The sequence below is a fragment of the Ananas comosus genome, linkage group 12, assembly GCF_001540865.1.
Source record: "Ananas comosus cultivar F153 linkage group 12, ASM154086v1, whole genome shotgun sequence".
NCBI classification, from domain to species: domain Eukaryota; kingdom Viridiplantae; phylum Streptophyta; class Magnoliopsida; order Poales; family Bromeliaceae; genus Ananas; species Ananas comosus.
In genome coordinates, this window is record NC_033632.1 from 4,049,437 (window position 1) to 4,109,922 (window position 60,486).

The 60,486-nt window shown below is 35.4% G+C and overlaps 10 protein-coding genes and 1 non-coding gene across 15 annotated transcripts; 8 read left to right on the plus strand and 3 right to left on the minus strand.

Annotated features, from left to right (window-relative positions):
- LOC109718486 (synapsin-1-like) lies at positions 437–958 on the plus strand. The gene has a single exon (XM_020244741.1). The coding sequence runs from the start codon at positions 437–439 to the stop codon at positions 956–958; it is 522 nt and encodes a 173-aa protein (XP_020100330.1).
- LOC109717925 (thioredoxin domain-containing protein PLP3B-like) lies at positions 3,902–7,671 on the plus strand. Its single transcript, XM_020243887.1, has 8 exons — positions 3,902–4,121; positions 5,316–5,390; positions 5,492–5,539; positions 5,610–5,752; positions 6,137–6,209; positions 6,290–6,351; positions 6,790–6,887; positions 7,320–7,671. The coding sequence occupies exons 1-8, from the start codon at positions 4,038–4,040 to the stop codon at positions 7,433–7,435; spliced, it is 699 nt and encodes a 232-aa protein (XP_020099476.1). The 5' UTR covers positions 3,902–4,037; the 3' UTR covers positions 7,436–7,671.
- Positions 10,226–14,151, plus strand: LOC109718914. Of its 3 annotated transcripts, XM_020245394.1 has the most exons (7): positions 10,226–10,581; positions 10,691–10,726; positions 10,806–11,623; positions 12,013–12,087; positions 12,198–12,412; positions 13,041–13,264; positions 13,361–14,151. In XM_020245394.1, exons 3-7 carry the CDS (start codon positions 10,822–10,824, stop codon positions 13,998–14,000), a joined length of 1,956 nt encoding a protein of 651 aa, XP_020100983.1. In that variant the 5' UTR covers positions 10,226–10,581; positions 10,691–10,726; positions 10,806–10,821; the 3' UTR covers positions 14,001–14,151. The 3 variants fall into 3 exon arrangements, with proteins under 3 accessions (XP_020100983.1, XP_020100982.1, XP_020100981.1); XM_020245393.1 differs by having other exon boundaries at positions 10,688–11,623; XM_020245392.1 differs by having other exon boundaries at positions 10,693–11,623.
- LOC109718823 lies at positions 20,712–26,376 on the plus strand. The gene is made up of 5 exons (XM_020245243.1): positions 20,712–22,414; positions 22,913–23,075; positions 23,753–23,916; positions 25,443–25,701; positions 26,031–26,376. The coding sequence occupies exons 1-5, from the start codon at positions 20,946–20,948 to the stop codon at positions 26,136–26,138; spliced, it is 2,163 nt and encodes a 720-aa protein (XP_020100832.1). The 5' UTR covers positions 20,712–20,945; the 3' UTR covers positions 26,139–26,376.
- On the plus strand, positions 27,847–31,263 carry LOC109718226 (pentatricopeptide repeat-containing protein At4g19890). Of its 2 annotated transcripts, XM_020244339.1 has the most exons (4): positions 27,847–30,170; positions 30,273–30,357; positions 30,440–30,484; positions 30,572–31,263. In XM_020244339.1, the coding sequence occupies exon 1, from the start codon at positions 27,918–27,920 to the stop codon at positions 30,096–30,098; it is 2,181 nt and encodes a 726-aa protein (XP_020099928.1). In that variant the 5' UTR covers positions 27,847–27,917; the 3' UTR covers positions 30,099–30,170; positions 30,273–30,357; positions 30,440–30,484; positions 30,572–31,263. The 2 variants fall into 2 exon arrangements, with proteins under 2 accessions (XP_020099928.1, XP_020099927.1); XM_020244338.1 differs by lacking the exon at positions 30,440–30,484.
- On the minus strand, positions 31,540–33,258 carry LOC109718487 (pentatricopeptide repeat-containing protein At1g08070, chloroplastic-like). The gene has a single exon (XM_020244742.1). The coding sequence runs from the start codon at positions 33,256–33,258 to the stop codon at positions 31,540–31,542; it is 1,719 nt and encodes a 572-aa protein (XP_020100331.1).
- On the plus strand, positions 35,325–38,126 carry LOC109718228 (ras-related protein Rab11D-like). Its single transcript, XM_020244340.1, has 2 exons — positions 35,325–35,707; positions 37,433–38,126. Exons 1-2 carry the CDS (start codon positions 35,502–35,504, stop codon positions 37,875–37,877), a joined length of 651 nt encoding a protein of 216 aa, XP_020099929.1. The 5' UTR covers positions 35,325–35,501; the 3' UTR covers positions 37,878–38,126.
- Positions 39,782–43,940, minus strand: LOC109717936 (40S ribosomal protein S6). Its single transcript, XM_020243900.1, has 6 exons — positions 43,796–43,940; positions 43,582–43,646; positions 41,763–41,820; positions 41,561–41,669; positions 40,749–41,021; positions 39,782–40,311 (listed from the first exon to the last, which is right to left on the minus strand). Exons 1-6 carry the CDS (start codon positions 43,799–43,801, stop codon positions 40,067–40,069), a joined length of 756 nt encoding a protein of 251 aa, XP_020099489.1. The 5' UTR covers positions 43,802–43,940; the 3' UTR covers positions 39,782–40,066.
- TRNAA-AGC lies at positions 44,027–44,099 on the plus strand. Its single transcript has one exon. It is a non-coding gene; the product is annotated as a tRNA-Ala (tRNA).
- LOC109718946 (histone H3.3) lies at positions 45,648–48,636 on the plus strand. Of its 2 annotated transcripts, none has more exons than XM_020245445.1 (5): positions 45,648–45,786; positions 47,297–47,368; positions 47,676–47,752; positions 47,849–47,939; positions 48,200–48,636. In XM_020245445.1, exons 2-5 carry the CDS (start codon positions 47,297–47,299, stop codon positions 48,368–48,370), a joined length of 411 nt encoding a protein of 136 aa, XP_020101034.1. In that variant the 5' UTR covers positions 45,648–45,786; the 3' UTR covers positions 48,371–48,636. The 2 variants fall into 2 exon arrangements, with proteins under 2 accessions (XP_020101034.1, XP_020101035.1); XM_020245446.1 differs by having other exon boundaries at positions 45,726–45,786; positions 47,291–47,368.
- Positions 52,119–52,900, minus strand: LOC109718073. Its single transcript, XM_020244087.1, has one exon. The coding sequence runs from the start codon at positions 52,699–52,701 to the stop codon at positions 52,249–52,251; it is 453 nt and encodes a 150-aa protein (XP_020099676.1). The 5' UTR covers positions 52,702–52,900; the 3' UTR covers positions 52,119–52,248.

The following is a 60,486-nucleotide window of genomic DNA, read 5'->3' on the forward strand; positions in this document are numbered from 1 at the left end:
GAGTTCGGAGAGTTAGAAGATTTTCAAGGAAGATTCAAGGACACGTAAATCAATCAATCCGATCCGGCTCGAATCGCTTCCGCAAAAAGGTACGAACCGAAAACTTCCGCTGCGTTCTACAAAATAAATAAAACAAACAACTTATGCATGCTACACAAGCCACACAGAAACATAAAAAAATAAAAATTAAAATTAAAAAATTAAAAAAAATACATTGTCGTGTATCCCATAAAAAAAATATTACCACATGGGAATAAAAAAAAAAAAACTATTTAATAAACAAACCAAAAAAAACGATGCACAAGCCAAGCCGAGCGCGTACTGCAGCAGCTGGGCCGGGCGGGCCCAGTGCTTTCGGCTATGGGGAGGGCCGGGCCGGGCCAACGCGCCCAAAGACGCAGGGCAGCCGGGCCGGGCCTGCTGGACATGCTGGACCATGAGCCGGGCCCACGAGTTCGCAGAGGGCCCCCGCGCTCCGGCTGCAGGCGGCCCGGGCCACAGCTCCCGATGCTGGCCGAGCCCGCAAGTTGTGCAGCGGGCCGGACCGGCCCGCGCGCCTGATGCTAGGCAGCCGGGCCAACGCTCCCGCTGCAGGCCTGGTTTGGGGCCCGTGGCGGGCCAGGTCAGTTCTCCATCTGCGGGCCGCGCCTGGCCTTCCCCCAGCAGACCGGGCCGGGCCCGCTCGTATGCAGCAGGCTGGACCGGGCCAGTGCTCCAGCTGAGGGCTGGGTCTGTCCCCCTCCGAAGCGGGCCGGACCGGGCTCTCTCGGCCCGCTCGCCCGCTACGGGCAGGCCGGGCCGTCAAGCCACCAGCGGGCCAGGCCGGGCCCGCAAGTCAGTAGGAGGCCGGGACAAATCCCCGCATCCGCTGCGGGGCGGGCCGCGCCGGCTCGCCAGTTTCTGGGCGGCCGGGTGGCGCCGCGAAGCGCACGGCGCTGGGCCTGGTCCTGTGCGGTAGTCCTTTCTTTTTTGATGCACAAAGCAATAAATATAAAATATAATATATATATATATACATAACGACTAAATTTTTTATATCATAAGCAAAAAAAATATATATAACAGATGTAATTTTTTTTTATAATGCAAGAAGTAGGGAAAAAAAATTAATATAAAAAAATGCATGTCTCATGATCAACTCAAAGAAAACTAAAATTAATTTAGTTTTTCTTTTTTTAACTGTTTTCACATAAAAACGAATGAAAAAATTATAAAATAAATCATATATATATATATATATATATATATATATATATAGAGAGAGAAGAGAGAGAAGAGAGAGAAGAGTTGGACTGGCTACTATTAGTAGCAAAATCCCATGTTACTACTAGTTTTTTAACCTTTGGATCAACTCTTTTCATCATTTCTAACCATTGGATTAAATACTATAACCAGTGGGAGACACTCAACCCTAGGGGGACCACTCAACTCTAACTGACTAATATCATCCTAATCCTACAATTTTTCATCCAAGGATTAAAAATTTGATAGCAAAAAGAGATTTTACTATTAATAGTATTCCAGTCTAATTCTATATATATATATATATATATATATATAGAGTAGCTGGAATGCTATCGGTAGCAAACGGCTCCGTGCCACGCCATTTGTTTTCAATGATGGAGCTTCAAATCAACGATCGGCACCGTCGAACATGATCTATATCACTTGAAGTATTTAGAAATTAAATTTCAAATCTTTTCGACATCATTTACCTAATGATCAAAGGGTTTCAAAATTAGTAATTTTAATGGTTGATATGAGGGGTTTTCTCGTTTAACGGTGTAAAGCTATCCAAATCAATTGAATTTTGGTTAGAAAATTCTTTAAACTATTTAGAACAAGATCTATATTCTCGATCATGATTACAAAATTTCTATCATCACTTTTTAGAGGATATTCATTTTCAGCCATTCATTTTTACGCCACATTGATGACAAGAAAATAATATTAGAAAAATATGAAATTTGATTTCTAGATACTTCAATGGTATAGATCCTGTTCAACGGTGCCGATCGTCGATTTGGAGGCTCCATCATCGAAAACAAATGGTGGCAACGGAGCCCGTTTGTACCGATAGTATTCTAGCTCAACTCTATATATATATATATATATATATATAATATATATATATATATATATATATTAATACTATATATCAATAAAGCATGCCTACAAAACAAGCATTAGAAGTATGATCATAAGGCGAAAACAAACAAAAAATAAAAAAAAAGTTCTAAACGGAAACTTACAAATTTGATAGCCAATTTATGCATAAACCAAAAATGAATCTATTTGCTTATTTTACAAATTTTCTTGAATCGTCATTATCTTGATGCTTTTGGATTTTCCACGTATCTCGTCTTTTTCTCTAGTTATGTTTCATCTGATGTGAAAAGAGTTACCAGAATCTTCTTTTTATGTCCATACTCAAAAATTCTAGAAACATATGTAAAAATTCCAGAAAGAAATGACAAAAACTAGGCAGGAATCTCTATTATTTGTAGATAATCGTAGAAACGAAATTCGAAAGAAATGAGCCGCATTTATAAATTATCGGGACCCTTAAAATATTATGAATCTCATATACAGATTAAAATTAGAATATATAATCCATCCTCAAACTTAACTTATTAGAGAATAAATCTCAATCCATGTTTATGTGAATCGAGTTAAATTTGAACTGATCAATGTAGACACACCACATGATAATAATATTTTTTAAACACTTGCACAAATAGTAATTATCATTTTTAATTCTCACTTAGCTTATTTTGATGATATTTCCTAATTTTTTTAAGACATTATTGGTGAACATTCCATTGATAAAAGTATAATCCGAGTAATATTAAGTAAAGATAAGACGAACGTAGGTTAGTTCCGAACAGAAAGAAAAAATTAAAATCATCAGCGCAATAATTATAGAGAAAAGTGTGAAGAAAAAGAATAAAATATTAGAAAAGTTTACGTGCAAGTATCGAAGCCCTCTTTGCGGTTCTATAGAGTCGGATTTTAAGTTTCTATGTTTTGATCTGACTCAGACTCAAAATTTTCGATTTGATCTAGTTTGGAACAATCACTTTTTATTGAGCGTGGATTTGAAATAACTTAACAATCTTTACCGACTGTCCCTAACGCAAGTGGCAAAAAATTTGATGATTGATACTCGAAGTTTCAAGTTCAAATTCTACTTGATTCATATTTCTAGTTAAATTTATTTTTAACAAAACATAAATAAATGAAATAACATGTTTATCTTTCTCTCAAAAAAAAAATTTTTTTTTTTACAATTTTTGCATAATGCAGAAATATTAGTTTCTTCCATATTATGAAAATTCATTTTATACTTCTAAACTATATTTCAATCTTTTTGTAAGAAATGACTCGAAATTTATCTGAATTTGTGACTGAATTACTGATCTTCTTAGCATTATCATAAATTACGAAAAACACAAATTTTTTACTATTTTAAAGTTTTATGTCTGGAATTTTCTATTTTTGCAATATAAATTTTAATTTTACTATTATGTAATCTACAAAATATTGTACTTTGCTACACCAAATAAAAACCATATAAATGTAATGGAACACAATTTTTTTGGGATAATATCCAATGTGTTATTCAAAACTTTGAAAGTATCTTATTTATTCTTGGAGTATCAAAATATTTTTGTTAATTTTAAAATAATTTTCAAATATTTTCATTATCTTTATGAAGGTTTACAAATATATTTTGAAATTTAGAAGGATATTTTGATAATATTTCGATAAATTTAGAAATTTTGAGCAGTTTAAAGGGTAAATAAGCAAAAGGTTCTTTGTAAACGGTGAATACTAAATTGTAAATAAGCTAAACCACAGGGTCCCTTTTGAAAATGTTTTCTTCTTCTTCCTCGCACTCTTTGCGCTCGCTCTCACACCACACCATAATAAAACTCGAAACCCCCCAAATCTCTCTCTCTCTCTCTCTTTGAGATCTCGTCTCCTACTAAAGAGAGAGCGTAAACGAGAAGGGGAGGTGTGAGATCGAGCCAAAGATGGATCCGGATTCGGTTCGATCCACGCTATCGGGCCTCGCATTGGGCAATGTAATGGCCGCGGCCGCGAGGGACTACCAAAAGGTGCGATTTTTATCCCCGAATCCACTCCTCTTTAGCTCCCTTTTCCACGGATTTGAATCCTTTACTTTTAGTAATTTTGATGTGTATTGGGTTTTTTTTTTTTTTTAACTGTGGTGAGAGACCCATCAGAACCCATGTTTTGGTTTCGGGAACAAACCCCATTTTCGGATTTGATTGTTGTGGAAATTGGTTAGGTTGTTGGATTTTAGGGAGATAGATTTGGTGGGTTGTAGCTACTTGATCTGATCTCTTGATGCTTGTTCAGAAAATGGGGAAATGGGGTTTCTTTTTTTTCCTCTTTGTCATCTGTGAAAGATCTAATCTTTGTCCTTTTCATGAGAATGATGATTACGATACTTTAATGGTTGATTAATTTTGCTTTTGGAATTTAAGAAGAGGAAGTAGTAGAAATTTATGTGTGATGATCTATTGCCATCTTAGACAAAACAGAGAGAGCTAGTAGAAGTTTCAAATTGGAGCTTCTGCTTCTGCGACTCGAAAGCTCATTTCAGGTTCTTTTCCTGGAAAAGGCTTCGGAATGTTTGTTTGCTAATGCCTACCTGCTGCTGTTCAGAGTGAGAAGCTGCTCCAAAACAGCTCAGCTAAACTGCGAGAAAGATTGGTTATTCGCAATTTTCTGCAAACTAGTAGTTTCATATACAAAATTGGACGAGTAGTAAAGGTTTGTTTGCACTTGTAAATAAATCATCTTATTGGATTTACGAGCGCGAAAGATGGGTTTAGGGACTTATCCTTTTCTTTTTTCCCAATCCCACGCCTCTCTCTTATTGCGGTGCTTGTAGCTCGCAGCGATGTTTTTTTAGCCGGAAACATATCTAAAATTTGAGATTGCACTATTGGCTTCTGGAGTGAACATAGATAATTATTTCCGCAATGTTATTATTTGTTTCTCCAGGAAAACTAGAGTGTGTTTTTTTTTTCCTTCTCTTTCTTTCTCTTGGTTGGGTAATGATTTTCTGGTTTGTAGTTATTTATGCTTGTTGTTGCTCTTTTGTGTCGCGCTTTGATGTTGCTAAACTTCATGACTATCATGTCATACAACTCTTCTTTGCTTATCCTTAAGTAACTACATAAATGCTATTAGATTCGAGGTATCATTACCAGGTTTCACCTAGGATGAGAACTCTTTTACTCGTTGAAATTAAATCTTATAAAATAAAGCTAATTGTGTAGGAAATTCTAGCTAAAGAGAAGGCTCCAGCAACATCTGCTACCAACCAGGAAGTCGATCTTGATGAATTGTTGGATGTAAGTTAAAATACCAAACAAGCATTGCTTTTCTTCTCGAATTATGTAGTTTACATTGAATTTAACCCATTATTAATATTAACATTCTATTTGCCATGAAGGACCCAGAACTGGAGAAACTGCACGCAGAGAGGGTAGCCGCTCTCAAGGTAAAAACTGTGGTGTAATAATTTTCCTTTGTTCAGCAGATAGACTTCATGAATATGTCTGAACCAACAGAAAGAGGTCGAGAAGCGAGAAGTCCTAAAGAGGCAAGGGCATGGAGAGTATAGAGAAATATCCGAAGGTGACTTCCTCGGAGAGGTCACTGGTAGTGAAAAAGTCGTGTGCCATTTCTACCACCGAGAATTTTATCGTTGCAAGTAATTGATCTCACTCCACTTTCTTTAATGCGGTAAATTGCACCAGGGCTCCCCAACCTTTCAATTGTTGCAAATAGTTGCAATCTTGGCATTTTCATTAATCTCTTTGTCAAATTGGATCTAGATACTCAGCAGTCAACACAATTGCTCTATGAGAAGTCCAAAGTTGCTTTCGTTGTAGCTTAAAGTAGATATTTATATCCAATTTGGCGGAGGAATTTAACTGAAAGGCAAGACAGATAGGGATGCCAGTGTGAGGTTTGAAAGTTTGGAAAACCAAACTGCAGTTATTTTAAAAGATTAGCGACCGGTTGTGCAATTTACACTAATTTGCGATTGATTGATTGTTCCACTATTGAGGTAGTATATCGGTTTCTATTTTAGGATAATGGATAAGCATCTGAAGGCTCTAGCACCACTGTACTTCAACACGAAGTTCATCAAGATCGACGCTGAAGTTAGTATACATTGACCTTTGGGCTTTTGCTGTTGCGTTTCAGAAGATTGTATCTAATACCTTTGTGGTACTTGATGCAGAATGCGCCGTTTTTTGTGACGAAACTAGCCATTAAGACATTGCCTTGCATCGTACTGTTCAGGTGAGAGGTGTTGATTTGTTTTGTTCACGGCAAACTTAACATCCAGATTAACACATTAATATTCCTATATAAGGATATTGTTATAATGCTAATGTCTCGCGGCTTCATGGCCGAGTTACAACTTCTCTAAAAGTGCTATTTGAGTATAAAAATCTCTCCGAAAGAATTCATGCCGAGTGGAAGTGGTAGCTTCAAATTGGAGCTTCTACTTTTCTGGTTCAAAAAGCTTACTTAAGCTTCGTTAGACGCCCAGCTTCAGCTTCACGGTGTAACGTAGTAGCGTACTAATTACAGAAGAGAGGCTGCACAAACATGTAGTATCATTTCATTAGTCTTTTGGATTCATGATGTTGGTCTTATATGATTCTCGAATAAGGCTCTCAGATGAACTAATTTCTTTGTCAAACTCCTTTGAAGAATTTGATGACACTTTTCCAGGAACGGCGTAGCTTTTGATAGGCTGGTTGGATTTCAGGATCTCTGCAGCAGAGATGATTTCACCACAAGAGCTTTAGAGAACCTTCTTAAAAAGAAAGGTGTTTTTATTTTTCATTAATTATGAATTTAGTCCCTGAAGTTTGACCCTTGTTGCAATTGTGCCCACTTTCAATTGCGTTCTCTTTCAACTGTAACAGCTTAGCCTCTGAAGTTTGGCCTTGATTTTAATCTTCATTCTCAACCCGAAGTTCAAAGTTTGACCGCGGTTTCAAATTCATCCTCGAATTTTGACCTCCATTTTAACTCACCTCGAGAATGTCATTTGTAACAGAGAAAAGAAGCCTAAAGAACCGATAAAAGATTTACCTATAAGCTATCACAAACTTCGGGATGAAATTGTTGCAATTCGAACTACTAGAATGAAAATACAAATCCTGATCAAACTTCAGGGAACAGTTTTTCTAATCAGCCCCTTCCTTTTCTGCACTTCTGTTGCATATCATGCACCATACCCTTCTTTGATATTTTAGGTATCATTGACGAAAGAAAAGGAGACGGCGACGAGGAAGATGAAAACGACGACACAGATCATCCCAGAAACAGGAGCATTAGATCCTCAGCTGTTCAGGATTCTGATTCAGATTGAGCAGCAATGCGAGCCGCTTCTTTCTCCCGCTACAAAACCTCGCCTCGTTGTAATATCTTTTCACTAATTTGAAAAACTTAATCGTGATCGAAGTGCGGCTTTGGTTTAAGAAAATTTGAACAATCGATGTATTGAGTGCTGACAAGTTTGCATGGAATCATGGCAAGAGTTGTATGCTAGCAATCTATTTTAGCTGTAAAATGCTTACAAGCTACTACTTTTGGTTTAATATTTTAGTCAGATTGCACATGAGAATAACAGCAGCAGCAGCAGCAGTGGGAAAGAACTCATTTCCTCGACAGTAAATTGACGCTGCGCCGTCGGCTGAAACTTGAAACATGATTTTGTGGCTGCCACTCAGGGATAGGGATGGCAATCCAACTCGCCGTTCGCGAATCAGCTCGTGTTCGACTCGAAATGAGTTCGAGATCGAATCGCTTGTTTAGTAAACGAGCCGAGCACGAGCTGATTTTTTCGGCTCGTTTAATAAACGAGCCGAACACGAGCTGGGGTCAGCTCGCTTGTGTTCGGCTCGATAACAGCTGGAATATATATATTTTATATTTATATAACTTATTTAATTTATATTTATATATATAAATAAATAATTATATATATAATATATATTTTTATTTTATTTAGTTTTTAGCAAAATAAAAATATAAATGTGAGCTCAATTATAACAAGATTTATTTATATGTAAAATTTCAACTATTAGATCAAAGCCTAATGGATAAGATTTTGTAAATTTATTTTTTATATATATTCAATCTAATCCTTTTAACTTATTGTTCGTTGGCCAGCTTGTGAGTCGGCTTGTATTCAGCTCGTTAATAAACAAGCCGACCACAAGCTGAATTTTTTGGCTCGACACTTTAACGAGCCAGCTCGTGTTCGGCTCGTTTACACCCCTACTCAGGGAGCATCGTCGCGGCTGGCACTCGAAGCTGCAGCACGCGACTTCGCCCTCTGGAGTTAGAGGCACAAACACTGCAGTAATAGTTACGGATAAATTTGGTATAGCAACAACTGCAGATAATCTCCGCACAAGAATATGATTCAACAAATTAAGGTGGTGTAATTTTGTGGCTGGAAATAAGAGTTTAGACTAAAACTATTCGATCCTAAAAGGAAAAGAAAAGGCAGTAACAAGAAATGCATGTTTGGTCCTGCTTTTGAAATAGCTTCGTATCCAATACGCAAAATCCGAGATTTAGTGAACGAAAATTGCAGAGGTTTTTGGCTATGTTGTTGTGGCTTTTTTACTTTTCTGCGTCGAGAAGCTGAGAGAATCATTGTTTGATTCGTAAGAATCAAATATTATAACATTTATATCATAGTTTTTAATGTGTAATTTTATTTTTCTCTTTTGGGCCAAGGGTCGTGCCGAGCCTGATTCAAAACTATTCAAATTGGTGCTACTTAAGCTATTAGAAATAATAATCAAATTGTTTGATTTTCGCAGAAGTATAAGCGTGACAAATAGACATTAATAAAAGATTAAATTAGATTAGATAAGATAAAGTAGGAATGTTGGAAAAAAAAAATAGTTTAACAGCTTGAGGCTTAGTTTGATATTAAAACATATCTAACGTTATTAGATAAAATGAAGTTAGGGTAAAAATATATAGAGATATGCTTCTGCGTTCTCCGATTAGATCGCAGAAAATATATCATAACTGATTTATCGCGATATACGAAACGTAATATTACGTATGAGAATAAATATAATATTTTTCCTATTGTACTTTCTCACTGTACGTAACGCAATTTTTTCGCAATCTCAAACTAAACCTAAATAAGGTTGCAATTAAACGAGATTAATTTAGAAAAGAGTATCACAAAATATTTTTTGGTATTACATTTTAATAAAACTAATAATAATACATTATTGTTATTGCTTAGAAAAAAAAATAAATTATTTTTCTATTCCGACTCTTCCCCTTTCATGAGACGGAAACTTAAAAAAAATAGCCGTTACAAGCTCACACTATTTCTTTTTTTTGGACCCATCTCATTCTGTCCATTTCTAATTAATCAACAAAATCCTCCTAGATAATAAACCCCATACTGCGACTGCAAAAAGTGCTTTTGTAGCCCAAAGTGGAATATCCCATATTCTCATATTTACTAAAACATAAATAAATAAATAAATAAATTGCACAATTGGCCATCAAATTTTGAGGCTCGTGACGTTTAATTTTTAAATTTAATTATTATAATTTTTAATTTAAATATTTTAAATTATTATAATAAATTTTAGAGTAAAATTAGTTAACTAAATGATAACGTATTGTTAATGTGACAAAAAAATAATAATATCTGATTAACAATGTGAGAATAATTAAGATTTATGGGCACGTTAGCTATATATTATTATTCAATCGATAAAATTGCACTATAAAATTTAATTTACAGTGCTGTTAAAAATCTGAACTAAAAGTTATGATAAATTAAAATTTAAAAATAATAATGTCACGTGTTTAGTTTAAAAAGCCAATGTGTAATTTAGGCTTAAAATAATCTTTAATAGCACCTAAAAAAAAGATATTATATAATAGATTTTCAAAATTTGAAAAGTATTTTATTTTTTTCTGAGGGTAAAAATATTTTTATTAATTTTAAATAATATCCTTAAATATTTTTAATTTTAATAATTTTAAAGTAATTGGAAAATTTTGAAAAGTAGAAATGAATAAATATGCAAAACCCGGGCTTTAGAGAGAGAGAGAGAGAGAGAGAGAGAGATGCCTCTCTCTCTTCTTTCTCTCTCCTCTTTCACACAATCACACTCACACCTTTTAGCCTCCACATATCTCGAGGTTCTCTCTCTCTAGTCTCTATATATGTGTCTCTGTTGATTCCTTTGCTGTTATCATTTGTCTCATCTCTCTCTCTCTTACTTTTGCTGCTTTTTCAATGGGTACCATTTTGATGCCCCTTTCCTATTGGCGCTAGAGAGAGAAACAGGAGAGTAAAGTTCCCATTTTGATGCGTTTTCTCCTCCTTTTTCTTTTTTTTTCTTTTTTTTTTTGTGAGGTATGTGTGAGAAATTTGTGAGAAGTTGGTGTCCTTCATTGTCCGGAGCAAGAACTCAAATGTGTTCTTATTAGGGTTTTTCGCTTGCTGATTTGAAGTGGAGAGAGGTAACTCACTCTTTTTTATCATTTGATTTAATGCTGCTACTTTTTCTGAAGTTAGTTCTTAATTTTCAGTTTTTTTTTTTTTTGTTCTCTGATTAATCATGAAAAGTAGAGATTGTAGCAGGAAAGTTGTGGAATTTGGGACATTGTAAGTATGGAGATCCATTACTTCACTAGGGTTTTTGATGAACTTAAGTCTCCCTTAAATTGTTGAAACTTTGCTATAGAAAAAGTAGGATCTTGATGGGTTCTTCAAGCTCTAAACCCACCACCAGCAATGAAGCATTGGTTCTCTGCAAGGAGAGAATGCATTACATCAAGCGCGCGATCGACGCGCGGAATTCGCTATCCGCGGCGCATTTGCTGTACATCCGGTCCCTTCGTAGCACCGGAAATGCTCTGCGGCGATACGCGGAGCCTGATCTTTCGGTCGAGTCGTCGATCTCGGCCTCCGAAGTAGAGAAATCCCCAAGCCACTCTTCCTACGCATCGCCGTCGCCTTCCCGCGAGCATGCCGCCGCTTCTCCTCAGCTCGCAAATGCGAGCTACATGAGAGCGACGAAGAGTGCTTCTGTAACGGTGACGGTGGAGCGAGAAGCAGCTCACTTTGTTGAGCATGAATCTCTCCGCTCCCCCCCGCCGCCGCTGCCGCCGGTTTCCCTTGAATCGAATTCCTCATGGGACTTCTTCGACCCTATCGATGCGATAAGTTTTAGTAGTAGATTGAAGGGTTTGAGACAAGTAAGAGAAGCCGAAGTGGTTCCTTTAATCGAAGAGGAAACGAAAAAGTCCCATGAAATGCAAGAGGAGGTGGTCGACATGTATGGGAGTATCATTGATGAAGCTCTAGGGGACGAGGGAGAGGAAGAAGTATTAGCGGAAAGGGAGGATGCTGCCGAGTACATTACACATAGGGCCAAAGATTTTCTTTCTAGCATGAGGGACATCGAACACCGGTTTCTTAGGGCAGCAGAAGCGGGCAATGAGATGTCGAGAATGCTCGAGACTAACAAAATCAGGCTAAGTATTTGTTCTGATTTATCAGGTAATTGTTCTCGTGATAGGCCATACCCTTTTTTCTATTTGATTTTCTTCGTTCGGCATGTTTGGCTCAGTTAGAGCGCTTTTGCAAAAGTGCTGCTTAAGAAGAGCTGTTGAAAGAAGTATCAATATTAGGAGCTTCTGCTTTCGGAGCCCGAAAACTTGTTTTAGTTCTTTGGCTTTTTGCGATAGCAAAAGCTCCATCCTGTTTGTTGGCCTAATTGGAGCTTCTGCTCTTGGAGCCTGAAAACTCATTGTAGGTTTTTTTGGCTTTTTGCAATAGCAAAAGCTCCAGTCTGTATGTTAGCCCAATGCCACATTTCTGAAGCTTCTAGTTTGTGAAGTAGAGAAGCGATTCATTTTCTCATCTTTATCAAGCATTTGCTTCTATAGGCAGACCACCCACTTCAAGATTTCTCACAGCATTTCATCGAGTTTGCTGCAATGGGGAGACTCCCCTTAATCAAGGTACTCTGATTTTTTATGTTATAATTATATAACATTTAAATGATATAGGATATAATAAGCTTTTGTTTTTGCAAATTGCTATAGATATCTAATTGTGAGTTTTACTACAGAATCTACGCAAAATGCTACGAAGGTCATCACTTGGAATCGTTCAGTCTCGTCCCTGTCATCATCATCCAAGAACCCTCTTACATCGACAGCGAGAGATGATGGCGGCGATAGTAGTAGTGATTTTATTGAGGAATTTTCCATGATTTCGGGAAGCCATTCTTCTACGCTGAACAGGCTGTATGCATGGGAAAGAAAACTTTACGATGAAATCAAGGTACTTAGTATATTAACATGCCTGGCACGCTTATTCATTGTTTTGCAAATAACTTAATAATAACTTATCAAGGTTTGCACCTTCTTTGAAGTGAGGATGCTCTACATATTTATTCCGCAAAATCGAGTTCCGTCATATCTTCTGTAGAATTCATTCATTCCCCCGGAGCTGTTACTAGTTATCGATTTTTTTACTTATATGAATGGTTCATCGTAAATTGTTTGTTGTAGCTAATAGAAACAAAACACGGATTTGCTTCAACTTGTTTCCCCTGATGCAACTTCCTTACTGAAAAGCAAATTCTTATCAGCGGGCGTCTCAACTCTCTTATACTATAATGGATACCATGACTGCACGTGAACTGTTTCCGCTTTTCAGAACATTGCTCGCCGTTCAAGAAATTCTGAACAAACTTGATCTTTCTTTTTTAGTATTTATGTTATCCCAATGTAGGATATTTTCTCAAAAAAAAAAAATGTAGGATATATGTTTGCGTATAACCAAGGCGTCGTTGATTTTAGTTGTACATACTTCTTCGGTGATACCATAGCATTAGAACACAGAAAAGGTATATTTCTTCAGTGTATTTGTTATCCTCTTCTCACGTATTTTACGTGATAATCAATAGGCTAGCGAATGTATTCGGAAGGCCTATGATCAGAAGTGTACTCAGCTCAGACACCAATTTGCCCGAGATCTCAACGCAGAATTGATCGATAAAACGCGAGCTGTTGTAAAGGATCTGCATTCGCGATTAAGTGTAGCCATTCAAGCGGTTGATTCAATATCCAAACGAATCGAGAGGATGAGGGATGAGGAATTGCTCCCTCAACTCGTCGAGCTCATTCATGGGTATGTTCCTAAATTCCAACGCATTTCGAGGTGTATATCGGAAAATTATGACTCGGCAGCAACGACTGTTTACTGTAAATAACTCTCTGCATGCAGGTTAATCAGGATGTGGAAAAACATGCTTGAATGCCACCATTCTCAATTCATCACAATCTCCTTAGCTTACCATGCCAAAAGCTCGACGACCTCGACGCCTCCCTCACGAGACGGGCACCGCAAGCAGGCCTTGGTGCACCTAAAGAATGAGCTGGAGTTCTTCAGCTCGAGCTTCACAAACTGGGTCGACGCGCTCGAATCCTATGTTGCGGCGCTCAACTCGTGGCTCCAGAAGTGCGTCCTCCAACCGCAAGAAAACAGAAGGGGAAGGAGAAGAGCCATCTTCCCCCCTCGACAAGCGCTCTCTCCTCCGATATTCGTTCTCTGCAGCGATTGGCTCACGGGGATGAGAGTGGTTCCGTACGATTTTCTTCGCGATTGTGTTAAAGAACTCACCACCCTCCTCCATGACTTCATTGAAAAGTTGGTAGAAGAGGACAAGAAAAGGAAAGAAGAGCGGGGAGAGATCGGCGGAACCGAGAAGATCGAAAATTACTCCAAGTTGGTTAGTTTGCAGGCGAGTTTAGCGAAGGTGTTCGACAAGTTGGCGAAGTTCTCCGAGGCCTCTTTGAAAGTATACGAAGATGTGAAGCAAGGACATGAGATTGCGCGCACCGCGTATAAAAATGGCGGGATCTAATCATTATGAATGTGATGTAGCTACATTTTCATCATGTTTGTAAATTTTTGTCATCAGTGATGTTCACCTCTTGAGGATATTTGGTGAATAACCTAGTACAAATAAATTCAGATGGGAGAAAAATAAGTTGCAGTATATGTTTCTGGGTAAAGTTTTTGGGTTTTAAATGTTTTCCTTGTGAGATTAGTAACTTAGTAACTTCATGTGCATGAAATTGTTGTTCATTTATGATTTTCATTGGCATTTTATTAATAACTTACTTATATACGTATAATAAATAAGAAAATATTACAGAATGGATTACTATTCATTTTTTTTAATATGATTTTTTTAGGAGAACTTTTTTTTTATATTAATAGAAAACTCAAAGGTGTAGGATCTTCCTCAATGTTTAAAATTTAATGTGTCCCATCTTTTCTAGTTAAATTATTTTATCTACGTACGGTAATTCTTTACGAAAATAAGGTACGTAAGGTAATTCTTTACGAAAATAAAAACAATACTTTTCTATTGCACTATGTTTAATAAAAATATATATATATATATTATATATATATTATATATATATATATATTATATTATATATATATTATATTATATATATAGAGTAGGGTTAGATACTTTTACAGGTATCACCCAAGTGATACTTGTGTGTTTTTAGCCATTGGATCTACTTTTTGATTACTAATAGTCCTTGGATCAACACTATTCACCTACCACCACCTACCACCACCTACCACCATCATCTCAACCTCACATCTCTCCATCCAAGACTAAAAACACACAGTATCACTTGGGTGATACTTTTACAAGTATTCTAGCTCAACTCTATATATATATATATATATATATATATATATATTTTGCAAAAATAATATTTTTCTATTGCACTATGTTTGCTGTTCCATGCAGAGGCTACATCAAGTATGCGGCGACATGACTACATTGTCATTAATAATTATTTTTCTAATATTATTAGTAATATTTATTTAGAAATAATTCTGAAGTTGATTTGAGTAACTAAATACCACCCACTAAGGGCGTGTTTGGTTCAAAGTTGTGTCGGAATCAGAATCGGAATCAAAAAAGGCTGGAATCGGAATCTGAATGACTCATTACCTAATTCTTGATTCATCACCTGAATCGGAATCGGAATAAATCATTCCCATTGTCGGTTTTTGGTTCAGATAGATATAAAAACGTAATCAAATTAATATACTAACATTATCTTTATAATATATTAATTTAAATTCAAATTAAAAATTAAATATTAAAAATTTACATCAAAATTTTGAAATAATGTCAAAATTTTAAATCTATTTTTTTTAAAAAAAAACTAAACTTTGAAGTTGAGTGGATAATTCAAAATATGAAACTAAATTTTAATTTATTCAAATTCAAACTTAAAATTACAATTTAAATTTTAATTTGAATCCATAAATTTAATTTAAGTTTAAAATAAAATTTGAATAAAACTTTATATAAATTAAAATTTAATTTAAATTCAAATTTATAAGCTGGATTCAAAATACTTGATTAAATTTTAATTTTTAATTTAAGTTTAAATTAAAATTTAAAATTATATATTTAATTTTTAAATTTTAACTCATATTTTAATTAAAAAAGTTGAAAAAAAAATTAATCCAAAAAATATCCATTCCGTCCGGATTCAACTTTCAATCCGGCCTCCTAAGCCGGATTGAAAAAAGAGGTGATTAGGGGATTCCCATTCCACTCGAGAATCGGAATCGGAATGGGACTCCCGCGTATCAAATACCTACAAATGGATTTACCCATTCCGATTCCGATTTCAGGGTGAAAAAAAAGCGAACCAAACACGCAAGTGTGGTTTTCGAAAATTTTTCTTTAAAAATAGTTTTCTTAATGAAAAGATTTGGCCAATTTGCATAAAAAATTCACTAATTTTGGACTTTTGCAAAACCGGGCCACCATTTTCGTTTTTTCAGATTCGGTCCGCTTTTTCAGCCGCCTGACCAAAATACCTTTATTATTTTTTCTCTCTCTTTCTCTCTCTCTCTTTTTTTTTTCTCTCGTTCATTTTTTTTTTCTCTCGCCGAAGAGGCAGCGGAGGCAGAGGCCGAAGCGGAAATGATCCGTCTCGCCTCTCACCCTCATGCTCTCGCCCTCGCCCTCGCCCTTGCCCTCACCCATGCACCCCCACCTTTCTCACCTCTGACCCCACCGAGGCCGCGCAGCAACTCTTTTTTTTTTTTTCCTCTCCGACTCTCCTCCACCATCTCCGACGACGATGACTCTCTCGCCCTTCCCCGCCCTTCTCGTCCTCTCCCTTTCCCCCCTCATCTGTCGTCTTCGACGACGACGCATCTTCGCGACGCCAACACCGTGGAGGTCGCTGCGGCGCTGCAGCCTCGGAGCGGGGGTTCTTAGCGGCGTTGTCGCCGGCGCTGGCAGAGACGGGTGACAAAAAAAAAATATAGAATAAGCAAGAAAAAAAATAAAAATAAAAAATTATAGAAAAAGAAAGATGGGGATGAAATTACACCGTTAAAATAAAATTGCACTGTTTTAAAAGAACGTTATACAATTAAGATGTAAACTACAGTTTTAAGATAAAAATTACACTCTTTAAATAAAAATTACACTCTTTGGGAGATATTTACACTGTTTCTCCTCTTATTGCACTCTTTCAGATGTAAACTATATCCATTAAGATGAAAGTTACACTCTTTAAACGAAAGTTACACTCTTTGAGAAATATTTATACTGTTTCTTTTCTTCTTGCACTCTTTGAGATGTAAACTGCATCCCTTTAAGAGATATTTATACTGTTTCTCCTCTTGTTGCACTGTTTTTCTTCTTGTTGCACTATTTCTCCTCTTGTTACACTGTTTCTCCTCTTAAAGGGTGCAGTTTAAGAGGAAAAATAGTGTAATAAGAGAAAAAATAGTGCAACAAGAGGAGAAATAAGAGAAAAAATAATTTAAATATCTCTTAAAGGGGTGTAGTTTATATCTGAAAGAGTGCAACAAGAGGAGAAACCGTATAAATATCTCTCAAAGAGTGTAACTTTAGTTTAAAGAGTATAACTTTAGTTTAAAGAGTGTAACTTTCATCTTAATGTATACAATTTATATTTGAAAGAGTACAATAAGAGAAAAAATAGTGTAAATATCTCTCAAATAGTATAATTTTTGTTTAAAGAGTATAATTTTCATCTTAAAACTGCAGTTTACATCTTAAGTAGTACAACTTATGTCCATAATAGTGCAACATTTTTTTAAAACAGTATAATTTTTTTTTAACGGTGCAATTTCATCTTCATCTTTCCTTTTCTATAATTTTTTTTCTTTATTTTTTTTTCTTGCTTCTTCTATAATTTTTTTTTGTCACCCCTCTCTGCCAACGGCCACGGCGTCGGCGACGACGCCGCTGAGGACCGCCTGCTCCCAAGCTGCAGCGCCACAGTGACCTCCACGGTGTCGGCGTCGGCGAAGATGTGTCGTCGTCGAAGGCGGCAGAGAAGGAGGGAGAGGGAGAGGGAGAGGACAAGAAAGACGGGGAAGGACGAGAGCCTCGGTGGGGTCGGAGACGAGGAAGGTGGGGGGTGCGCGGGCAAGGCCAAGGGCAAGGGCAAGGGCGAGGGCGAGAGCATGAGGGTGAGAGGCGAGGCGGGCCGTTTCCGCCTCTGCCTATGCCTCCGTTGCTTTCTTCGGCGAGAGGAAAAAAAAATGAACGACAGAAAAGAAGATGAGAGAGAAAAAGTAATAAGGATATTTTGGTCAGTTTGTTGAAAAAGCGAACTGAATCTGCAAAAACGAAAAGTGTGGTTCGGTTTTGTAAAAGCCCAAAACTAGCGGATTTTTATGCAAATTGGCCAAAAGATTTTCATTCCTTGCTTCCTAAAAAAAGTTTTTGTAAAAAAAAGAACTTTAATTTTATATGAAAGTAGTGTCTTTATTTTCTAAATTCTTTTATCAAAAAAAAAATAAAAATGGTAGAGAATAATATTTTTGAGAAAAATATTTTATTAAAAATATAACTTTTATCTATTTGAGTTTCCAACTCCAAATTCGCTATAATCTATACTACTTATAAAAATAGAAGATTTAAAATTATTTTCTTTTCCAAAATGATACTCTCTATTAATATAATTCCAATCATATATTAATAATATCATTTATTCAACTTTGATATAATAAATTACAGTCGTACAGCTTTTGTATTATTTTTAAATTATTATAAAATGTATTAATTCTTAGTCATTAGATTTAATCTAATGACTGACGAATTAAGTATAAAATATATTAATTCTTAGTCATTGAATTTAATTCAATGAGTTGAATCTAATCTAATAGCTGACGAATAAGTATACGTTACTTTTTTTTTTAATACGTAATCTATCTCACCGCCTACATAATATTTTTATTCCATCTTATCTAATAACTTATTTAACAATATTTCTCTTTAGCCATTATTCTCTTTCATACTTATCTAATGTTGTTTTATTCACATATAATATCTCCATTTTCGAACATACGCGTGATAGAAAAATCACGAACTAATTATCATTCCATTTTATATTACTGTAACATTTTATATTACTGTAATACTAATTATCATTCCATTTTATATTACTGTAATACTCTATCTCATATTTGCTTATTGTATTTGCTTCTCCCTCATTTTCTATCTCATATTTGCTTATCTTTGCTTTTTCCTCATTTTCATCATTGCCCCTCTTTTGCCACGGTTTACATATAATTCTTTTGCCGCGGTCTACATATAATTCGTCGTCCTCACCGCCATATCGTGCACGTCATCCACGTCGTCGTCATCTATTTATGTCACTTTCAACTTACTGGGAGAGAAAAATTTTCTGACATAATTTCAAATTTTGAATGAGTTATTTATTTTTACGAGTTTGGTTAATAAATTTTATGCAAACAAATTTACTAAAGTATGTAATTAACTAAAATTTTATATTTAAAGAGCCATAAAATTATTTAAATCAAAATCCGCTCTGATCCGCCAAATAAATGGAGCGAGAGGCGGGAGAACCTCTTCTTCCTTCTGATCCGCCAAGTAAATAGAACGAAAGGTGGGAGACATTTTTCTTCCTTTAATTCTATTCGTAAAAAATTCGCCAAAAATTCACTCCCGCTCCGATCAGTTCCAAATAAAATAAAAAATAACCCGTCCGACAAGAAATGGAGCGGGAGGTGGGGAAACCTCCCGCTCGCGGATCCGCTCCGTTTGCAATCCTAGTGGCATCATAATTATTATCGTATTATCAATTACAATACTGTTATATCGTTTCTATATTAATAATACATTAATATTATTAATTAAATTATAAAATTTAATTTAAAAGAATCAAAATAGTTTGAGAACCAAAAGTGTAATTTAGCCTTCAACTTTATCATTCAAACTTTGAGATTTTATCTATGTATTATGTAATTAGCAAGAAGTGGAGGGGCATTATTGTCATTTACGGTCAGTAAGAAGCGGGAGAGGAAGCGCATTTTACGCTTCCAATACGCAACAGTACAATACGCAACAGTTCTTTTTTACTAATTCATAAAATCCAAAAACCAAAAAAGAATCTCTTTTTTAAATATCTCTAGAAACTACACAATCAAAAAAAGATATTTATAATTTTCTTAAAACAATATTTATTAAAAAAAAAGAAAATTGGTTGTGGTCACCTCTTCAAAAAGAACTCTATTTGTGATATTTAAATACTAGAATTTGTTGTTAAAGTACCTCCAATATTGCAACTTTGGTCTCCGTTTTTTTTTTTTAATTTAAATGTTTTAGTTTATTAACTTTTAAATGTATCATGCTCTAGTTCTCCCCAATTTAAACTTTTCATACTTTTATTGTAAAATAATTTTTTAAATTATATTTTCGATACACTAAAATAATTTAGTCATTTTATAGATAACAAACGAAAAAGCCGTTACACCAAAAAAAAAAGTTAGAATTTTATTTAAAACCATCAAAATTATATAGAAAGTTTATACTTTGTCTGGTTAAATCTACTATAGATTTCGACTAAAAATAAAGACAGAGTGTAGCAATAAAAAAATACTTTATTTAATTTTGTAAAGATATTAGATTTTATCGATCACAAAGATTGATAACAATATTCCAATACTTTCATCAAAAAATAGAGCATTATATTTTTATATACATTTTTCTCTGACTTTTAATTTCAAATTTTTGGATTTGCAGAAAGTAAATAAATTATCGAAAGGAAGAAACTTAGATAATCTTTCAATCTCTAATTTCTGATTCTACTGCAAAGAGTAATTATTTAAAAAAATTTAATATAACATATTTTAATATTAATTTTTTTTTAGATAAGAACTTAATCAAACTGCAAATAAGCTCTTATGTACAAAATTTTAATTAGATATGGAGTTTAGAAACCATCTAATGATCTATTTATTTATGATATTTCAATTTATTGAACCGTTTCACCCAAATCCCATTTTTTGGGAGGTAACCTCACCGGGAACTCTTATCCTCACCTTCGCACTCTTTAAACCCCACATCCTACAACTTTTCAGTATTTATTAAATTTTTATAAAAATTAAATTGAAAGGTGTATACGTAGAAATACAAACCTCTCTTTACCAATCCCCTCAAATACTATAATATATATTTAATTAATTAAAAATTGAATTTATTATTTTTTATTTATTTAAATACATAAACCCCACTCTCTCTCTATCTCCTCTCTTCCTCTTCTTTTGCATGCCTCAACAGCTTCTCCCACAATTCCGCATGAAATCCCCAATTTAGAACCCAGTTTCTCTTCGCAAATTCATTTATCATCAATTTTATGATCTGGGTTTCTTTATTTTGCTCCCATTCATTGCATTATCTCCATTTTTCTCTTTTTTTGACCTTTTTTTGGGATTTTTTGGTTGGGTTTTGAGGAAGAAGAAGAAGAAGGCCATGGACATGGAGATACAGGAGGAGATGGAGATGCTGTTGAATGAGATACCCCATGCCACATCTCCACGTCTCCATCATCATCATCATCATCATCCTCATCATCCTCATCACATTAATCATCATGACCATGGCCATGGCCATGGTCATCATCATCTCCATCATGGTGGACATGGTGGGTACCCCTCTCATGGTAATGGTCATGGCATGGATGATGATGGCGTGGTGAAGTACCATGTCGTGCCCATCCATGGCATGTATGGTGCGGCCGCCGATGACCCATCGGCGTTCCGTGGCCTCCATCATGGCCATGGCATCATGGATGGCCATGCATGTTTGTCCCCGCCCCCGTTCCTCTCCGACGAGTCCCCGGCCTCGAGCTCCCTCTCCGGGACACCGTCTCCTATGGGGGACGACGATGCCGTGGGGAACGAGCGATTGGTGGAGAAGCTCCTCTCCATGCACATAACCCCTCCAACAATGGCTCAATCGATTTGTGAGAACAACCCAATTGACCCATCTCTCTTTCGTAGTCATTCTCAGTATAATTTTGTGAAAAACGGCGTCCAAACTGATGTTAATTCGACTCCGAGCTCTGTTCTTGCGCAATCCCTGTTGTTTAATGAAAGTACGATGCATTGTTCTTCGGATTTTCATCCGAATGATGCTACCACCCTACAAAGAGGGTTTTCTCTGTGGGGAGAGGAAGAAGAGCATGTTGATCATTTCTTTCCAGGAATGGATGCTGGTGATTTCTTTCCTGCAATGGATGCTGATGATTTCTTTCCTAGTGCATTTTACAGTACAGTGCCGAACGGAGAATCTGTATTGTCTCCAAGTTGTATAAGTTCTCCAAATGCACTGCATAAAAATTATCAAAACATCGAGAATTTCGGATTCAAAGATAGCTTTGATGTATACGGTAGAGGGATAAATGAGTTCTCTCTGAATAGTTTGGATTCTCGATGTTTGCCACGGAGGAACCGTCAAAATGTTGAGAATTTTGGATTCGAGGACAGCTTAATTATACAAGGGAGAGACCTGCATTATGCGGGTAATCGTTCATTCGAGAACACGAAGTCGAGAAAGAAAATGCAATTTAATGAGAAGTCGCATTTTAGAGGAAACCGGTTTGAAAATATGGGGAGTTTGTGCAGCGTCATGTGTCCTAACCTTTGTAAGTCTCCGAATTTTTCAGTGAAGGATGAAAGTTTGATGGATGTGAAAGGGAAAGCGACGGACCAGCAAGGATGTAGGGTTTTGCAGCATAAGTTAGATGAAGGGAAACACATGGTGGATGCGATATTTCATGGGATTGCTGATCATGTGGTGGAGCTCATGGAGGACCAGTTTGGGAATTATCTCATGCAGAAGCTCCTGGGTGTTTGTGATGAAGAACAGAGGATGAGCATCGTAGTTGCATTGACAAAAGATCCTATCAATCTTGTTGGAATCTCTCTTAATATGCATGGGTAGTTTTCTTTATTTTCAGCTAAATTTCCTTCTACCATATGTTGTTCCCTCTTTTTTTTTTTTTTTTTTTTTTTTTTTTTTTTTACTGCCTCTTAATTTTGCCCTTTTGGAGTCTAAAAAGTCCTGGTGGAGAAGTATATTTCTTTTCTTTTGGGCTTTAGATCTACTATTTTGGACTAACTAAGAATTCATATATATAACTTAACTTACATTGTCTGCCAATTCAGTTTCGTTTAGTTTTGCATCAGAATTGAATATTTTGTCCCAAATATTTTGGACTCGCTAGAGATGAGCGCAAAAGGCAAGATTTCAAATTGTTTAAGTTGGACGCTGTAGAGTGGTAATTGAGAAAGTGGGAAATACAAGGCTGCTTTTTTGTAATGTAGCCCTTTTTTCTCGTTATAGTTGGTGATTAGTCGATATCATAGTTGAAGAGAATTTGAATTCTTAATATGATTGTTCCTTTAACCAGCTTTATTATATGCTGTATTTTTCAGGACAAGAGCAGTACAGAAGCTGATAGAGACTCTTAAAATCAAGCAACAGATTTCTCTGGTTGTTTCAGCCTTAAAGCTGGGTTTTCTAGATCTCATCAAAGATCTTAACGGCAATCATGTGTTACAATGTTGCCTGGAACGTCTTCCGCTGGAGGATAATAAGGTATATAACTCAACTCTTAAGTGCCCATTTGCTTTGGATTTTGAAATAAGCTTTACCACTACAGAAAGCAAAAGCTTCTAGAAGCGAGGTGTTTGTCTGCAGCATTTGCTGTGTTGGAAAAGCTAAAATAACATTTTCAGCCCCGAAAAGTAAAAGCTCCTATCTGAAATTTCTATGATATTTTAATTAAAAAATGTTAGTTCTGCTTCGAACCTCAGAAGCACGTCTGCAGAAGTCCTAGCTATACTTGGCCTAACAGAGCTCTCACTGTTCAGTCGGATAATTGCTTTTAACCTAATGCACATATCATAGTTATTCAAAGTGCATAGGAAATGGTACATTGGTTTAATTGATCTATAATATGCTTGCTGAATGAAGGTCCGTCAATGTGAGATATTTAATACAACTGCATGGAAGTGAACTAATTAGACAAAAACAACAAGGTTTATAATTTATTTTTCTGATATAATATTTATCTTATTTCATCCTCTGTAATTGTTCAATTAGTATATTATGTAATAAGCTCTGATTCAAGAATGTGGATTTACAATGTATTACTCATTCATGTTTTTATTTCTCATTTGGTTATTTTACTTATTCATTCACTATACATTAACATCTTGTATTCGTTTTGTTTCTTCACATACTCTATGTTTGACCTAACTTGCAAACTGCAGTTTATTTTTGATGCTGCTGCAATTCACTGTGTCGATATTGCAACACATAGTCAAGGCTGTTGTGTCCTGCAGCGATGCATTAAGCATTCTACTGGTAAAGAACGAATGGCGTTGGTCGAAAAAGTTTCTGCTAATGGATTTCAACTAGCTCAAGATCCATATGGGTAATAGTGTTTCTCAAACTAAAAGCTGTTGCTTTTTTGTCTGTTGCTTTTTTGTCTAGGGAATTGGGCCACCTATATTTGCTTTAGTTACTCGGTCTAACTTTGATGTTGCTTTCTCTAGAGGTTCTGCGCAACTAACAGGGCAGGAAAGAAACCCTGTTTTTATGTTCTTTTGAAGTCTGTTTTGGTTTATTTATTTTCCGAACTAGTTATTTTAATTTAGCTAAGAATTGCACTGCCAATCATTTGAAACTTATCTTCTTAAGGGCCTGTTTGTCTTGGTTTGAACTTCTGCATTGCGTAGACTTCAACAGTTTTCCCTGCAGCTGATGCTGAAGCTTCAAAGCTGGAGCTTTTGCTTTTGGAGTTTGAAGTATAGCTTCTTGCCCACAGCAAATGCTCCAGAAGTTTTGTTTTCTGTTGTTTGGCTGCTATTTTTTGGAGTAGAGAAGCTATTCTAAAAGCAAACCAAATAGGCGCCATGACCTTTGCACCATGCATGTGCCAACTATCCATGATGCAGCTATTCAAAACCAGCTAACATTAAATAGTTATGTGATGGGACCATATTTATATTTTATAACCAGATGATACAATTTCAATATGGTTATAGATGCTCAACATTATAGCCGATGTTTTTCTAAAGATAATTAGCTAATTTTCTATATTCTATTATGTCCACCTTTGAAACCTCCAAAGTTACAGGTATATGCCTTCGCAAAGCATGTATTGCAGTTAAACACAAAAGAACATCAAAGTTTCCATCTATTACAACATTCATGAGCTCTTATTGATTGTTACATTTTTATGTAAATGATGGAATTGACTCGGTAAAATATTAGCACCTCTCAAATAAAGCATCATTTGAATTTTCTGATGCAATTGCTCACTGTTTCTATTTGTTATTATTGCCTTTACTTTGCTCCATTGTCATGTTCTTGAAAATTCTTGGCCATCTTTGCACTAATTCCCATTTTAACCTATACTAAATTAATACTGTGAATGAAAGATTAATAGTGATGCATTTCTCATTTAGTATGTAAACATATATCAGTTTTGTGAGTCGAATATTTTCATAATGTTGCAATTTGCGTTACTTCCAGAGTTGGTCTACTTATTGATGTTTTTGATCCTTAAGTTATTTTTTGGATTCCACTAAGCCGTATCTGAGTGGTTTGTGGTTTCTCTGTGAAATTTCATGTGCTCGAGGCACAGCTATGAATTTCTCTGATGTTAATGATTTTCCGGTTCACCTTTTAATTCTATGTTGCCTCAAATGGTTTATTAAGGATGTTTTTACAAAACTTCAAATTAAATCTACATGATAGTGACAGTAGGCTTTTCTTAGTTGTATGCTGAATTCCCTTTATTATTCAGTATTTAAATTCTATAATTATGTTTGCTGGAATAAATTCCGATCAAAACTAACTACTGGCTCTATTTTTTCCTTTAAATATTAATATGATAATTAAGTTCTCGTCGCCATTCAATGGACCTAGACTCGCTAATTCTCTTTTTCTTCCCAGAAACTATGCTGTTCAATGTGTCATGGACTTGGAAATCCCAAGGGTAATTGTGAACTTGAAATCTCAATTCGAAGGAAAATATGTCCTGCTCTCGACGCAAAAATTCAGCAGTAATGTGGTGGAGAAATGCCTTACAGTTTTCGGAGATGATGACAGGGCAACTATAATATTCGAGCTACTCTCTGTATCTAACTTTGATCGACTACTTCAAGACCCTTTCGCCAACTATGTAATATACTGTGCTATTCAGAATACCAAGGTAAAATATCAACAGAAAACTCCAGTATGTAAGAGCATATTATATTTTGAGTTTTTTTTTTTTTTGAGTTATTTTTTTACCTCTCTTCGTAATTTCTTTCCTGGTTAGAATCTCAAAAAAGCACCAACTTTTTCCTCAGTTGGTGCAAGAAGACCAACTAAAGTGTTTACAATCGCATTCCGTGTTGTTTGAGTTTGATTTGATGCTGAAGTATTATTAAGCATGTAACATCATCATTAAGTCCGATTCTCCATTGGAGTTTCCTTCGAAACTTTTCAAATAATATGGTTTTAGTATGAACGAAACATTTATCCTTTTTTCTTTCACAGGGTTCTCTTCATGCTGCACTGATCGAGGCCATCCTTCCACACGCGCCAATGCTCCGAACCAGCCCGTATTGTAAGCGCATCTTTGCACTAATCCTGCCAAGGAAGTGATGCTGTGTTGTGGTTCTTCCGTTGTTTACTGTAGCTCTTAGAGTTTTGCTTTTTCTAAATTTGGATTTTTAAAAAAGCTCAAAATGTGATTAGGTGTGGAGTTGTAGAAATAAGCAAATTTTGGAGTTCTTTGCTTTTGCGTCTGTTGTAATATCGTGTTGTCTAACTAGATGTCTTCCTCGTGACGTGTTTGTATAGTTTAATTACTGTATTTTTTGTGAATTTTGTTTTGAATCCACTCTATGTTTTATATATATATATATATGTTCCGATTATCTTTTGCTTTTTCAGAGCTGAATCGAAGATTATAGCCCTTTGTTGCTACTAAAGGGCTTACTTTTTCTTGTTGTTTTATGAAGCTGTGATTGAAAATCGACGCATGCTATGGTTGATATGATTCGTTAACTTCGTTTTTCCTTTATCTGGATTTTTTTTTTCCAGTTCTCTTTTTCCACTTTTTCATGGTATTTTCAGTCTCTTGATCTAAATCTTGTCTCCTTTTTTTTAGTCTACAAACTATTATAATTAGCAATCTTGTTTCCTTTCACAAAATGTTGTGCTCTACTCGTAGTTAACGATTGGTTATTTTTCATATAACCAGATATTTATTAGTTTGGGTTAATCACACGTTTCCGTATTTAATTTCTAATTAGTGCTATTAGGAGAAGCATTATTATATTAGCTTCGTTGGGCAGCAAAAAAATTTGATTGTCAAATGAATTTTTATCAGTAAAAGCAGAAGCAAATGTGAGTCACACATATTGTTAATTTTTGTATTAGATCTTTAAAAGAGTATTGGTACAAGATAAAACACAGCGTTCCTAAACTTTGACTAATTTTATTTAAAGTAACCATCATATTTTAAAACTCGACAACTAGCTTTCTAAACCAGTAAGAAATCTTTTTTGATATAAGTAATATATATTTATGCATGATATATTGAGTTCTGATTTGAGGCTTGCATAGTTCCATGGTTCGTTACATTTAAAATAAAAAATAAAAAAAATATATATATCATTCCTGTGATTTCGTACTTTCTCACTTTAATATTATGTAATTTAAAGTGTATCAATTTCGTACTCTGTTATTATATTTTTCTCTTTTGGTTATTTTCTCTACCAATTTTTTTCATTAAATAAGTCATAAAGATAAAATTAAAAAGTACTAAAGTGAATATTCGATAAATTATAGATGAAGGATCTGAAATTTTTTATACATGATTTAACGAAAAGTTAACGGAAGGTGATGAAAAGAGAAAAATAAAATTATAAAATACTAAATTGATACACTTTAAACTATATGATACTAAAGTGAAAAATATGAAATCACGGAATGATATTTAAAATTTTTTATTAATTCTCTAGTGTGGAAATTCATTATCAAATAATATAATTTATTATCGTTTCAAATAATTTAGACAAATTTTACAACAGTTTTGGTAAATTGGAGTTTCTTGTAATTTGAATCTCGTGAATTCAAATATAAAAGTACTTAACAGTCCAAAATTACATTTTTAATGCCAATGCCAAAAAACAGTATCCATTAAGATCACAGTTCAATACGATTTGAATCCCAAATTCAATTTAAGCCTTTATATTATATTTTATATTTTATTAAAAGAAAAAAAATCAAATTAATTCAAATTTTATTTGCTATACAAAAAATAAGAGTAAAACCTTCCCCCCCACCCCCCCCCCCCCTCTCTCTCTCTCTCTTCTCTCTCTCTCCCATTCCCATTTCCCATCTCCTTCTCCCCGCCGGAATACTCCGCCGCCGACGATGCCGCCGCCGCCGCGCCGCGGCGGCGCGGCCCTCCTCCGCTGCCTCCCCTCCTCTCCCTTCCTCCTCCCTCTCTCTCCTGCCACATCGCCATTATCACCCTACACCTTCTCCTCCGCTCCTCAACGATCCCACCTTCCCCATCGCACAACCCTCTCCTCCCCTCCTCTCCAAACCCCACCTCCCAATTCCCCGACCCAACCATTTCCAATCCCCATTCCCCTCCTCTTCCGCCTCCACAAGATGTGTCGCCTCATCTCCGACGCCTACGAGGACGGCGACCGAGCGCCTTCGATCCCTCCAAACCAATGTGACCCCCGAAGAAGCGGTTTCCGTCGCCTCTCTCCTCGTCTGAGAACGAAGGTCAGCGATGGCCATGAGCTTCTTCCACTGGGCGAATTCTCCCCCCAGTTTAGGTATTTGATGAGGTTCTACATCACCACCGCGATTTGTTTGACCAACAGGGGCAATTTGGAGAAGGCCCAGGAGGTGATGAGGTGCATGGCGAAGAGCTTCTCGGAGATCGGGAGGTTGCAGGAGGCCGTAGAGATGGTTTTCGAGATGAGGAGCAATGGCTTACCATTTAGTGTCCACACCATGAATTGCGTTCTTAGGGTTGCTGTTGAATTGGATGATGTAGGGTATGCTCGGAAGCTGTTCGACGAAATGTCTCTTAATGGAGTCTATCCCGATTCGTGTGGTTTTAAGACTATGATCTCCGGTTATTGTAGAGGAGGCCGCACGGATGAGATTGAGAAGTTGTTTAAGGCGATGGAAGAGAGAGGCTTTTGCATCGACAATTCGACGTGCACTTTGATGCTGAATGTGTTTGCCAAGAAGGGTTTGTTTAATAAAGCGGTCAGTGTTTTTAGGAAGATGTGTGATATGGGTTTGTCACCGAATGTGATTAATTACACCGCTCTTATCGATGGATTGTGCAAGAAGGGCAGTGTGAAGCAAGCGTTCCAGGTGCTCGAGGAAATGGTCGAACGAGGGATAAAGCCGAATGTTTATACGCATACCACATTGATCGGTGGATTATGTAAGATCGGATGGACGGAAAGGGCTTTTAGGCTTTTTCTGAAGCTCGTGAGAAGCGATTCTTATAAGCCGAACGTTAATACCTACACTGCTATGATCGGAGGGTATTGTAGGGAGGGTAAGGTTTCTCGAGCTGAGATGTTGCTGGCGAGGATGCGTGAACAAGGGTTGGTCCCGAATACGCACACTTACACTACTCTTATTGACGGGCATTGTAAAGAGGGAAATTTGGACCGGGCGTTTGCGTTGCTCGAAATTATGAAAAGAGAAGGCTTTCTCCCTAATGTTTGTACATATAATGTACTGATTAATGGGTTGTGCAAGAAAGGAAGGGTTGATAAAGCTTACAGGTTGCTTCAAATGTGCTCAATAGAAGGTTTGCGACTTGATAAATTTACTTATACTACACTCATTAGTGAGCATTGTAAAAAGGGTCAAATGTCACATGCCCTGCAATTATTTGATCAAATGTCGCAATCCGGTTGCGACCCTGACGTCAAGACGTATACCACTCTAATTACTGCATATAGTAGGCAGAAGAAAATGGAGGAGTGTGAGAAATTATTGGAGAAGTGTCTTAAAATGGAGTTAGCACTGACAAAACAAACATATACGTCAATGATAGGGGGATACTGTAAAATTGGGAGATCGAGTTCGGCTTTGAGGGTCTTCGAGAAGATGATGAAAGATGGATGTGTTGCTGATGCTGTAACATACGGTGCTCTTATAAGTGGGCTTTGCAAAGAGTCAAGACTTGAGGAGGCACGAGCTTTCTACGAGGGCATGCTAGATAAGGGTTTAGTTCCATGTGAAGTGACTCGAATTACACTAGCGTTCGAGTATTGCAAGAGAGAGAAGGCGAGCGCTGCTATGTCTATGTTGCAGAAGCTAGAGAAGAAGCAAAAAGCTCGCACCAGTAATATACTTGTTAGAAAGTTAAGTTGCGAAGGAAAAGTCGAGATAGCATACTTGTTCATTAATAAATTGTTGAGTGAAGATTGTGTTGTTGACCGCGTAACTTATATTGCATTTGTCAATGGATGCTATGAGAACAATAGATATTCCCTTGCTTCCGAACTATCGGAGAAGATTTCAAAAGGAGCTAATTTTGATACAAAGGAAAATACACCCATTACTTGATGTGATTGGATTGTTATTGCTACAATAAGCAAGACCTCATAAGAGCTTCGTTTTCGAGATAATGGTTTCAAGGTAACTTGCTATATATTGTTTGGTACTTTGTTTCATCTATTAGTTTTGGTATGCAAGTTTAGTTCCACTAATATTTTGAAAATGCTGCTCTAAATTGAAAAGGTGGCTTTGATACTTCTGCTACATGCATCTCTTATCTGTCGTAACAACCAGAGCGGATCGTTGTACTCTACTACTACACATGAAGGTAATATCTTTTCATTGATATATTTTTTTAGTACTTGTCGTAAAATGATTATTCGTTTAGTTAGATTATTCCCTGCTTATAGGTTGCTTATGGATCTGAAGCATGTAGACAGTTTTTCTTTCATGAGGTATTGATGTGGTCATTGAAAAAAAGAGTATTATCAGCTTCTTATCATTGAGTTCTCACCTTACTTCATACTATTGTCTTTTGATAGGGTTCTCTTTACACCGCCCTAGTCGAAGCCATCTGCTCTCATGCCCTATAACTTCGAACTAGCCCTGGATCTTCTTGCGAGTCATTCCCAGTATGTCAAATGTCCAGAAGCTCTTCCTGGCCTTCGAAGTGTTAGTCTAGCAGACTCGGTGCTCCTCCACGAGTTCCATTTTCGGCCGCAAAGCCGGGCACCAGGCTTCTTGAGGCACGTCCTGTTTCCTATTTGACAGCAGCAGCTATGAAATAGAATTTGGGCACCCAATTATGAAGGCGCACCCGATTCTATCCCGAATGTTTCTGCCTGAGGTAAAGCAGGCGCCCGGTTTCACAATGGACGCAGGGCGCCCAGTTCGGAGAGCCCGCCTGTTCTGGAGACCTAGTTACTGCCAGAGGAAAAATGAGTGCACGGTTTGAAACCGAGTATTTGGTTGTCATAAAGCGAACCAGCGAAAAGCAGGCGGCTGGTTTAGACGGCTCTGCCGATGGTTTCTGACACAAGCCGTAATCTTCAACGGCTATAAAACGAATGATTAGACAGTTTCTCTCTCAATTCTGGGCGCATTCGGAATACCGAGCACCCGGTTTCTGGTGTTGCGTCTGGTTCTGATGAAAACAGTACAGTAGTTATATTTTCTGTTATGCTATGTACCTATGGATTTGTCCCTTAGAATTCACCTTTTTGGAGCTTGAAAACTCTGTGATATATTTCCTAAAACCTCTGTAAATTTAGGTGACTCTAGAGAGCCACAAATAGAGAGAAGAGAAGTGCCAATCACTACCACCTTCTTTTGGGACTTCAATATACTTGTACAAGTAAATCTTCTTCAGCTATGATTCACAACATACTCATCCTTGAAACTACTGAGGAAGATTTTTACAAACACAAATATTTACGGTGCTTCTTTGAACAGTTTTACTCGAATAGATCATCTGCAAAAGCTCCAGCCCAATCACACAAGCTCTCACACTTTACGCACTAAAGCTTTTTAAATCACAAGCAAAATCAGGATCAAACTGATCAGATATACACAAATTCAACTTATGGCACATCATATACACCTCTAACTTATCATCCCCTATATTCTCTCCTGCCCTAAATTTATGCACAATACCACCAACTTCAATCAAACTACACCCTGCCTCTTTTCTCACCATCTTATCATCCATCAACTCCCTAACTTCATCAGCTTCATCCCACCGTCCATTTCCCGCGTAGATACTCGACATTACTATGTAAGACGCCGAGCATTCCCTCTCCAACTCAAATAGCTTCTCAGAAGCAATTTCTGCGATCTCGACATTGCCGCATGCCCTAGAAGCACTTAACAAAGCCCCCCACATTGAAGGAGTTGGCTCGCACTTAAACTTGTGCATGAACTCAAAAGCCTCAAAAACCAACCCGGCTCGACCCAATAGATCAACCATGCAACATAAATGCTCGCTTCTAGGAGCTATCTTATGGACTTCAATCATCAAGTTGAATAGTCTCCAACCTTCTTCAATCAAACCCGAGTGGCTACAAGCCGACAAGAGGCATATGAATGTGATGTAATCTGGTCGAACCCTAGCAAAATCCATTGATTCAAAGATTCGAAGAGCTTCATTTGTTCGCCCATGCTTTCCGTACCCACAGATCATCGAATTCCAAATGACGGTGTTCGTTGCACTACTTATTCTATCAAAGGTGAGGCGAGCTGCATTAAGATCACCACATTTTGCGTACATGTCGACGATAACGCCTTGAACCATTTCGTCAGAGACGAATCCCCTTACGACTGCTTGAGCATGGAATTGCATCGAAGGACCTATAAATCCGGAAGTCGCACATCCATTGAGAAATGACACTAATGTAGACTGATTCGGTTCAAATCCCGATACACGCATTTCATCGAACAGATAGAAGAGCGCGTCCAACGACCCAATCCGGCTATAACCCGATATCAAGCAATTGAAACAAACGACATCTTTGTGCTCGATTGTACTAAAAACCAAATGGGCATCATCCAAAATCGCATTTTGAGCATAAATATCGATCAACGAGCTCCCGATAAACAGATCAGAGCCCCAACTCCTCTTCATTACATAGCAATGTAACTGCTTCCCGAATCGAAGCGTCGCCGAACGCAGCATAACGGTGAGAGTGTGGGGATTGGGATCAACGCCACTGCACAACATCTCAATAAACAGCAAGCCCGTTTCGTCAATTTGGTCATATTTATCGGAATACGCCATTAACATGGCGGTCCACGCTACAACATCTCTATGAGGCATTTTATCGAACAGGTTCCGCGCATGCGAGAGGAGGCCGCAGTGGGCGTAGAAGGAGACGAGGGAGGTTACCGTGCGGCGTGTTATCACACCGAAGGCGCTGTGCCGGAGCGCGAAGGCGTGCGCCTCCTCGCCCGATCGGACGGCGCGGAGCGCCGCGCAGCTGCGAAGGACGACGGAGATGGAGCGGTCGCAGGGTTTGATGCGGCGGCGGTGGTCGCGGAAGAGGGCGAGGGCGCCGTGGTGGTCGCCGGAGCGCGAGAGGCGTCGGATGAGGGATGGACGGTCGGTGATGGAGGAGGGTGTGGTGCTCCGCGGTGCGAGGGTGGTGGTGGTGGGGGCGTGGTTCGAGGAGGAGTAGGGGGAGGTGGGGGCATGGTGGATGGAGGGGGTGAGCTCACCGGGTGGGACTGATACCATGGGTGGAGTGGTCGCCAGTAGAAGTGCTGATCGATAAAACATTCACTCTTGTCCCGACGCCATGAATGGGAGGACAAATGGAGATAAAAAAATAAAAGGAAAAACTTCAAATACCACCTACTGTGATTTCATACTTTTTCACTTTAATACTATATGATTTAAAGTGCATTAATTTAATATTATGTAATTTTATTTTTCTCCTTTTATCGGCTTTTCTGTTAATATTTCGTTAAATTATATACAAAACATTTCAGATACCTTACTTAGTTTTTTAAAATATTTACTTTAGTTCCTTTTAGTTTTAACTTTTTCACTGATTTTTTTTTCTCCGTTAATATTTTGTTAAATTATATACAAAAAATTTCAGATACCCTACATAAATTTATCGAATATTTATTTTAGTATTCTTTAATTTTAACTTTGTCACTGATTTAACGAAAAAACTAGTGAAATAAATAATAAAAAGAAAAAAAAAATCACGGAGTACTAACTTGATATACTTTAAACCACAGAATATTAAAATAAGAAAGTGCGAAACTATATGAGCTAACTTTATACACTTTAAATCATAGTGTATTAAAATAAAAAAGTGTAAAATTATAAAGTACTAAATTAATACACTTTAACTATACCGTACGAAAATGAAATATCGAGCCAGGGTCCGACTGAGCCAAATATCGGGCCCACGCGAGTGGACCGGACCCGGCTTGCTGATTTGCTAGCCTAGCATTGTGTGAAGCGAACATGTGATGGTGGTTTACAGATGATGTGGTGCACCAGGTGCAGGTAATAGTTCGCTCCAACGCCCTGCACCGCGGATTAATTTTCCGACAAAGGAGAGAACTACTTTTGACCTGATCAACTGTTAAGAGGAAAGGGACAAGCAGAGACACTTTACCCGAAATTCTTGCCTGCACCGGGCGTACACAAATATCTCAACACCTAGGCTTTTAGATGCGGTGTACAAGGCATGAGGATACACCAGGTTTAGGCAATATTTTATCGATCCTGTACTGCTCCTTTGTAAGCCGTCCTTTGTGTACCGCACAATAGCAGGTTATCTCAACGGTCACATCGTAGGTTAGCCCAGAGCGTGACACGTGGCCCCCGCGCACAAGCGCGCGGCCCCCACCGTTAGATTCCACGGCCGCTGTACCCGACCGTTATACCATATCGATGGGCCCCACACGTCAGTCAGAAACGAGGACGCACCGAAAAGAGGACGCACGAAGGCGCCGCCGCTCTTATGGAGGACCCCCTCAACAACAGGTTATTTCAAACCAACTCCCTAAATTTGATCATCAAATTTGCGTATTTTGAATGAGTTAAATTTTAAACAAATTAAAGATAAAATTTTACGAACACCCTCTATGATTTTTGAGATTCCCCCCTTAATTTAATTTTCTTTTTAACCAGACATCTCTTAAACTTTTTTATTTTGAAATTGAGTTATTTTAGTTATTTTAGTTAAAAGCTTAACTAGAATTTCTATTTTTATTAGTCGTTAATCATTAATCATTTATGTTTATTTACTTTAAGATGATTAAGATTGGTAAATTTGATAAAGCATCAATAAATTCGATAAAATTTTGAAAATTTTAAATTGGTAAAATATATAAAACTTATTTAAACGGTAGATCCTTCTAATTTGGCTATTCAACCTTTTAAAATTTTAATTTTACTGTCCAACCTTTCAATTTATCTGATTTTAGTCGGTCAACGTATTTTAACTTTCAAATTTAAGCTGATTAATTATTTTTATAAATTTATATTTCTGATAGTTATATAAAGTATACTAATTAAATCTGTATAGATAAACGATAAGGTCAAAGTGTCGTTAACTAACTCAAAGCAAACAAATTAAAATATTAGATAGTAAAATTAAAAATTTGAAAGATTTGATAACTATATTAATATGGGTTACAGTTCAAATAAATTTTGTACGTTTTCATCAAAAAAAAAAAAAGTTTAAAGTTGAGGGGTCGTATCAAAATGATCTATAGTTGAGGGGTTAACAGCGCATTTTCGCCTTTCTATATGCTATAAAAACCCCCGACCAACGTCGCTTCGTACTCTTTCACTCCTCCCACACACCACCTTACTCCGCTCACCACCGACTCCTCACTCTTTCTCCTACCTCGCGATTTGCCCTAGCGGAGGATCCCCTCACCTCCTCCCTCCTCCTCCTCCTCCTCCTCGATCTCGACCTCTTCCTCCTCGATCTCGACCTCTTCGGCGAGGCCATGGGGGACAGAGTCGACTACGTGTTCAAGGTGGTGCTCATCGGGGACTCGGCGGTGGGGAAGTCGCAGATCCTGGCGCGGTTCGCGCGGAACGAGTTCGCCCTCGACTCCAAGGCTACGATCGGGGTCGAGTTCCAGACGCGGACCCTCGTCATCGACCACAAGAGCGTCAAGGCCCAGATCTGGGACACCGCGGGACAAGAGAGGTACCCGATTAGCCCCTGCTCCTCTCGAATCAGATCCGTTCCCGTTCGTCTCCGATTTGGTGCTAGTAATCACTTGTAGACTTCAATGTTTGGCTTCAGATCAGTGTTTTTGATGAAATTTTTGCTATTTTTTTTTTCTTTGTTTTTCATGTTTACTAGTGTTCTAGCTGCTCGGATTTGGTATTCATTGCTTGTAGATTTCGAGTTTAGCTTCAGATCAGTGTTTCTGATGCTATTTTACCAGGTTTTCTTAGGTTTTCCTCTGCATTTTTGATCCGATCCTTTCGTCTTGGATTTGCTAGTAATCATTTGTAGATTTCGACGTTTTTCTTCAGATCGGTGTTCATAGCTTACTCTAATGTAGTTTTGCTAGGTTTTCCTCTGCTTTGTCTGTTTGTTAGGCTTCTATCTGCTCGGGTTTGATAGTAATCACTTGTTGATTTCTAGTTTAGTAGGTTCAGATCGGTATGCGTAGTATCTTTTTATGCTATTTCAAGTTCTATTTTGGACACCGCACCACAAGAGAAGTGTTAAATCCTTCTCTTCTCTTCTCGATCCGTTCCCATTCTACTCGGATTTTGTAGCAATGGCGAGTTGATTTTGCGTCTAGCTTCGGATCAGTGTTTTGCTAGGTTTTTCCTCGTCTTGTATTAATCCCTTATCTTCTTGATCCCATTCCTTACCCTTCTTCTCGGATTTGATAGTAATGGCCTCTAGATCTCGACTTGAGCTTCAGATCACTAATCCTAGCTTGTTTTGATGCTATTTCGCTAGATTTTCTCCTCTTTTTTTTTTTTTTTCTGTTCAGTACGCCTCTAAATACTTCAAGAGAGTTGCTAAACCCTTTTCTTCTTTATCAAATCTGATCCCATTCTACTTGGATTTTGCAGTAATGTCCTGTAGATTTAGATCTTACGGTTAGATTTTTGTTTCCAGATTATTTTGATGCTTGTGTGATTTGCTTTGCTAGATTTTTCTCTGTTGTTATGTTTTACTAGGATATATTGATTTCCGGATGCTTTCATGTTAAACCTTTGCACTGTATAACAGATTATACTTTTTAGCATTGTAGTGGCAAGTGTAGCATTTGGTTGGATCTGTTTAATCCATTTGCGTACTCTTTCGTGGTGTTGAAACCAATTTTAACTGCTGAATCTACCATTTTATTGATGAATTGTTGTTAAAATGTTGGTTGTTTCCTGTTTTAGCATGTGTTTGTTTTGTGATAATCTATGTAGGAGAGAAACAACTGAGGAAGATTGAAATGATTAGAAGTCAGTATCTTCTTAAAGATGTTAATAGTTATGAAATCCATATCTTCTTTGACTATTTTGTAAGTGCAATCTCAGTAAGCGAATACCTTCGCTTTCGATGTCTCTCTTAGTAAAATCACGAATAATTCCCGAATCATTCGCGGACGAATTTATAAATGAGTAATTTTCTCCATTTGTTTTTTTTTTTCCCTTTTGAAATGTATAAATATGTTTTATGCATGCAAGTATGCAACACATAATCGACTAATAGCAACACTTGTAAAACTTTCCTACCTATATAAATGGCTTAATATTTATGCCTAATTTTCCTGCCGCATCATATGAATCCCATATGTTATTCTCTCTCTAGGTTTCCAAATATTTCTTACTATTCAAAACTACCACTTGATAATTCGCATGCCGAATTTTTGCTGTATCTACATTAAACTGTGTTCAATGTTTTACGTAACAGGTACAGGGCGGTGACGAGCGCATACTACCGCGGCGCGGTGGGGGCTCTGCTGGTCTACGACATAACCAGGCGGCAGACCTTCGACCACATACCGCGGTGGCTGGACGAGCTGCGGGCGCACGCCGACAAGAACATCGTCATCATGCTGGTGGGCAACAAGACCGACCTCGTCGACCAGCGGACCGTGCCAACCGAGGACGCCAGAGAGTTCGCCGAAAAGGAGAACCTCTTCTTCCTCGAGACATCGGCGCTCGAAGCCACCAACATCGAGAGCGCTTTCCAAACCGTTCTAACTGAGATATTCAATATCGTCAATAAGAAGAACCTTGCCTCTGATTCGCAGAGTAACGGTAATGGGAGCGCGCCGATCTCGGGGAAGAAGATTATCGTGCCGGGGCCAGCGCAGGAGATACCGAAGAGCAAGGCCTGCTGCAAAAGTTTGTAAGTTTCTTTCTCTTTTCCCTTTTTTTTTTTTTTTTTTTTTTTTTTTTTTTTTTTTTTTTTTTTTTAAAGCTTGCTGTGGAGATTGTTTCTGTATTCAATTTTACATCTTGTGGATCTCGGTTGAATCTTTATAGCACTGCTAACGGGTGTGAGTTGAGATTTAAAGAGGAAACTTTAGATGTCTTTTGTATTAAATACGGTTGGAAAATATTTGTCTTGATGGTCCAATATAAGACTGTTTTATCTGCCATCCATCGTTTGTATCTTAAAATCTTGTGAACGGCGAATGACCATTCGTCTCAACATTTGGCTGGATTTTGAAATAGCTTTTCTATTTTGAGAAATGCTTTTTGAGATGCTTGGCTTTTGTTTAAAAGCTGCAGCATTGTGGAGAAGCTGAAGATAAAAAGGTGCAGAGACTTTTTTAGGTGTTGGCAGCTTGGGGGAAAGGAGTCCGACAATTTTATTTTGATCGACTCTCTAGCATTTTATTTTTTTTTATCAACCAAATAGAAATTTTTTTAAAAAAAGTGACATGATAATCAAAAAAAACCTTAGTTAAAAATATAAGACAACTATACTTAGAATTTGAAATCTCAGATACCCACTTGCGTGGGTACGGCCAGTCAAATAGGCCGTAGTGTTAAAATTTAACTATTAATGTTTTGGTAAAAGAATTTGCAATTTGTTGTGATCTGCTACTGGTCTTTTGCTAACGTATAGTCAATTTGAACAAATTTTTTAGTTCGATTTAGAGAAATAATTTGAATCAAAATATTCAGAAGTGTCAATTAAATATAAAAAAGAAAAATTGACCAAAAGTAGGACCTATTTGTTTGGAAATGGCATATACTAACTCATTCAACTCTCTCTAACTTTGACCTATCACAAATTCACAATCACGTGAATCTAAATAGATTATACGTGCCTCGCAAAAAATAAAAGCTTATCTCCAATTTGTAGCTTGTGCTGCACCAAAAAGCTAGCCAAAGAATTTCTATGAGAAAATAGCTCGTATATTCTAGAACAAAATCCTTCCAAAACCCTCTTTTTTCCAAGTGCTCCAGAAGCTGCAAAAAGCCTAAAAGAAAGTCTCTTGGACTAAACAGCCAGCTTACTGTGTTAGGCAAAATACATATGCGCTTAGGGGCGTTTGGTTCCCCATAAAATGGTCAGAAAAAATTTTTTCAGTTGAAAATTATTTTTCTAGCGCTTGGTTTGAAGTAAAAAAAATTTACGAAAAAAACTATTTTACAGATTCTGTGGAAAAGCTTGCTTTTTCATTTTCTGTGGAGATTCAGCAGAAAACGAAAATTCACCATGAAAAATTGCGGCTCATGCTTTTCCTTGCATCGGGGTCCACGAGCTCCGGTAAGAGCTAGTGGACCGAGATGAGCTCACCTATATATATTTTATTTATAAATATATAATAATTTATTTTATAATATTAAATATATATTATTATTACATATTATATTATATTATATATTTATTATATAATATATTTTAAATATATCTTGTTTATAAGTATAAATTATAATAATTAAATATATTCTGATAATTATTATATATTAATAATATATAATATATATAATAGAAAAAAATATATATATATATAATAATTTTTCATATATAGCATAATAATAATAATTATTATATATTAATAATATATAATATATATAATTAGAGAAAATATATAATAATTATTATATATTAATAATATATATAATAAAAAATATATTAAATAATTTTTTTTTTCTTTTAACCAAAAAACCGTTGCAAAAAATTAATTTTCTTTTCCTACAAACCAAACACAAACAACGTAAAATTTTTTTTCCACCGAAAATTTTTTTTCTACCGTTTTACGTGGAACCAAACACACCCTTAATTTAATACTAGTCAATCTTGCATAAAACTACGGTAAAATCCTTTTGAAACTCATGGTGCATGAAACTGCATCTAGCTGATAATTAACACATTTCGCGAAGAAACAGAAATATTTGAACTCAATACAAATCAACAAAAAAATCATCATCAATGCCGACCCGAGTGAAACCCCTTGTGAAAAAGCCTTGAGAACTCCAACAGTCAATAACCAGTCGGTCCAAAAGTCAGTCTCATCAATGAAAAATCGAGAGAGAGAGAGAGAAAGAGAGAGAGAGGGTGGGGTGGAGGGCAGGACCTAAGGTTTCAAGCGGCGGCGGGCGATGCCTTGGACGCGGCGACGGAGAGCTTGGACCGCCGCTTGGCGAGGCTTTCGCTGCGGCGCTCACGCTGTTCCTTGAGGCGGGTGGCGAGGAGCTTCTGGTACTCGGCGGCCTCCGCCTTGGCCTTGGCGATCCTTTTCTTCTTGTCCGCAATACGAGCCCTCTTCCTCTGCAGCGTCAGCGGCGTCACCAGCCTCTGGATCTTCGGCGCCTTGCTACACTTCTTCCCTGCAGATTGGCAAAAACAACGAGGAATGAGAAAAATAAGCTAAGCAAAATGAAAAAATAGTACACAAATATAAAGCACTTCAATATCGGAGTTAATAAGCAGAAATAATAAGTCGAAAACTTGTGCAAAAAAACAAAATATATTATCCATTGTTGCAGCCCAAAAGGATCACAAAGCAGCCTACTTGAAATGACCAACTAACAAAGAGATATTTCCCTATGTATACCTGCAGAATACGAGTTTTCATATAAGCCCTTCGAAAACCTTTCCCCACCAATTGGATGACAACCTAACTTTAGATAATGGTATGTTTGTAAAAAACCGCAATTTCGAGGGGCATGTATAAAATACAAAATAGCTAATTTTTGAAGGGATGTAAATATAAAGGCCCTAAATCCAGATAGAATCATAAATTTGCACAAAAAAAGAAAAAAACCTGATTTGGTGGTAAAGGTGCGGCGGTATGTATTAACATATTTACGGACATCATCCTCCTTGGAGAGGTTGAACAGCTTCCGGATCTTAGAAGCCCTTTTGGGTCCCCTCATTCTGGGTTTCTCGATGTCAGTCAGGCCAGGGAGATCATTCTCCCCTTTCTTGACAATAACCAAGTTCAGAACAGAGAGGTCGGGGCTGACGATACACCCACGGACGGACTTCCTCCTCCGTTCTCCGTTACGCCTCCCGTACCCACGGAAGCAAGGAGTTCCTGGGAAGGAATGACAGATTGAAGAAGATGAGAAAGGAACATATACGGGAAATCTCTTCCATAAAAATGCATTAAAGTTAGCTTCTATAGACCTCATGTGAATTATAAAAACATATTGGTCGGTGAACTCTTTCGTTGTTAACTGGTGACATTACAAGAACATGCCAAATTCATCCATTCCGGCAAAATAAAGTCTTTATTACTTTAGTTCTTATCCATTAATTTTAACTGTTTTCATTTGAATGTTGCAGACTTATGAATTCTTGTTAGATCTTAATTGTCCGCGTCAGGAAAAGTGATGATATATACATGTAAGATTATGTCGAGTGCATATCTACTTGACACAAAAGAATGCCAATGGTGATCTACGACAGATTAAAGAATTAATTGGTAAGAGAAAAGAGTTCAAGAGACAAATAGACATCTTCATAAGAGAGAGAAATTGTAAAATGACGTCGTAGCAAAGCTGCCTTATGCCCATCCAAAGAGGATAACAGGATATCAAGTGTAGAAAGGTAAATAGCAGCACACAAGGTTACCTCTATGAAGCAACAAGCGGACACGTCCAGGGGTAAGGACACCCTGCTTCATTGGAAAGCCCTGCTTGTCACAGCCTCCCATGATTTTGAAAACATAGCCCTTGAACTCCTGTTAGAAAAAGAAAAAAAATAATAAATCAATGCCCTCATGGAAAAATATCGAATAAATAGTTTTCGGAAAATAAGTTGTGCTCATGCTTACCTCACCAAGAGCATCCCCACTGACCTCCTGAGAGATCCTTTTGTCGAAGAAGGCGCGACTGCAAATGTCACAGATTCATTGAGTAAGCTTCTTAACATAAGTGGAAGAAAAGAAAACTAATCAATAGGAAGTGGATTCTAGTTTACTTAGAAAAAAAAAAATTCCAGAGTAAGAATGTCCAACAAATAGTTGGATTCTCAAATTAGATCATGAACCCTTACAGCTATGTTTCTTAAAATACCTTCAGACAAAGCAATTATACTTCAATCAAGAAGACAAAAAATGTGACAAATAAACTGAATCTATTGCAAAAGCATGAAGAGACACTTGAATTTCATACTGATGCAATTATGTGCTGTCAAATCAGTCTTCTAGCTCTAATTAATTCAACAAAAGACCAAATACAATGGACTCGCTCAGTCACTACTTGCTACATTAAGGGACGTTTGGATTGATGTATTGTAGTTCGGTATAAACTAGAATAATGTTGGAGATGCACCATCTAGTTGTAGGCTAGCTTTTGGGTCTTTTATTAAACAATACTTCAAACCTAGGCGTCACGGACACTGATACGGGACACAACACGGCTTGAACACCGCGACTCGGCAACTTAAAAAAAATTAGGACACGGACACGGCATTAACACCGCCAATAAAATATAATATTATTAATATAATAATATATTTTTATTATATATAAAATATTAATTTTGGTGAAATATTGTTATATTTCTCATACGAATGAAAGTAGTAAAATTTTCATTGATAGTTCATATATTTAAAAAAAAAATTCCACCATACATAATTTATTTATATTGTCAAAAAAAAAAAATATATGCATTCATCAAAAAGCTAAAATATTTATTATCGTGCATTACATATGCAAAGAAAAAGTAAAATAAAAATAGGTATATATTTTTTTTAGTTGTATGCGCTATGGATCAGCATTAAACGGGCGTCCGAGGAGTGTCTACATCGGACACATGTCCGACACGGACACGTGCATGTCCGACAGGGACACGTGAGGCTTATAAAAGTGTTCGTGATACGTAGCTTTAGACCATTTCGAAGGGAATTTGTTTTTGAGAACTTAAGCCCATGGCTACCCGATTGCCTCCTGGATTTTCTCAGTGTCTTCACGATGAACTGCAAGAGTAATGTTTCTACTCTTAATAATTTTGATATATTGCTGAATCACAACTTCATCAATCCAAACACGGGTCTTGCCTTCCATGAGAATCAGAATGAGTTCAGGTTAAGGTTATTCGACAATTCTTCTTATTCGGTGAACTAAAAGAGGGCAATAACTACATTTGGTGGACTCAGAGCTTTGCGAGCCGGTGTAGCTGACAACTGGAAATCTCAAATGAATCCACAAGGTCCAGAATCCCACAATGGTATATTTTACTCGCTTAAAGGTACTTAGTCAACTTGAAATTCTACATTTTTTTTTTCCAAAAACATATCAATAGTCCATATTAATTCCTTTTTAAGCTAAAATTATATTAAAAGCTCCTATTTGTTGGTAAGAAACAGTTAGCAGTAGTTTGAACACTTAAAGTGCTTCTTTTTGAAGCTCAGGGACAACTCAATAACTATGAAAAGAGATGCAAAAATTTGACAAGTTTACTATACATTAGCAAACTAGAGATCAACAACCATCACATTCTACTTTAAGATATATGGAAACTCAAACAAAGGTCAATTAGAAGAAAAGAAGAGGATCATATCAAACATCAGACAATAGAATTCATACAACGCTCCCTTGGATCGAATCTAATTTAGCTCGGAAACGAAAAGAAAAATCCAATAAAACTCACAGTTTCTGGTCGTCATCGATCTCGAGCTTCTTCTGGCACCCTGTAGTCGGATTCGCGATATTAAACTGCACATTAAGCACGAAAAAATCGACAAAATTCAACAAAAATCAAACCAATTCCACCAAGAACGAACGAAATCAAAAGAACACGAGAATCGCTTCGGCAAATGGAGGATTCATGAGGCTAGGGTTCGAGGTTTAGAGGAGATTGTTACCTTCATCGTGCACCGTGGAGGCGATCGGAGGGAGAAGAGGAAGAGGAAGAGGAGAGCGCGAAGGGAGGGAGGGAGAAGCGGCCACTAGGGTTTCTCTTCGAAGTTTTCGGAGGGATTTCGACGGGGCCCTTATATACCGCACCGAGGAAGAAAACACAGCGTTTCAATTTTCGTGCGTTTAATCTTGACCCTTTATTTAACATCAGTATATTTTGATATTTTTATGTATATGGGGATGTAGCTCAGATGGTAGAGCGCTCGCTTAGCATGCGAGAGGTACGGGGATCGATACCCCGCATCTCCACTTAAGTTTTAAAAATATTTTTATTTAAATAAATTTTTTTAAATGGAAATTTTTTTAATTCAGTGTTCAATTTTTCTTGAAATTTTGAATTTTCTTAGGCTGAATTTAAAATTCTTTTATTTAATTTAATTTTTTTTTAAATGGAGTTTTTTCAACTGAAAATTTTCAATCCAGCATCTAGAAACTTCTTGAATTTGAGTTTTGTTGGAATAAAATTTATATTTTTTTAAAAAAAATGAAAATCGGAAATTCAACGTGTAAAACTTCTCTCTTAAACTTGGAGTTTTATTTCGGACATGCTTGGTTGTCTGTAAGTGATCAAAGTGAAAAAAAAGTCACTTTTCAAAAAAGTGACTTTTATAAAAATTACTTTTGAATTTAATTGTTTGATTTCAAAAAAGTGAAAGAAAAAAAATAGTGTTTATGACTTTTATTGTTTAGTTTTATATAAGAAAATAAAAAATTAAAATATATTTTTTTAGATGCCTAGTTTTTTTTTTTTTTTTTTGTAAATGGTATGGAATAAGGCATGTCTTTTTCTTTGTTTTTTTTTGTTTAAGATGTGTTAGTTTTTTTTATTAAGATACGGTAGTTTTTTTTATTTTTTATTTTTTATATTTTGTAAATGGTATGAAAGAAAGCTATTGGATGCGGTTCGTAAGTCGCATGGGTAGGTGGCTCATTTTTAATAATTTCAGAATTTTTTTGTTGAAATAAGTAAATTTTAGTTATAATTCACTTTATAGTCAATCAAACATGCTCTAAGATAAAGTGAACCTTCAAATAAACTTACCAAGGCTATTGATGAGCGTAAAATTGTTTTTGCGCCGGTATAGAATACAAAAAAATAAAAATATTTTAATTTAACCATCCAATTAAATTTTAATCTTATTATTAATTTTTTTAATTTATTTGTTTTGGAGCAGACAACCATATTTTGATTTTTAAATTGAGTGCATCATTTTTTTTTATAAATTTAATTAGTATGCCACGTATAATTTTTATAATTATAAATTTATTAAAATAAATAATTAATTTAAAATTTAAAATTAAAATATTATTGATCAATTTAAATTAAATAAATTAAAAAATTTATATGGTGGACCAAGTCGAATCAAATAAATTAAAAATTTGATAATAAATATTTGTATTTAGATAAGATATGCATATTTTTACTTTTTTTTTTTTGTCAAAGATATGCATATTTTTACTGACAAAATCTACGTCCCTGGATGTACTCCTTCGTACTTGCTTGGGTGGAAAAGAATGGTAAAAATTAAATAAAAAGCTTATTTTTTAACAAAATATTTTTTTTCTTTTTTTAAATATTTTAAATTTATACATCAAAAACAAAAACAAAAAAAACCGCACCACTCTCTCGATCCGCGAGAAGACAGAATGACCAATAGAAAGCTAGGATCCAGCGCCAGCAATCCGAGTGACAACTTGATAGGTGAATCCCATCCGTAGGATCATGCTAAATACTTAAAAAATAAAATATCTCATCTACACCGTCAAATATTGAAAAGTTCTACCCGGATCCGTACCGACCGTCCGATCAATAATGCAAAAAACCGACGAAGCTATGTAACGGATCCCCATTTGCCCTATAAATTGCGTTCTACCTCCGACTAAAAACAAATTCTTTCTATATTTTTCGAAATCGATTCGCCCTTAATTCGACGAGGTAAAGGTTTTTTCTTTCCCCCTTTTTAATTTTATTTTTCTTTTTTTGCACATTAATCTCGTCGGTTTAATGCAATGCATTGATTAGCAGTAGGGATCGCCAGTAATTAGGGTTTTCTTTTTTCGATTTTTTTGGCTTTTCTTTTAATTTGAATAATTTTGCTGTTTACTTACAAAAGATGCAGGGTTTTATTCCTGATTCGAATTTGATTAACATTTTCTTTAAGTTTATGATTTTTTTCTTTTTTTTTCGATTTTTTTTTGCACATTATTATTATTTTTTTGTATTAATCTCGTCTATTTAGTGCAATGCATTGATTAGCAGTAGGGATCGTCATTTAATTATTGTTTCCTTTTTTCGATCTTTTTGGTTTTTTTTTTAATTTGAATAATTTTGCTGTTTACTTGTAAAAGATGCAGGGTTTCTGATATCTGATTCGAATTTGATTATCATTTTCTTTGAATTAAGGGTTTGTGAATTTTCTTTTTTTTCAGAGCAAGTTTTTCTTTTCTTTTTTTTTTGCACATTATTTGTTTTTTTAATATTAATCTCGTCTCTTTAGTGCAATGCATTGATTAGCAGTAGGGATCGTTATACAATTAGGGTTTTCTTCGATTTTTTTGACTTTTTATTCGAAAAATTTTGCTGTTTTCCTACAAAATATTCAGGGTTTTCTTTTTTTCTTTTTTTTTTTTTGAGAGAAAATTACTTTAAAACCTTATATGGAGATGAGGGTTTCTGATTTTTTGTTTGAATTTGATTAACATTTTCTTTAAATTAAGGGTTGGTGATTATTATTCTGCTCTTAATTTACCTAGTTTTTTTTGCCCAATTCCGTGCATCATTTAGCCCTTGTAGTTCTTTTAGCACTTGATTGATTATTACGTTTTTATCAAACCGACAAAACCACTTAAACAATTTATCCTGTATTGTTGGCTAACTTACAAAATGCTCCTAGCTTGTAGCCTTCATTATAATTAACCCATCGTTTAAAAAGTTGCATCAAGTTTTGACTCTCTTGAAAATTTTACATGCAAAACTTTCATTAGAATATGTTGAGATATCAAACGAGTTTTGTGTGTGAACATCTACTTTTAAAATCACTATTTGTGTAGAAGATCTTAAGTTTACAAAAAGATGTCTAATTTTTTTCAGCAGAGTTATGAAATTTTCATAAATTTTTGGTTCTGATTTCAACAATCATATCAAATTTTGTGGGTCCTATTTGAGATGTTGGAACACGGCATGCTTAAAATTGATGCCCTTTTTTCATTAAAACACTGGAGGTTAATTGATATATATGGAGTAAAGTGCAGCATTTTTTTTCTGATTTAGCTTTTAGTTTAAAGATTGGAGGTGAGAATAGTGAAAACTGTTCTGTTTTCTGATTTGCTTTCCTACAATATCTATTCGTCTTCCTACTCTCCTATTTAAGTTCTGAATTTTTTTTTTCCCTTCTTTTTTTTCTTTAATTTGAATTGTCTACCTAATGATGCTGTTTAAGTTGCAGATGGCCCGTACTAAGCAAACCGCTCGCAAGTCGACTGGAGGAAAGGCTCCAAGAAAGCAGCTTGCCACTAAGGTTCTCTTTGTTTTTTTCTACTTTTCAAAAATTACATCTAATGTAGATACTAAATGAATTCTAGTTTTGGTGAGCATATTTTCTGGGTTAGGATATTGATTTTAAAGTTTACCAGGATTTGAATTGGAATTTAAACATATGAGGATATGTATATCGACAACCATATCTAGCAAAAGTTGTATTCAGAGGATGGATTGGATGGATAATATTTGACTAATTTTAATCTTGGACTCTTATTTTTTTATTTTTGTTTTTTTTCTTCTATTCAATTTGTTGTGGCATAAGATGTTGTCGTTTGATGTTATAGGCTGCCCGCAAGTCTGCTCCCACAACTGGTGGTGTGAAGAAGCCCCATCGTTACCGGCCAGGAACTGTCGCTCTTCGGTATCTTATAGCTTTATCATTCACTATCCTTTGTTAGTGTTTTTCATATTACTTTCATCATGAACTAATGTGTTATTATTATTTTATTGAATTCAGTGAGATTCGGAAATATCAAAAGAGCACTGAGCTCCTAATCAGGAAGCTGCCATTTCAGAGGCTTGTGAGGGAAATTGCTCAGGACTTCAAGGTCTCTCTCTCTCTCTCTCTCTCTCTCTCTCTCTCTCTCTCTCTCTCTCTGTGCATGTGTGCATGCCATGATGCATCATTACTCCTTGGTCCATTGATCTCGCTAAATTCAACTTTGTTCTCAATCTGTAGTTAGAAGATTGAGAATCCATCCAGGTTTTCACTGTTGTCATTTTCTGATTAACTCTACCTGAGCTGCGATTCACCTTGTAACTAAATGTGGTGCTCATTGGCCCTTTATGTTGATTTTGCTTTATGCAGACGGATCTGCGGTTCCAGAGCCACGCCGTCCTAGCACTACAGGAGGCTGCGGAGGCGTACCTCGTGGGTCTCTTTGAGGACACGAACCTGTGCGCCATCCATGCCAAGCGTGTGACAATCATGCCAAAGGACATCCAGCTGGCTAGGAGAATCCGCGGCGAGAGGGCTTAAATTGTTGACGCTGCATTTGGGTATGTTATTCGGATGGTGTTGTGGTGAGATTGTTTGTCTAGTTTTTTGGTAACTGTGTTTTGGAGTGCTCATTTGGAAAATACTTTGGTAAGCTCATCATATTATAGTCCAATTTTATTAGTAATATTGTTACTTTTTTCTTTTTGGGGTAGCGGTAATATTGTTGGTTTTGTTTAGGGTAATGGTGGTGAAAGTTGCTTCATACAGTTTGCTAGTTTTAAGTGATTTTTTTTTTTCCTTGTCCATTGTGTTCTTTATTTTCTTTGCTTTTCTTAAGCTTTCGGATGGTAATTTTTGCTGTGTGAGTACATAATTGTTAAGTTGAGCTAGGGTGCAAGTACCGGCACCAAGGCCTTTGTGCTATAGAGCCATTTCAACTCCATTAAACATTAAGCATAATCTAGAAACCAAATTTGATGATTTTTTTATAAGAATCGTTAAAAAGTAATTACCTTATATTGTTCATCGAAATCATCAAATTTTGAGATCCTTTTATCAGTTAGGCTTAGTTTGGTATTGAGGTCTATTTAACGCTATTAAATAAAATGGAGTTGTTGAAAAGCATATATGGATATTTATTTTTGCCTTTTCCGGTGGGATTGCAGAAAATATATCGTAATTGACTCATCAATATGCTGAATGTAATTTTACGTATTTTCTCATCGCACGTAATGTAATTTTTCCATAATTCCAAATGAAGCTTTAGTAGTTGATGTCAAAAAATCATAAAACTAAGTGGATACTTCAAATTTCTAAAATCATATTTAACAATGTTCATTGCTGAATTTGATGTCGATCATTAAAACTGATTTTATAGCACAGAAGCCTTGGTGCTGTTACTATCTAAATGATCGTTAGTTGCTCCAATACCTAACTTTTTAACTTTGAGAGTCAAAAGTTGATGCTGAATGAAGGTATCTTATTATCTTTGGCCTGACTAGAATGCCAGAATGTGTTGTGTGTGTTGTCATGGCAACTGAGATAAAGGTTTTCTTCTGTACATTTTTTGACACCTTTTGGGGGGAATATTAGCAAGTGATGTGGGGTACATAATTTTGTGCTTTCCTTTCTGGGTCTTGTTTGGAGCACCACTCCTTGATTCTACCTGTGCCTTTATGCTTCCTAGTGCCTTCTCTGCAACTATGTCTATGTTTCCTTTGAATCCTAAATTACTTTTTGAGTGGACTTTATTTTTTTTTTTTTAACTTGTATGTGGAGAGGAATAAGAATGTGAAGGGGTGGAGGAATTGATTAGATCACCTCTCTTGTTTTCAGCAAAATTAGCACAAAGTATAATGCATTCATTCTTTTTATTTCTTTTTTTTATTTTTATTTTTGGGCAATTTATATGCTATTGCGGAACAAAAATGAAAGGCTTGAAAAAAGGAAAAAAAGAAAAAAGAAGAGATAATGCTATTATGCAACCAAGGAGCTATCAAACAATTTAACCTACAACAATAGTAGAGTGGCACAAAGTTTCCATTTTTTGTGGGAAGGATTTGACATTTGGTGTTCGAGATTTTAAGTTTAAAGTTTAATTGTTTTATATATTTTTAGTCGAGTGTATCTATGAAGAAAAATAAATAAAATAGTATGCTATTTTTCTATGAAAGAAAATAATAGAAAAGAGGGTTAATACGATACAATTGCTCACAACTTAACAAACCATTGCTCATTACATAGTTATACACAATTTCTTGTATTTCATAAATCTATGCCTATGAAAAATCTCTATTACTTTTCCTTTTTTCCCTTTTTTTTAATGACAAATCCTTTATTTTCCACCAATGTGCATAAAAAATTTATTAATGTTGAAATTTTGCAAAAGTATGTTACTATTTTGGATTTTATAGGTCCGGATCTTGAAAAAATTGACCAAAATATTTTTATTTTTTTTCCCCTCTTTTATTTTCTCTTTTTTTTTTTATTCTCTTCGAAGAGGGCTGCGGAGGCGGCCCGCCTCGCCTCTACTCTGTGTGCTCTCACGCTCGCTCGCACCTGCACACCCTTGCTCGTGCTTGTGCACCCTCGCGTCCACCTGGGGCTGGCAACGAGTGAGGTGGAAACGGAGGAGAGTGTGACAACGGGAGGCGGCGAGTGCGGTCTCGGCGGGATCGGAGACGAGGAGGGCAGGAGCATTTTCGGTCAAGCACTTTTATTTATTTAAAACAAAAAAAATAACTAAAGGCAAAAAACTAAAGAATAAGAAAGAATTAGAAAAGAAGAAAGGAGAAGATAAAGTTGCACTGTTTAAAAAAAATGTTGTACTGTTATAGATGTAAAGTGTATTTTATAAAATAAAAGTTACAATTTTTAAAACAAAATTATACTATTTGGATGATAATTACGTACATTGTTTCTTAAAGAGGAGAAACAGTATAACTATCTCCTAAAAAGTATAATTTTTGTTTAAAATGTATAACGTTCATCTTAAAAGACAGTTTATATCTCAAAAAGTGTAACTTACGTCTATAACAGTTCAACATTCTTTTAAAACAGTGTAATTTTATCTTCTTCTTTCTTTTTCTCTAGTTCTTTTTTCTTATTTTTTTGCTCTCGTTCTTTTTTTTTTATTATTTTCTCTGGAAAGGGCGATTGGGGCAAAGGCGGCCTGCCTCGCCTCCGCCCCGCATGCCCTCGCCCTCGTCCGCGCTCGTGTACCCTTCCCCACTTTTCTCATCTCCGACCCCGTCGAGGCCACGCTTACCACCGCCATATGGAACACCGTCTTGTTATTGTCGCAGAGGGCTACAGAGGCAGTGAAAGAGGGTCGGAGAGAAAAATAAGAGAGTCGTGGCACAGTCTCGACGGGGTTGGAGACGAGGAGATGGGAGGTGGGCAGGTGCGGGCGAGGTCGCGTAGGGCAGAGGCAATGCAAGGCGTCCAGAGGGCGGGGATTGTGTGGGCGAGGGCGAGGGCGAGGGCGCGCGGGGCGGAGGCGAGGTGGGCCACCTACGCCCTTGTCGCCATTTTCGGAGAGAATAAAAAAATAAGAGAAAAAAAGAGTGAAAAATAAATAAGGAAGAAGAAGTAAATAAAGAAAAAGAAAGAATAAGATGAAGATGCACTATTTTAGAAGAACGTTCCGTAATCTTTGAGGCGTAAATTGTACTCTTTAAGATGAAAGTTATATTTTTTGAACGAAAATTATATTTTTTGAAAAATAGCTATACTGTAAGTGTGACGTTCTTTTAAAATAGTACAACTTTATTTTCTTCTTCATTCTTCTCTAGTTTTTTTTTTTTTGTTTTTTAATTTTGACCTTTAGTTATTTGTTTTTATTTTAAGCAAACAAAAGTGCTTGATCAAAGATGTTCTTGTGTACTCCTCGTCCTTATTGTCTCCGACCTCGCTGAGATCGCACTCGCGGCCTCCCGTCGTTGTGTTCTCCTTTGTCTCTACCTCGCTCGTCATCGGCCCCATATGGACCACGTGCCCTCTCCCTCCCCAGTGAGCTTCTCGGCGTCGAGAAGCACTTTCTCTTCGTCATTGGCAGCGGTGGTGAGGGCACGGGTTTTCAAAAAGGGGTTTAGTGGGTGAAAAATTTGCTACAGTAGAGATAGGGGGTGAATACGGAGGAAAAGGATGCAATGTCGTCCTCGTTACCATTATGGAGGGCCGCAGAGACGGTGGAAGAGGATCGGAGAGAAAAAAAGAAGGCGAGGTCGGAGAAGAGAAGGGTGGGGGGTGAGCGGATGCGGGCAAGTGCATATAGGGAAATCGAAAATAACGGTCCAATTTTACAAAATCTTAAAACTTGTGAATTTTTTATACAAATTGACCTTATTTTCCTTTATCTTATATGCATACAATACAATAAAAAGAAAACATAAACAGATTATTTATAAGAAACACCCTCAATAGAACATCCACTTGGTAGAACTCTTCTCCTTCATGGTTTTTGAGTGCAACAGCTTAGCCCAAAACCTCTTCTTCTTCTTCTGCTCCTTCTTCTCCATGTTCTCCTCCTCTCTCCCTTGTTTCTCCTCTGCTTTATTCTCCTTCACATCCAAAGAAAGAGACCTCGTTGTTTCCTTCGTCGCCTCGGCTTTGGTCACCATGTTTTCTTTGAATAACTGTTGAGAATTGTTGGTGAAGTTGGGTTCTTCGCCTGGAGGGGAGGCAGCGCAACCGGAGGAGTCAGTCGGAGAGGAGGAAGAAGAAGAAGATGCGTTTGCGGTCGTCGAAGCGGAGGAGGAAGCTGACAGGTGAATCAGCTTCTCCCTCAAGCAGTAGGGGCACACTCCTTTGGACTGCTTGTGCTCAAAGTGCTTCCTGCATCTCTCCTCCCACTCCTGTGACCTCCACATCTCTCTCTCCCCCTCTCTCTCTCTCTCTCTCTCTCTCTTTCTCTGTGTTTTGTTTGTTATCTCAAGGGATAATAACTTCTTCTATCTCTCTCTCTTTGTTATCTCAAGGGATAATAACTTCTTCTATTGCAAGTGCTCTGAATGTGTCATCTGAGCCCATCTTGCAAAAAGCATCCACTTATATTTCCAGCTTTGCAACTTTGACTTCTTGTGTTTTTTTTTTAAAAAAAATCTCATTTGTGGACAAAAATACCCTGCAAGGATATTTGTAGAGAGGAGATTTTAGCTAGGGATATTTTGGTTCATAAAAAAAGATACTTGAAATAAAAAGTTCCAAGAACACAAAAAAGATGGGTCAAAAATTACAAAAAGATGCTTTGGGTTCCCACAAAACAGCCCCTTAGTACCAAACTACTATTTAAAATATATTCTTTGTTTTTATAAGTAATAACATAGCATGTAAATTATAGCGATTCAATTACAGTATAAATTTTACGTTTCCTAATATTATACGTTAATATTTTTTTTCTAACCTTTTAGGCTAAATAACATTAGATAATCTTCGATACCAATTTAGTTATAAAATTATTATGTCACGAAATTATATGAATGTATTAAATTCTTAGAGCTTTATATATATTAATATATAAATAATATATAAGAGCAGTATTCTAGTATATTTGTATCAATTTTTTTACCTGCAAAATATAAAATCTAAGTGGATGTTTTTTTTTTCTAAAAGAATTATTTAAATTTTTATCTTTAATTAAAAAAGAGAAAAGACGTGGACGAGAAGTGGGAAAAGGATGTTCTTGGTGGGAATCTTTATGCTTTTTTTTATTATCGTTGAGTGTGGATTGGTTAAGGAGACCAACTAAATTCACAAAAAAAAAAAAGAAAAATATATAGAAATTTACGTAGGCCCCACACGGGCCTATCTGATCGGCGAGGAGGACTCCGTCAAAGTAAACAACTCGGCGCGCGGGGAAACACACCCTTGGGTTTAGGTGTAAGTCATGCACACGTGGCATTTGGTGTAGCAAATCAGCAAATTAGAGCCCTCTTATCCCCATCTAACCCTTTTAGATCATACAATGGACGGACAAAATATATTGTAATTAATTTATTATAATACACAAAATTGCATATTATGTATAAAAATAAATATTTTAGTTTAATTATAATTGATTTATTTATAAAAATAAATAAATATTATTTTAATATCATTTGATTCATGTTATATTACATACTAAACTAAACAGAATTTTTTTTTACTAAACAAAATTTTTTTAGGATCGAGAAGAGCAGCATTATGTACGGTTAATATGCACGGTAAAAAAAATACGTGCATAAAAAATTTAATGAAATAATTTTTCAGATTTGTTTCACATTATATGTAACATAATTTTTTTGTAATTTCGAACAAAATCTTAACCAAAGAGTGTTGTTGATAGTTTTCAACGTACAAATTGGCTCTACAGATATTTCATTTAATGCTATCAATTTTATTGCCTGTGCTTCTGATTTTACTGTTTAGTTATTATTATCTAAGCATTTGGCGCTCAAATATATCATATGATTATTAAAAATAAAACAAATTTGATCTTGCTTTTATTATAGGACATCATAAAATGGTGTTGCACTGCGACTTACCTCCAAATTAGGCAATATATAAAACCATAGAAAAATTAAAAAAATAATTGTATGCAATTATTCTTTTAAACACAATAAATAAGAAGAAATAGTGGGAAGTAATTTCACCCTTAATTGTGTTCAACTAAATGAATAAAAAAAATGAGATCGTTACACACCTAACTAGTTTTTTAATTATATTTATTTATATTTATAATTACTTTCCTGTCCTTGTGAAAAAAAAAAGTTACACCAAATATTATCTTTTTCCGTATAATATTTTTTTTAAAAAAAATACATTATATTATTCCCCACGACAGAAAGAGACTAAGCGTTGGTTTCGAACCGTCCAATAAGAACGGAGGAATCACCTGTGGTCCCCACAGCCCAAATGGACGGCTCGGATCGTTCCCTTGCAAAACAACAACCTTCGTTCTATCAGATCGGGCGGTGGAGAAGTGAGCCGTAGTCCTCGCGGTGACCGGGTCAACGGTGCCCGTACCCACGTATACGCCAATGAAATAATCGCCGCGAGGAAATCGGACGAGACATCGGCGATATTTCGAGGAGGGAGGAGGGCCCGCACGTGTGGGGGCACGACGCCGTCTTCTCGCCCAATACTCTGCACGCACGTGTCACTCTTGCTATTTGCTTGAAGCATCGTGACCGGTTTTTTTTTAAAAAAAACATTTATTCCATCATTGCATATTTTAAATAAATTAATCATATTTTTTAATCATTTAAATTTTTAGGATTAATGATTAGCACCAACGAATCCGATAATAAAAGTGTATTATTTACATTCTTTTATGAAAAAATTTTAAATATCATTCATATGGTTTCACACTTTCTCACTTTAGTACCCTGTTGTTTAAAGTGTATCAATTTAGTGCCATGTGATTTCATTTTTATCTTTTTATTATTAATTTCACTAATTTTTTTGTTAAATTAGTGACAAAGTTAAAAGTAAAAGTTATTAAAGTAAATATTCAATAAATTTAAGTAAAATATATGGAGATTTTTATATATAATTTAACGAAATATTAACAAAAAAATCAACGAAAAGATAAAAATGAAACTATATGAAACCAACTTGATATATTTTAAACAACAAGCTACTAAAATAAGAAAGTGTGAAACTATAGAAGTGGTATTTAAAATTTACCTTTCTTTTTTATATTAGTCATACAATCAACTAGCATAACGCGGAAGATAATTCAAGTCTAGTTGTAAGATAGATTTTGAGTTTTTTATCTGAAAGATTATTTTGATCCATCTTAAAGTGAATTTGATTTTAAGAATTTAAGCATGTAGCTACCTACCAGATCTTCTTAATATCTTCATTGATTTACGATCAAATTGCAATTTTATCAATCCAAATACTTTTAGGGCTTGTTTGGTTCAAGGGTGGAATTGGAATGAATATGGAATGTGAATGAATTGGAATGGTAATTGGAATGGCCCACTCCCCCAAGACGTGGTTTTTTTGTGGATTGGGAATTTGAATAAGTTATTCACATTTTATTATTTGGTTTGTATAAATTAAAAAAATTATAGGATACTATAATACTCATTTTACTCTCAAATATAAATTTATATTATTTAAAATTTATGAAAAATATAATACGGTTCTCTAATAAGTTTTTCAAAAAAAATATCAAATTTATTTTTAAAAACTTTTATTGATGTGGGTTAGGGATAGGGTTTTGAGAGAGGATAGAGTTTTTTTTTTTTTGATGAGAAAGGGGTGGAGAGAAGGAGGGTGAGATGGTCACATGAGCTTCGAGAACTTAGTGGGCTTCCAGAATGAAATCTCAATTCGGGCTAGAAAATCGGAATGAAGTTGAAGGCTAATGGGCCATTCCCATTCCAGTCCGGAATAGAAATCTCAAACCGATTCATGCGAACCAAACAAAATTAACCGGATTTGATCAAACCGATTTCCATTCCATACCCAAAATGAATGAACCAAACAAGCCGTTAGGGTCTGTTTGGATCGAAGTCGGAATCGGTATCGAATTGGAATGAGAATAAATTGGAAATGGAATCGGAATAATTCATTACCTCATTCTGACTGGTTTGCCAACAGAAGCAGAATCGGAATGAACTATTTTCATTGTCGGTGTTTAATTTAAATAGCTATCAGAAACATAATTAAATTAATATGTTAACTTTATCTTTATAATACATTAGTTTAAATTCAAACTGAAATTAAATATTAAAAAGTTATGCCAAAATTTTAAAATACTGCCAAAATTTTAAATATATGTTTTTTTAAAAAAATAAAATTTGAAGTTGAACGGATAATTCAAAATATAAAACTAAATTTTAATTTATTTAAATTCAAACTTAAAATTATGATTTGAATCCATAAATTTATTTTAAATATTAAATAAAATTTGAATAAAACTTTAGATTTTAAATTAAAAATTTAAATTTATAAATTAGATTTGAAATGCTTAATTGAAATTTAATTTTTAATTTAAGTTGAAATTAAAATTTAAATTTATAAATATAATTTTTAAACTAAAACTTATATTTTAATTAAAAAATAAGTTTAAAAAAGTTAAATTTAATCGGAATAAATCCATTCCGCCTATATTTAATTTTCGATCTGGCCTTCTAGGCGGATTGGTAAAAGGGATAATTGGGAAGACTCCTATTCATTCAGGAATCGGATTCGAAATGAGAATTCCGCATACCAAACATGGATAAAGAGATTTTTTATTCCGATTCCGATTCTAAGGTGAAAATGGGCGAACAAAACACACCCTAAGCCCTACCACAGGAACAATTATGAAATAGATCATAAGGGCAAACAATGAAACAAATATGTTATTAGTGAGTGATAGATTCCTAAAAAATTGTTAAAAACAAGGGTTCAAAAACATATACGGAAAGCACTATTTTGACGGTTTTTATTTTCTGGATAAAAGGTTGAAAACACGAAAAATAAAATTTTTTAATAAAATTTGAAGAACCTTTTCAATAAAACTACCTATTTGGGAACCAAACATCGAAAATATGAACGGCTTTTTTTGAATATATTTCGAGAAACCAAATACTCCCTCTATAGTCTATATTTATAGAAAAATAAACTAAATTACAAAAAACGTCCCTGTATTTTAGGCGATGTTCTTTTGCCTCTACATTAAAAATTGTCAATTTTCCTTTTATATTTTACCCTATTTCAAATAAGTCCAAAAATTTAAGATAATTGATTAACTACTTAGAAAACTTCATAAAAAACTAGTTATACATACTTATTCTATATCTTAACATTTATTTAATTTTTAACTTAAAAATATATAACAAATTAGATGAAAGGAATATCAAATTTTACTAATGTTATCAAAATTGATAGTAAATTGAACGAGTTCATTCACTTTATATAGTTATACTGCATTAATCAAAACAATTTGTATTTATAACCTTTTCTTTATAAAATTTTATAATTGGATTCAACAATCACTGTAAATTTTAAGAGCTATTCGAAATAATGACAAATTGTAGAAAGCTAATTAATTTAACTTTTTGTGTAGAAAAGTAATTGAGATGGGTAATGTAGATGATTTTAGTCAATCGACTTTATTCAAAAGGCAATAAAAAAAATAATAAAAATAAAAATAGAAATTAAAAAGAAAGAGAAAAAGTGTAAAAAATGCAGTCATTTGGACTATGGTTATAAAAATAAAAATAAAATAAAAAGTTTTTTATGGTGTCGATAAAAAATAAAAGTTGAAGTGGCTATTTTAGAATTGCTTATAGTTAGCATAGTTAGAGTTAGTTAATTCGTGAATTATTAAAAATTCGAATAAAACGGCATGTATACAATTCATTCCTAAAAAGTCAGAATAATACGCGAATCGTTTGATTAGATTTATTATTCGCGAATAATTCACAAATGCTGAACTATTCGGCCAAAAAAACACGCAAATTTTTTAAATAAAATTTCTTTCTGAATTATCGTCGAATTATTCACGAATTATTAAAAAACTTCATGAACTTTCGAAATATGTGGAACATGAAAAACATGAGGATGGAGACGACAATAAAATTTACTATCATTTTTTTTACTTAATCTACTTTATTTTGTAGCTCTCTTTTTTTATATTTTTAAGAATTTATAACTATGAAGATGAGAAGGCGGACCCGCGACCCGTTCGTCCGCTTACTCGCTTATCATGCATTTTCGGACCGAGCAAGCCAGCGGAGGCCCAATCTGCGAGCGAATTTCAGCCCAGCCAGCCGAATTCCCATTCTTGCCAATTTGCATTCTAGCCCTCATAGGATAGTTTTCTTTAATTTCAGTATTAAGTAGTAGCGAGTATATATACAAGAATATAATTGCAACAGGATAAAAAAGAAATTAATTAGTATTTATAATCTTTTAAAGTTGGGCTAAAAATTTAAACTTAATAATCTATATTATATATTTATAATACAAATATAATTATATATATATATATAATTTATAAAATTATATTAATATAAAATAAATATAATCGAGCTGTTATTGAGCCGAACACGAGCGAGCTGATCCTAGCTCGTGTTCGGCTCGTTTATTAAACGAGCTGAAAAATCTAGCTCATGTTCGGCTCGTTTACTAAACGAGCGAGCCGATCTCGAGCTCATTTCGAGCCGAACACGAGCTGGCTCGCGAACAGCGAGCTGGATTGCCACCCCTAGTTATGGACAGAGCAAAATAATATCTTTAACTATATATCCATTTTTTAATTTGGACCGTAAAAGTAAAATTATTTTACCAAATATATCGGTGTGATTGATAAAAAATCTCACCTATTCGATGAATGAATTGTTTGATTTACATTCACTTTTGGATTCATCAGTAGCATCGGCACTTCTATTGATAACTACATGGAACGTCATATGGCCATTTGATTGTGTAACTAACTTTTGCGTTATGTAGGCATGCTCTTACATTAAAGAGGTTCTATCGATTGAATGTTTGGTATGTGGCAAAGTAGTGGAGTCTTACAATATTATTAAAACAGATAAATTACAATTTTGGTCCTTAAACTATAAAATATGTGATACTCTAGTTCTCAAATTTTAGTTTACCGTAATTTTTGACTCAAATTTTTTGAAATATTATCACAATCTAATTTATCAGGCTAAATATTGACAAAAAATTATTAAATTATTAATATAGAAGTGATGTAGTATTAAATAATGCGAAACAACCGTTATTCTCTAAATACTTAAGCTATCATCCTTTTATCTGGACTGAGATATTTTTTGATAAGCTTAAGTTATCACTCTCACATCTAGACATTTGATAGGCCCAATACACGAGGTTAAATTAAATAGGAGTAAATTAATAATACTAGGAGTTTGACAGGACTCGAACTCAGAACATTCTGTTCTAATACTATATTAAATTATGTATAACAATCATTATTCTGTAAGGTATCGTTTGGCTCGGAGATAAACAAAAAAATGGCTATTCCAAGGATAGGTATAAATTGAGGTATAAGCGGGAATTAGATCAATTTTGCGTTTGGATGAAAATTGAGTTATTCCTGGGAATAAAAAAAATTGCGTTTGGTTAGGTAATATAGAATAAAAAGAATAGTGAGTTTTATAAATAAAAAATAATGTATTATCCTCTTATTATATTTGAATTTGAATTTTAAAATTTTAAAATTTATATTTTTAAATTTAAAATTTTAACTTTGAAATTTCATTAATTGAAATTAAAATTTAAAATTTAAAATCTCAAATTTTCAATTCAAAATTTAAATTTTAAATCTCAAACTTTGAATTTAAGATCAAATTTAAATTTGAAAAATATAAATATCAAATTTTAAATTTAAAAATTTAAAATATCAAAATTTGAATTTAAATTTTAAAATTATAAACTTTAATTTTGAGATTACAAATTATAAATTTTAAAATTTAAAATTTAAAATTTTTAAATTTTTAAAATAAGAATAGGGAGGGGAACAATTAATAAAAATAATTTATTATAATATTTAAATATAATTTATTATAAAATTTATTATAATATTTAAATATAAATAATATGTATTAATATAGTATAATTAATAATTTTATAATAAAAATAATGTATTATAACATACACCATATTATATTTATATAATTTAGTTTTAATTTAATTTATAATTTTAA

Excerpts from the sequence above, each read along its gene's own strand:
- LOC109718486 (XM_020244741.1), top strand. The coding sequence starts at position 437 with ATGAGCCGGGCCCACGAGTTCGCAGAGGGCCCCCGCGCTCCGGCTGCA.
- LOC109717925 (XM_020243887.1), top strand. The coding sequence starts at position 4,038 with ATGGATCCGGATTCGGTTCGATCCACGCTATCGGGCCTCGCATTGGGC. Across the intron at positions 5,540-5,609 it reads AGAGGGTAGCCGCTCTCAAG|AAAGAGGTCGAGAAGCGAGA; the intron begins GTAAAAACTGTG and ends CTGAACCAACAG. Across the intron at positions 6,888-7,319 it reads GAACCTTCTTAAAAAGAAAG|GTATCATTGACGAAAGAAAA; the intron begins GTGTTTTTATTT and ends TTGATATTTTAG.
- LOC109718914 (XM_020245393.1), top strand. The coding sequence starts at position 10,822 with ATGGGTTCTTCAAGCTCTAAACCCACCACCAGCAATGAAGCATTGGTT. Across the intron at positions 12,088-12,197 it reads GGAGACTCCCCTTAATCAAG|AATCTACGCAAAATGCTACG; the intron begins GTACTCTGATTT and ends GTTTTACTACAG. Across the intron at positions 12,413-13,040 it reads AACTTTACGATGAAATCAAG|GCTAGCGAATGTATTCGGAA; the intron begins GTACTTAGTATA and ends GATAATCAATAG.
- LOC109718823 (XM_020245243.1), top strand. The coding sequence starts at position 20,946 with ATGGACATGGAGATACAGGAGGAGATGGAGATGCTGTTGAATGAGATA. Across the intron at positions 22,415-22,912 it reads ATCTCTCTTAATATGCATGG|GACAAGAGCAGTACAGAAGC; the intron begins GTAGTTTTCTTT and ends TGTATTTTTCAG. Across the intron at positions 23,917-25,442 it reads CTAGCTCAAGATCCATATGG|AAACTATGCTGTTCAATGTG; the intron begins GTAATAGTGTTT and ends TTTTCTTCCCAG.
- LOC109718226 (XM_020244339.1), top strand. The coding sequence starts at position 27,918 with ATGCCGCCGCCGCCGCGCCGCGGCGGCGCGGCCCTCCTCCGCTGCCTC.
- LOC109718487 (XM_020244742.1), bottom strand. The coding sequence starts at position 33,258 with ATGGTATCAGTCCCACCCGGTGAGCTCACCCCCTCCATCCACCATGCC.
- LOC109718228 (XM_020244340.1), top strand. The coding sequence starts at position 35,502 with ATGGGGGACAGAGTCGACTACGTGTTCAAGGTGGTGCTCATCGGGGAC. Across the intron at positions 35,708-37,432 it reads GACACCGCGGGACAAGAGAG|GTACAGGGCGGTGACGAGCG; the intron begins GTACCCGATTAG and ends TTTACGTAACAG.
- LOC109717936 (XM_020243900.1), bottom strand. Across the intron at positions 41,821-43,581 it reads ATCGATGACGACCAGAAACT|TCGCGCCTTCTTCGACAAAA; the intron begins GTGAGTTTTATT and ends TGACATTTGCAG. Across the intron at positions 41,670-41,762 it reads GTGGGGATGCTCTTGGTGAG|GAGTTCAAGGGCTATGTTTT; the intron begins GTAAGCATGAGC and ends TTTTTCTAACAG.
- LOC109718946 (XM_020245445.1), top strand. The coding sequence starts at position 47,297 with ATGGCCCGTACTAAGCAAACCGCTCGCAAGTCGACTGGAGGAAAGGCT. Across the intron at positions 47,369-47,675 it reads GAAAGCAGCTTGCCACTAAG|GCTGCCCGCAAGTCTGCTCC; the intron begins GTTCTCTTTGTT and ends TTGATGTTATAG. Across the intron at positions 47,940-48,199 it reads AAATTGCTCAGGACTTCAAG|ACGGATCTGCGGTTCCAGAG; the intron begins GTCTCTCTCTCT and ends TGCTTTATGCAG.
- LOC109718073 (XM_020244087.1), bottom strand. The coding sequence starts at position 52,701 with ATGTGGAGGTCACAGGAGTGGGAGGAGAGATGCAGGAAGCACTTTGAG.